At 42.3% G+C, this 60,948-nt stretch overlaps 1 protein-coding gene across 1 annotated transcript; it reads right to left on the bottom strand.

The window, feature by feature from the left end:
* Window positions 1-3,938: 3,938 nt before the first annotated feature.
* Upp2 (uridine phosphorylase 2) lies at window positions 3,939-40,795 on the bottom strand. The gene is made up of 8 exons (XM_036184214.1): window positions 40,731-40,795; window positions 33,502-33,619; window positions 24,486-24,644; window positions 21,840-21,954; window positions 18,025-18,234; window positions 15,823-15,969; window positions 5,684-5,844; window positions 3,939-4,241 (listed from the first exon to the last, which is right to left on the bottom strand). Exons 1-8 carry the CDS (start codon window positions 40,790-40,792, stop codon window positions 3,939-3,941), a joined length of 1,275 nt encoding a protein of 424 aa, XP_036040107.1. The 5' UTR covers window positions 40,793-40,795.
* Window positions 40,796-60,948: the final 20,153 nt, after the last annotated feature.

The following is a 60,948-nucleotide window of genomic DNA, read 5'->3' as shown; positions in this document are numbered from 1 at the left end:
TTTTTCTCTGAATTTATTACTCTAGGAATTTCATATATAATGAAATCATAAGCTATTCATCCATTGGTGACTGGCTTATTTCACTTAGCATAATGTTCTGGAGGTCTAGCCATGCAGCACACATCAGAAGTTCATTAAGACTTCACTTTTTAACGAGCTGAGCTTTATATATACATCCTTTGGGAATCTAGTTTTGTGTTAGCCAACTTGCTGTTGGACTTTTCATCACCTCGATGCTGATGTCATCCCTGGCATCTCTCACTCATTAGCCCTTTAAAGGACACTCTCTCCCACGCTGCCATCTAGCTCTGTCACCTATGAACCCTCCTGAGCCTTTCAGCAGAAGGAGACTTTGGAAATGAATCAACTTCACATGAAAAAGAAATTTTTATTCTGACATATAGAAACTGACTTAATTTTTTTTTAAGACTTTTTTTAAAAAAATGTGTTTGTCACAAATACAATGTTCTGCCTGCATGTATGCCTGCACAGCAGAAGAGGGCACCAGATCTCCTTAGGGATGGTTGTGAGCCACCATATGGTTGCTGGGAATTGAACTCAGGACCTCCGGAATAACAGCCAGTGTTCTTAACCTCTGAGCCACCACTTGAGTCCCAGAAGCTGACTTATAAAGTGAAAATTTGAAGGTATTGGTCGTGTGTATGTGTATGTGTGTGTGTGTGTGTGTGTGTGTGTGTGTGTGTATGTGTGTGTGTGTATGTGTGTGTGTATGTGTGTATGTGTGTGTGTGTATGTGTGTGTTGTGTGTGTGTATGTGTGTGTGTGTGTGTATGTGTGTATGTGTGTGTATGTGGTGTATGTGTGTGTGTATGTGTGTGTGTGTGTGTGTATGTGTGTGTGTGTATGTGTGTGTGTATGTGTGTGTGTATGTGTGTGTGTATGTGTGTGTGTGTGTGTGTATGTGGTGTGTGTATGTGTGGATATGTGTGTGTGTGTGTGTGTGTATGTATGTGTGTATGTGTGTGTATGTGTGTATGTGTGTGTGTGTGTGTGTGTGTGTGTGTGTGTGTGTGTGTGAGACTCATGCAATACCAGCAACAATAATGAGTTTGGAGGTCTCGTCTATCCTTTTCTCCCTTCAGGTATTATGTAACGCAGGTGGCCCAGTCTTGGTCCCTGAACTCAGGCGTATTTTTGCTGCAAGGCCCTATCTCACTCTCAATAGCCTTCCTCCGCCCTCCCCACAACAGACATCTGACTGCTTCTCCTACACATCTGTCAGTAGCCTTGCTTTGGTGGCACAGTAAGTCCAATCTCCTTGTCTTTGTTTCTAGAGCATACAACACAAATTTCCCGCCCAGATCCAGCCAGGAAGAAGTCTTCATCACATTAGGCACAGTCTTTTTTCCTGTTTCATGCTTGCCAGCTGCTGACAGCATCTTGCACAGAGTTCTCACCAAAATTCACCCTGAAGTTAAAGTTCACCTCAGATGTCCACTTTGTCCAGGAAGCCCTCTCCAGTCTCCCTGCTCTGCATGGTCACCCCTCGTGTTGCCCTCTCAAAACATGTTCGTTTCTGTTTCTTCTTTGGAGTCTATGTTACTTCCCTCTGAATTACAGTGACTCACGGGCCAGTCTCGGTGCTTCAAGTACACGGGGCTGTGAAGTGTTTAAGGAATCGATTGTCTTCTGGTCTCGTGATACCTAGCCTGGTAAGTTACATGAAGTGGGTTCTTTATAAATGTGTATGTTTGTCCTGCCCGTTACTTGCCTGGAGTCCACACCCCTGAAACCTTAGAACAGCCATAGAAACCGTTCTGTTTGGCACAAGCCTTCTGGGATCTCAATGGAAAGAAGGCAGATAGCACTGTCAGCGGACCCACCCACCCACCTGTGAGGTGCAGGCAACAGGTCTGAGCAGGTGGGTGGTGCTCACTGCTGACTATGTATCCCACGTGAGCCCTGCCTAGCAGTCCCGTTGCTTTTATTTTATTGTTGCTGTTGTGGGTTGTAATGGTGGTGGGGGGCAGTAAGGTGAGGGTGGATTGTAACTGCAGAAGGGCTTTTCTTTTAGGTTAAAAAAATAAAGTGATTTTTGAGATAAAAGTATAATCTATATTTTAAAGATCTGTTCATTCTGGTCTAATGGGAGATGGGTTAAAATTGGAGGATTTAGATAATTTTTATAGCTCTGGAATAGCTACAGTGCTTCAAAATGTTGACAATTAGGCTGCTATAGAAGACAACACATTTTCCTAGAAAATTTAAATTCTGAAGAAAAAAAAAAAACAGGCACAACCCTAAATTACTACCTTTTGGCAGGGTAATTCTAGGCCAATTCTCCATAAAATATATGATCTTGGTTTCAAGGTTGTTCATCTAATGAATTTTAAAATTACTTTATGCTCATAAGATATTATTAATATCACATTTAATGTTGCAGAAGGAAAAGCAGTTAAATGGTGGGGTTTGTTCTCAAGGGAAAATTGCTATGCTCAGTTTGTAGAAAAATAAATGTTAAATCAATTCTATATTGAATGACACCGATTAGGAGGAGTGCATCAGAATGGGGAAGTCAGTAGGAAGTAAATAATGAAGCAGGCTGCAAATTATAAATTTTTTTCCAGATAATTCATTTTAGGAGACATTCTGATGAGGATCCTGCTATTGTTTTAGGATTCTTAAAAGATGCAGAAAGTCCTAATGGACTTAAAGATGTGTGTGTGTGTGTGTGTGTGTGTGTGTGTGTGTGTGTGTGTAGAAACATAAATATCATTTTTAAAGGAAACCTGATCAGCAAGAGTAGTTTGTTTAGCTCAAATCTGATATAAGGATTGTAGACCAGATATTCAAATTCCTTATGCTGTGTCCAGAGGCATGCTGGATCCTGGAGAGGAACAGTGTGGCTTTATGAAACTCAGTATGTGTTGAACGATTTTCATCTCTTTCCATGACAAAAGGCAGGACCTGTGGCTTGGAGGCAAGCAATGGAGTCCATTATCTTTCACTCAGATTTTCATTTCTACCCGACATGTGATGCCTGTTAGCAAAATCAGTTGAGCACCATGTTTCTACAGCTGCAGCCCCTGTAGAGATCATGAGACTTCTTCAATGCAGGGATATACTCTTCTAGAAAGGGTTGTCTCTTCAGGTAGTCCAGTTATTTAAAAACCATTGACTTAAAGATATGTATGATTCTTATATTACTAATATATTATGTACAGGAAATAACACATACATATGCTTAACACTCAGCTTTCCTGTGAACCAGTTAGTGGCTAGAATAGAAAATGGTTAAGATACTATTCCCAGCATTGAGGAGTTGCTTTTCTGGCAACTACTCTAGTGGAGAATGGTCTAAAGCATTTAGCAATTCAGCTGGAGGGGCACCTTCAGGACACACTATCCTAAATCAGGGGCTGTCTTCCCAGCTACACTTTACCGCAGACCTGCCCAGTCCTGCTCTCAATGAGTCCTATTGAGTTGATCTGAAGTAGGGCCTCAGGCAGTGCTTTTGAAGGGTTTTCCTGGTGATCCTAATATGCCCCAGTGTTGAGAACCGCATGACGGTGTTCTGGAGCAAACCAATTGGTGCCCACACCCTTCTCAGTACAGCGAGAGTTTTTAAGGGTAGTACTCTGTCAGAAATACATTCCTCATTTGACAAACAATCGTTTGCGCACCTAGCATTGACAGGCACTGTTCAGGTGCGTGGAGACAGGACTGTAGGGCAGTAAATAAAGCAGATGTGGTCTTCGCCCTCAAGAGTCTTACAGCGACCCAAATGACAACAAAATCTCCAGCTAGGATGAGGACTTTGAAGCAGTAGAGGGTGCTGTGGAAAGCAGCGCTGTGCGGACTTGCCTGGAGGATCAGGGGGAAGGGAACCTTGAGTTCTGATTTCAAACAGGAGCAGGAGTTGAAGTAGGGCCTATCCACTATGAGTATGCAGCAGAGTTTCCAGAATAGAGGCGTGGCTATTGAGAGTGAGACCCCGGCAGACCCAAGGCAGAAAGTGGCATCCGCACTTGGAGCAGAGGGGTTGGGGTGGGAAGGGGGCCAGATTGAGGAATGATGCAGGAGAGTCCATTCATCTGACTCCTTGACTGAACCACAGAATAAGGAAGGCCAGTCGACTCCTCAAAGTAGTTTTGCAGATATCCGACCCGACTATTTGCTGACATAAGAACTACCGGCGAGAACATTCGCACAGCCTTGGTCAGGAAGCAACAGCAAGACTGGGTAGTAACGGTTTCATTCATCTGTTTCTCGGCATCTCTCTTCTCACAGCAAGGCAGAAAGCAAACAAGATTTTCAAGGGCAGCCAGATAAAAGTTCGAACCAAAAAAAGCTTATTGAACCGCTTTGAAGTGGTTTCCACTTAAGGAAATAGGAAGTAAAGTAAAAATATGGCTAGCGAGTAGATACTCTCCTGCCTCGCCCTTCGCGTTTGTAGTTCAGATGTTTGTGTTTGATGGTCAATTATTGGGAGACCTGGAAAGATGCGCTCCAAGCATTTCTGCTTCCGAAAGAAGTTCACAACCAAAGCACCTTTTAGGGGATCCTTTATTGCTGCTGTTTAAAAGAAAAATCCATTCTTGTCTCAGGCACAGGCCAGTTCAGACTCAGCTAGCCTGGAGCCTGCTGATTTCAGTAGGGAATCCTGCCTTGTGTGGTCCAGGATCCAAATACTGCATGCATGGTGGGAGTTAAATTTTATTTGTTCCAGAGCCATATAAATATATATACACAACATTACATACTATACAAGTTTGCAAGGCGTCCTCCACTGCTACTCCACCAGTCTCTCCCGTTCCTAGATGTTCAGAAGAACCTTGGGGGTGGGGGTGGGGGGGTGAATTCGTGGAGCCTCTGCTGTATGACCTCTTGGGGTCAACCAGGGGAGGCATATGTGCAGGCTCTGAACAAAACCTGCCTTGAAATTATGCAGAGGGATTCTTTCACCATCTTGACTTCAAGTTTCATAACGAATTCTTCAGTTATCCAGTTCTTATTGAAACAACAACAATAAATACAGCTTTCCCATGACATATTTCCTTATAGGAAAAAAAAAGATTGCTAGAAGATAATTTAGTCACTTCTGATTTCTGAAGAGAAAGGGGCTCTGCATTTGAAAAAACAAAAGTGTGATCTCAAGCTGTTGCGTTCTGTGAAAATCACAAATGGAGGCATTAAAAAACTTCTAATTCCATTCTGTGTGCCCTGAAGTTGTGCAGGGATAGACAAAAAAGCATGGCCATGTTTCCCTGAGGATAATTCTTTCATGCAGACTAATATTACAATGACACATTTTTGTAAATATTTGGAATGTGCATGATCGATTCTTGTCACTTGTCCAACACCTAGACGTGCTGACAACATCCTAACACACACTTCTGGATCCGCTTCAGCAAGCAACTGGTAACCATCTCCAAATGGCTGCTCTGTTTTGATGTAAGCTTGATTAATGCTACATATGAAACTCCAAATGTCACAATTCATGAGTTTAAAATACTAATTATTAGACTGCTTTAGTTAACTGGTTCTAAAAAGGAATTTGAACTTAACTTCACATGGGTATTAAATTCTCTTACAATAAATGCAACTTTAAGATAAAGGAGTTCACAAAATCTTTTATGATTTTAACCCAAGGATGAGGATTACATAAGAATGTTATAGACAACACATGGCTTTGGCATTGCAACTCTATCTACCAACTCACGGGAGATGGGTGGGACATCTGGCTACAAAGCCCAAGCTGTTTTTTGATGAAATTGGAGACTAGCAGCTGTGGCCGTTGCTGGTACTCCACCAGGACATCATGGGACAAACTGATTTGGTCACTCTCGAGTCGGTCAAGAAGTGTCACGCAGACCACGGCAGCTAATAAAGCAAGCACAAGGTTAGTGATGCAGACAGGCTTATCTGTTCTACAGGATATTAGCGCTAACATTCACAACATGTACATTTTAAACTGTCCCCCTGTAATATAGACATAACCCGGTGTAGCCTCTAGTTTTCTCTATCATTCCTTCCTTCTTTCCTTCCTTCCTTCCTTCCTTCCTTCCTTCCTTCCTTCCTTCCTTCCTTCCTTCAAAGACTCATCTAAATTAGTTAATTGAAAATGTTGAAAGCCCTCTTCGCTCTGTGTGTACTAGATTAAGGAAAGCATTATATCCAGAAAAGAACAAGGAAAAAATCTTTGTATCCAAGGCACACAAAGCTCTGGATTTTCAATTGCACTTGCCAGTGCTGGGCGTAGACTCTTCCTCTTCAAGGATATGTCTGCAATGACCTTTATTCCTGGGTGCAGTGTATGAATGTGCTTGAGGCGAGTACAATGAACTAACTATGGAACGCTGGCAGAAAATACCTATAAAAGTAAACACGGATTCTGATGAACTTTGAGATCTTAAACACATTAGCACTTAATTTTCCAAAGAATGAGGGAAATCTTGTGTTGGAAAACAAAACAACAATGTGTGGGAAAGAAAACAATATGTTTTGGAAGGCAAAGTTCTCATTTTTTAACCCAGGGAGAGTATCTTTGATTTGTCCTATTAGGAAAATCCAGACAGAAAAAAATGGATACTCTATCAATTCTTTATTATCAATTTCATGTCTCTGATTCCAAGGAATGAATGAGCTTACTTGTGCTGGAATCAGTGTCGAGCACTTAGGCGTAATGACAAACAGTGCAGTAATCTCCATCAGCATCGAAAAGTGTATTACTGCAAAGGGGGACAACTCTGTGGACACTGTCAACCTGTGCAGGCACCAAAATAGAGCTGGGAAATACATGTTTCTTGACTCTCTGCTTCAGGCTTCATTGGGAGATGTGGATTTAGGAAGAAGTGTACTGTAATCACAGAGTTCATACTATCTTTTAAATTTTCACTTTTCATTGATAAATGATACTTATATATATTTAGAGGTACAGTGAAATATTTCAATAGGTATATGTGCTACAGAAAGACTTAGTCAATCTAACTAAAATATGCATCCTCTCACACTTATTTTTCATAATAACAATTAAAATCTACTCATTTAGATATTTAGACATATACATTATTATAAACAATACTCATTAGGACATTAAAATGTATTCCTCTATCTAACTACAACCTTGTGCCCTTTGGCCAACATGTCCACACTTCCCCCACCCCAACCCTCCACTCCCCAGCCTCTTGTAACCATGATTCTAATGAGTAGGAATGGGATTGTACAGGATCACTTTCCATGCTTGGCTTATTTCACTTAGCACGATGTCTGCAGTATTTATCTGCACTGTCACAATACCCAAATCTCCTTCTTCATAAGACAGCAGTAGTGTCCCATTTTATGTATGCATCCGATTTTGTTTATCCGGTCATCACTGGCGAACACTTGGTTGCTTTTATAATGGTGGCTGTTGTGAGTGATGCTGTAGTGAATACAAGTGATGGCATCTCTTCCACATACTGGTTTCCATTTTTTAACTTATATATTCAGAAGTGAGATTTTCAGACACTGTGGTAGCTCTGTTTTCAGTCTGAGACCTTTATCCAGTTTCTCAAGATGGTGATACTGATTCAGATCTCAATCACCAGCATACTAGGGGTCTTTTTTTTTTTAAACCTCCCTACTAACACTTGTAATTGTTTGCCTTTCCATAGACAATAGGTGATCAATGATCATTGGGCTCCTTATTTCCCTCCTATTAAATTCTCTGAATTCCTTATGTATTTTGGATGTAAACGTCTTTTTATTCAACTTGCAAATATTTTCCAATTCATGTATCTTTTTGTGTGATTTAGTACTTGTTACATGCTAGGCATTATAATATCATAATTTAAGCAGCCATGTCATGAACGAGGTGGTATTTTGTCCCCTTAGAAAAATGATGAAATGAAGGCTTAGAAGGGTTAAACAAATGGCCCATTATGATGTAACTGTTAAGTAAGTAGCCAGTAAATCCCCAGCTTCCTAAACGGCTGTGTCTGTCCGCTCCTCTCCTGACCTGCTACATGGTGAACTGTTACTATTTGCCCTGGCCTGCCAACCAAGATGATGCTTACAATCAAGTAAAAAGCAGTGGAAATATTCAACTGGAGAAGAGCTGAATATTTAATCACCTAGAACCCTATTTACTCAAAACTCACTCACTTGGTTGTAAAGCAACTTGGCTGGACAGGTAAACAAAGTGGCAGAGCTGCGTCTCCTCAGCTTTTCAAGTTAATGAGCTGCAGGTCTGTGAATGTGATGCAGCTGGCAGATGAAGGGAACATTGAAAGCCCAGCTCCAAACCCTCACTTGGCAGAAGGATGAAAGGAAACTCGTGTTCTGTACTCTCCACAGAGCGGGCACCAAGCAGACTGTTTCCCTTGGATTTCAAGGGTAAGGTCAAATCCAGAGAGAGCAAGTAACAGCAATTTTGGCTTTGCTTTCTCCACCCTCGAAAGCCCTAACAAGCTTCATATTATGATCTTGTCACCTACCTATTTCCATGAACAAATAAAAGGGTCTAATTACCCAGAACAACCTGTCAAAATGAAGCTTGTAGCCTTGCTGCCATAATCCTTAGATTAGGCCTGAAGGGGTTCTCTGGGCCAGAGGGACACTTAATGACCTAGCTGTCACCAAGAACGTTGCCAGCTACCAGACCCAGGCAGAGTGTAGCGGGAACACACAGGTCGAAGGCAGAGCTTACTGTATTCTGAGCCCTGTTATAACGAGCGGCAATTCTCAGCCCTTTGGTATCATTTATGGCCGCCTAGAGAAGCTGATGAAAGTTGCCACTGTGTCTTTTTCACATAAATAAAACAGCATGCATTTCTATGCACACAAAGTATCTGTGGATCATTTTAGGGAGTCGGGTGTCTAGAGCTCGAAGCCCTCTGGTCTGCTGTGCTCGCAGCCTTTCCCTGGTTCAGGTCAAACCTCCAGCAAGGTTTTTGCATTAATGGGGGCAAAGTTAACAGGGCTGGGAGCCAACACCCATGTACACAGCAGAACCCACAGGAACTGGCTGTTGGAAAACAGCAAAGGTTAGTGTTACAGCTCCCTGCCTGGCTTATCTGTCTGCTCCTCTTATCCCTTCTTCTCACCCCAACTGCAAACCCAACCCCACCCAACCCCCTGCTTTCTGCCACTCAATCTTCTGTTGTTCAGTGTTTGAGTTTATAAAGCCAACACTCTTGTCCTGGTCTGCCTGCTGTGGAAGGTACTAGAATCACGTCATCATCAGCCTAAGACTTTTCACTTCCCGTGTCTTTGAGACCTTGATCTCAAGCTGTTGGTGGCCTATCACAAAGCAAGTTGAGAAGTTCACATTCAGAGGGGCCAACAGGAGAGGGATATACAAATAACTAATTCCTATAGGTTCGTGTTTCTCAAAACTTGGGCTACCTGCCACCTGTATCAGAGACCACAGATAATTCAGATTCTCATGCTACATCCCAGACACCTACAACCAGAGTGAGGGTAGAATGAGGGGGTGGGGTGGGGAATAGTAAATACTTGTAGAAAGCAGGTCTTTTTCAACGAACTCTGTGGAAACAACTTTAAAGACTTTTCCTGAATCAAACCAAGTTACCACGAAGGCACATACCTGGACCCTAATTCTTTAGGTCAACAAAGACATGCTGAATTTACTGGAAGTGACTTTCACAGTACATTCTTTGATTGCCCTATATCTCTTATAAAAGTGTTATTAAAGATACTTCCTGTGATGAGTTCACTTACTTAATATTTGGCTAAAGTTTAACATTTGAATAAAGTTTTGCCAAAACAAACCAAAAGAGGAAAACACCTCAAATGCTTTCTTTTATTATATAACGAGAGTGGAAAAACATGACTTGTTTTCATTTCCGCCTAAGAAGCCCAGAGCTCAGTCCAGGTATTTACTTACATTTAGCATTGGATTCCTGGGAAGTGTCTTTGATATTGAGGCCCCTAGGAGTATGTCCACTCACTTACACAACCACCTCTTATTCTTTTCGCCTTGTTTTAAGTACTGTTTAAACTTCCCTGATCCATTGGGAGCTGTATTAGTGTTTTCTCCAGTACCTGTGTGCACACATCATTTTCCAGTAGTAACTGCAGTTCGTGACGCCATAGGAAGAAAGCAAGAGCCAGGAGGCAGTGATGTCAGATCAATTCCTTCCTTGTTCTCACTTAGCTGTGTTTCCATAGGCTGCTCAACTATTCCCTCTAAACTTGGCTTCATCCTCTCAGAAAAGGATGTCTTTTGGGGCCTCCCAGGCCTCCTGGTTTCTACTGTAGGCCTCACATCATCTTGTCAGCAGGAAGACCATGTTGTCATCCTTGAGGAGGCCTAGCAGGGATGCTGGAGCCTTGATCTGCTGATGCTGAACCATGAAACAAAGATGACTTGGGAAGATAGGCAATGGATTCTGACGCTAGTTAGTCCTGGGGTCACAACAGAGAGGGTATGTTGGCAATGTTGAGACGTTAGGATTAGAATTAAAGTCAGTCCATCAAAAGTATACTGCCTTTAATTCAAAATATGTCCAAGTATTTCAGAATAAGTTATTCTTTCTTAATCTTGTCTTTGTCAAATTTACAAACCAAAAAAACCAAAAAACAGCTAAATGTTATCATATAAAATGTTTCGTCTCAAAGAAAATAAATATGTCTGAGATGATGGATATGCTAACTAGCCCAATTTGATCGCTGTATAGGCCATACACATATAAAAACTTGCAGTTATTATTCAAGGAGAAAAGTATTGCAAGGTGTGGTGTGGTGACACACATCTGAAACTACAGCGTTCTGGAGGTTGAGGCAAGCAATCAAGCCAGCCTGAGCCATGTGACAATACCTCACTATCACCCCAGGCAAACAAAGTGATGAATTATCTACTTATTTACACCAGATTTTTTTGGATTTGAAAGCTGAATTGTCGTGGCAAAATCATGGCTTATGCAATACTACTGAGTAAGTTCTCATTCGATTCCAGCACTAACTCTTGGGACCACCCAGTCCTTAGGGTTTGCTGGCTGAAGTAAGAGAATTATCTGTTCACAGTATCTGCAGCACAAAACTGGTCTCTGATTTTGAATGGTGCACATTTGGGTTCGTTGGTCCAAAGACCCCCCAGCCTTGTGTTTTCATGGAAAGGCTGCTGCCAGAAGCAGCAGTGTTCCCAGAGCACATGGCCTGAGTCACACAGAGCGGAGGATAAATTCCAGAGAAGGCGGGAAAGTTGACAAACCCTGAGCCACTATTTCTCTTGTGAAGGTATGGAGAGCTGCAAGTGGGTGTCAAATATCCCTGTGGAACAATTTTTCAAAAACCTGATTTACTTCTATTTGGGGATTAAGAAATACTACAGCTACAAACCTAAAATAACCATTAATTTTGTGGTAACATCTTTTGGGCTTTATCAATGGTCACCATGCAGGTCCCAGACACCAAGATTCTTCATTGCTGGGAACACCCACCCAAGAATTTTAAAACCTGAAGGTTAGTTTCTGTTTCCTTTTATCGAACAGTTTCAAAGCAAGTCTCTAAAGAATGAAGACCTCCCTAAGTTACAAGTAGCTGTCAAAAGAAATAACATGGCATTATTCCTTTACTCTAAAGAAAGGCCACTGTGAGTTGCAGACAACTAAAGGCATTGAGATGAACTTGAGCAGAGCCTAATCTTAGACAAATGTTAGGTTTTATATATTGCTGTGCAAGCTTGTGTCAAAAGGCAGTTCTGTCTTTAAAAAACTGGATGCAGGCTGAATGTATTTATCACAAGTTCACAGCCCAAGAGGGTGACGTAAATTTCCCTTTAAGAGAGGGAGAGATATGCCACGGATGCATCGACTCAGCATTTCTCTTGTCTATTTTTTCATTATTTTGAAGGTACAGCTTTCTGATACTGGGTGATTTGAAGTCTACTATCTCCTTATCTGGATCCTTGTTAAGGTGTCACTGGATCCCTATTCTACTTGTCTGGGACAATGAACAAAAGAACAGCAGCGACAGATGGGTTTTGGTGGCCCTATTCCAGGCCACCTACAAATAACAGCAGATTCCAGGACTGTAGGTTTACATAAATCTAACAGCAAAGGGAACTCCTGGCTCCCATCCTTCAAACAGTTCTGCACTGCTGATATGACTCGTGAATGGAGGGTCTGGCTTTCTATGGTCATTTTCCAAGGTCAAGTAAAGTCTCATTGTCATTCTTTATATTCACTCACTCAGCAGATATTTATTGAGTTCCCATGTGGCAGACATTATTCTAGGTGTTGGGCAACAGAGCAATGACAAAATCCCTGTTCTTCTGGTGCTACGTCACAGCGGAGAGAGAATGAATGTCACCTTTGCTCACTGTACTGATTTGTTTTTGTCACTTGAAACAGATTAGAGTCAGCTAGGAAGAGAGATCCTCTGTCGAGGAATCATCTCCATCGCATTGGTCTATGGTAGGCCTGTGCGGCTTTTTCTTTATTAATTATTGATGTGGGAGGATCCAGCTCACTGTGGGCAGTACCATCCATAAGCATGTGGTCCTGGGTTGTATAAGAAAGCAAGCTGAGCAAGCCATGGAGAGCCAGCCAGTAAGCATCATAGATAGAGCTTGACTTCCCTCCATGATCGACTGTGATGTGGAAGTGTAAACCAAATAAACCTTTTCTTCCCCAAGTTGCTTTTCATTAGAATGTGTATCACAGCAACAGAAAGCAAATTAGAGCATGCATTAATCTAAAGCAATGCATAAGTTGGTATATAATCAAGCCAGAACTCTAGCTAATAGTGTTGAATATGCAACAGAGAAGTGAAAGAAATGATATAAATATGAGTCATTGGGCTTGGGTACTCATACAATGGTCCCCTGAGAGGCCAAGTCTCACATTCATTGTGAAGATAAGTGGTGAGTTACATGGACACAAGCCCTCCCTGGGCCAGACAGATGTAGAAATGATCTGTTTCTGCTGGGGTTCCAACTCTGCCACTGAATCCTCTGAGTTAGAACTGTGACTCCTAAATTAAGAGTGGTGTTACCCAAAGGCAGAAACTCTGTATCAGTTCTCACATTGCTGTGAATCCCTGTTGGTTGTTCAGCTGGCTTGTGAATACAAAGACAGAAAGGGACATATAAAAAGACAGAGAAGACAACCAGGAGACTAGGTTAGGATGGGCTGGTAGTAACTGTGGAGGAGAGTCAGTGTCTTGAGAGCCAGAAGCTCATGAGTTCTGGGCTCTGGGGTCAGGTGAGACTTCTCCATGCTGCTTGCCATTCATGTTCCTTCCTGATTTTCTGCTAGAGCAGCAGCCTGTGAATGCAGCCTCAGTCCTTCCCCCAAAGCTTTCCTGGCTCACAGAGTGGGTTGGTAAATGCGCTAAAGTAAAAAAGCATTGTGTGACAGTATCCAAGCTTCACCCCTGGGAAGGAGTGAGGAAGGAAATGTTATGAAGTGGCCATGAAACGTGGGGACATGATAGCAACCTGTGCATGGGCCTTTAGTCCAGCCCTTGATAGTTGATCTTCCACAGGCAACATACCAGAAATCCACTTTTTCAAACAGTGATGTCTTGGGGAGATGAGCAGCCCCCATGACGGTGAAGAAATTTGGACAGTAATCCCTGGATGAACTACAGAATTGAAGAGCTGCAGAGCTGCGGATGGAGTGTGTTGGCAGCCAAAAGAGGTCTGCATGATGAAAAGGAGGCTGCAGCAGTGTCCAGGAAGAGGGAGACCTGCAGAGACACTGACACCAGAAGCCAGAAACTCTAGCAGCAGCAGAGGGAACAGAACGATGCAGAAAAAGAGAGGGAGGCAGGTTATGAAGGAGGGCTATCTGTGGGTGGAGGGAGAGCAAGGTCATGAGATCTGCAGTGAGGACAAAAAGGCTTTCAAGGGAAGAGCTTCCCTCAGCTCTCTGCAGGATTCTCAAAAGACAAAGACAGATGCCCAGGATTCACAAGACAATAGTGTTCCCTGGGGGCCAGTAGACAGCTTTTGCAAAAAGAATTCATGGTCTTCACCACACTTACACCTGGCAGTCTGTTGGCTTAGCATTTTGCGTTTGACTATATTGGTTACCCAAATCTGCTCATTTACATATTTGCAGAGATGTGAGTTAAGTGGTCACTTGTTTCCATAATAAAGAAACCCCAGAAGGCCTCTCCTGGAGTAGAAATCTTCTGCATTGCTGCTCATGTGAGGTCAAACTGCCCTGCTCTTGCTAATTTGTTTAGGGGAAAGCAGAGGCTGTGGTTTCTCTTAAAATGAGCTTTCTCAATGAGCGTAAATTGGGTGGGCTGGAGTCTGGGAAGATGGCTCAGTGGTTAAAGCCCTTGCTGTGTGAACCCGACTAAATGCCTGGTAAGTGTGTAGACCTGTCTGTAATTGTAGCCTCAGAAAGCAGAGAAAGTGTTTTCCCCAGAGCAATGGGTCAGCAGAACCAGCCATGTCACTGGTAGAGGGGCAACTGAGGATGGTTCCTGATCTCTGGCTTCCACATGGCCTGCACACTCATACACATGTGCCCACACACATGCTAGCTAACATGCATACACACATGCACAACACACGCATTCACATGAAAGTGGAACAATTAAACAGTACAAGGAAGAATTTGTGGTTCTTTACCCATGTAGTACAGGGATTGTCATGTACATGTATTCTGAGGTAAGAGTGGCTAGAGAGAGTACCTCTTAATTAATCTCCTTTTAGAATCTCTTTCTTCCAAAGTCCATTATCAGAAATGTTACCACTCGTACAGCGAGCGTTTATAACATGAATATGAAAATGTATTGGCTACAAGGACAAATGTTAGAATTCAGGGTATTTTGTGAACTTTTAAACTTCTGGACAGCAGAGAATATTCTCCTGGTGTCCTGTGAGATCACTGATCCTCTGGAGTCTTCCTCATGTCCCTAACTTCTAACTTCGGTCTCATCCTGTCTGCGTCTATACTTCTTGCATCTCATAACCGTGTTCGCTTCAAGTGCCATCTTTGCACCATCAACATAGACGTTCACTCCTCCAGTCAAACGCTGCCGCCAAATCCTCCCCTAAACACGTTCTGTCCCTGTTGAGACAAGCTCACTCTTCTGATGATCTCTCTCCTGAAACCCACACTGAACTGTCAGCAGCTCTTGATGGGTTTCTCTTTTGAACCCTGGCAGAGCCTGACCGTATCTCACTGCCCTGCGCTATCACCTTGGTCCTGAAGCTTTGCAGGAAGCTGCTTCTTCCCAACTCAGAATCCAGAGAAAGTCTATCAAAACTTCTCAGAGTTCCCCAGCACCTCCCGGTTTCCAGACAGAAAGTCAAAGTTTCAGCAGTGATCACACAACCTGGCCATCTCCCCCACATCTCCCACCTCCCATCATCCCTCCCGGTACTTGCCTCCACCTGTTCTGCAGCACACCTGCGTGCTCCTGCTATATTTAGCTTTCTATTTACACTTTCCGAGCGAGCTTCCCAGGTTCCCGTGTGGCCTTTCCCAAATGGTACCTTCTCCTCCTACTTTTTCCTGACCATACTAATTAAAATTATGACTGATTTTATGACTATTTTAGGCACCTCTCATTTGCATCCTGTCCTAACAAATTCAGTTATGACAGAAAATAGCAGCCATGACCAAGATAGAGAACAATGAACTTGCGGTTGAGTCCTAGCTACATTACCACCCAGCACGTGCCCTCAGATTTTTGATTCTTGAGCTTTGTTTCCTCATGATGGGAGCAGTGTCCTACCTGCTCACAATGCACTATGGGATAATGTATAGCATGAATAATTTTAAGGCATGCATTCAACACAAAATAAAATGGGCCCCCTTTCCTTCTCCTGAAGAATGAACATAAGATGCCTTTGTGAAAGAGGAGAGGGGTCCTTGGCATTCCCAAGAAGCTTACCTCTCAGACTGCACAGTCCACACATGGCTGCAAACACCGTCGACTCCATCTCGATGTTCCTGATGCCAGCTTTGTGTGCTCTCCTCAAGTAGTCTAGCTTTTTTTCTCGCGAAAAGGAACACAATGCTCCATCTAGGCGGCCCTGGCCTGAGAAAGGACAGAGTGACTTAGTGGCTGATGTCTCACCTCAGCGGCAGTGGCATCATCGGGAAGTGACTGTCCAGGGTGCAGGGCTCTGCATCTGTCCCTGCCTCTTGAGTGGTGGTCCTCTGGAGAATTAACTCGGCTGCCGAATCTTTCTTCCAAAGGACTGTAGAGCGTGGCTGCACCTGCCTCAGATCTTACATAAAGGGTGGAATGTCTGTACAGGAAGGAGTGCCCCAATTCTAAAGGACAGTGGGGACATCAGGAATAGGGTGAGGGGGTCACAGAGGAAGTTGTCCTCTGAGAAAAAACTCACGTTTCCCCAGCAACAGGGTGGCCGGGCCAGGTGGAGACATGGGATGGTGAGGATTGGGAGGAGGCTTCATACCTCAGTGATGCTCCTCAGGCAAATGATTTGGACCCTGCTACTCTCCATAGACCCACCATGGCTAGTCACAGGCCAGTGGTGTGGCTTTGTCCCTTACACACTTCCCAGGCTTCATGCTAACTGTTCGAGTTCTCCCTTCTAGCTTGGTTCTATTATTTCTGGTTTACTTAATTTCAGATTTTACCGGTTGACCAGTGGGGACAGAAGGAGGTGGAGAATAGTCTGATGTTGCCTACACCCCTAGCCCCGCCGCTATGTGTGCATCCCAACTTTTCCCACCCAGCAGTACCCGGATGGAAGCCAGTCGCCACCCATCACTTACACAGTCCTTCCTGAAGCCTTTTCTCTCCTTAGCTCCTGTTCTCTGTGGCTTCTCTCCGTCAGGCAGCTCTCCCCTGTCCCTTCTCTCCTCTTTGGCGCTGCCTGCCAACACTTTTAATGATGTTATTTAGGCTGAGTCAAGACCACATGGCCCAGAAGCCATGGGTAATGCCAAGGCAAGGGTTGCCTCACTTCACCTACCATAAATAGCCCCAGATGTGGGCCAGGGTTGGCCAGGGCTGTCACACATATAGCATGTTGTACTTCTTAAGGCTACTTTATGTCATGTCAAGAAGCAAAACATCTGAATTTTCATCTGAGAAGCTCCGGAAATTACAAACGTTAGCCAAACAATTCACATTGGAAACAGTACCTCACGGGCCAAAGGAAACACCGCCCCCGCCTGGCTTCTGCTTATGATCTGTGACTCGAACACATGGGCGAGTGACCCTCTAAATGAAGGGCCTGAGAGTCAATGTCCTAGAACAGTCTCAATCTGTTCACCTACCACCCTGTCTGGCGTATAAATACCTCAAACACTTTTACTAACCTGAGCAAATGCACACAGAATACAACCTCTCCCCATGCATGACTTTTAGATTCTTAAATATAGAAACTTTGATCTAGAGAAAAGTAAAAGAAATTGCTAGTGGAATCTTAAGATTAACTATGATTATTCTATGAATAAAACTATAGTGCAAGATTTGCTGAAAGCCCAGCGTACTATGATAATCAGGGCAATGTAGATTCTTCTGTAATGAGCAGTCAGTCCTTGGAGGTTGTGGTGTCTTGCTTCACTTTTGTCTTGCCCCTCATTCCTTGGAACAAGAACTACTATTTGGCAATGATCTTCAACTTAACTCTAAACTAGGTGTGGAGACCCTTTACTCTTGGCTGTGGGATAAAGGCTCCACTCTGAGAGCACCACTTCCTTGTGGGATCTGTTTAACTGAAGCTTTCTCCTCATTTCCTGGTCTTATTTCTTGCCCGAGGTTCAGGTGAAGGACAGAAGCATAGAACTAGCATACTCTTCTGTCTTAGAGTCAGTCAGCAATTTAAGTAAAAGTCACAAGCGGAGAGAAGATGCTGTCGATACCACTGGTTGCATTTTAGAATTCAAATTGATAGAGGATTAAACCCATTCTCCATAGAAACTCATCTGCATGTTTCTCGGCTGCTTATTAAGCCCTCATGTTGCTACGCTTTAGGAAGCAAAAAGGCTATTTGCTTCCCCCTTGAAAATCCACACTATTAATTTGCTAGTCTGCAGTTTTAATATAAATTGTGGGTTTGTATAACAAGCTGCTGGTGTTTTTCTACTACCTTCGTGGTATGGAAAGGATTCTCACCTTCATAGAAATCGTAGGTACACATTGTGTGTCCAATGAGGGCTGGAAAGTTGGGGATCTCTCTGCTACAGTTGAGTAAATCAGCAGCCAGTTCCTTGTCAAGTTCAGTGCTTCGGGTCACCACACTGTCCAAGATGATCTGCTCAAACCGAGGCTTGAAGAAAGAGTCTACAGCCGTATCTGTTATTACAACAGATCCTGGGGCAATCCCTGCAACATGGAATAAAGTGACCCCAGAAGATTGCTCAGAGTTGACTCCTGTGACATGCAGGATGTAACCTAGTCTGTCAGCATTAATTAATGCTGCTTGTTAATGGCTCCCCTGCTTTCATCTTTCAAAACATTTTTTTCTAGTGCAATCAAATAACCATTAAAACAGGCATTTTCAGTAGCTTTCTGTCCAGATCCACATTTGCAGTGTGGTGGGGTTTAGATTTCAAGACAACCATGACTCTTGGACATGCAAATTAGTGCCAGGCTTCGGGCTCAAATTTGAATAAATTAGGCCAGGAATAAAGTCAATGAGCCTGCCAGCAAGTAGCTTTCAGAAAGAGATGTGACTTCTTTATTTTAATCTTGCTGCAGACTCCTCGATTACTATCATCTCTTGGCAGCTCTCTCCTCTCTTCCTTCAGATTCTCATCACAGACCCTCCTTTTCCTCCCCTACTCTATGCAAACTAGGTCTCTTGGCTGACCTTCCATTGGTGTGAAGTCTGGCTTGCTCAAGGGGCCTGGGCCGGCTGAGATGCCATTTGCTGTCAACTTCTCCTTTCCCTGCCTGGGTACTCTCTTTCATTACACTGATGCCACTGTTCCTCAGCTGTCTTCTGGGGTCACTCCCTTCCAAAAGTCTGAGCCATGGAGGGAGAATCAATGAAATAAGCATAAATAAGTAAAAGGTAACAAATATAGGTGACAGTGAGTTTCCTGGGGCATTCCAGGACCCAGCTTTTGATTTGCCCTGATTTCTACTGACAACCTGAGCAAGAAGGTGTCTCTAGATGGTACCCTGGGCAGTCTCTGAACACTCATCACACTTTTTATAGTCATTGGTTTGTCTAGTTCTCCAATGGAATACCATCTGTATCTAGTTAAGAACAGTGCCCGTTCATCACTCTCTCCCCAGGTCTGGTGCTGTACCTCTCCCAGCGGGAGTATTGAGTAGAAACACGATCAGTGAGGACACACTTCTGTAAAGATGGCACACAACACAGGCCTACAAACTCTGGTCCACAGGACACATGCCTCCTGTCTTAGTAAAGGAAGCTTTGTTGCACCATGATCCCACATTCATTTACCATCCTTGCTGTATCTGAGCTATGACGTGGCATTAAGAAGTAGCAACAGGAAGTGCACAGTTGCATAAGCCCAGTACTTTTATTATCTGGCACTTTATAGGAAATGTTTTAACCAGCCTGGATATAGAGTACAGACCCATGCTGGTTCAGTATAAATTCCAATATGCCAAACTAGAGTGAATTACAGAACACTTTAAATTTCTATATAGAGAATAATCAAAATACCCTGACAAAAGCAGAGAGACCAAGTTTATGAGATTTACAATTGCAGGTTGTAATCTGCCATTATGAGGAAGTTGAGGCAGGAAGTAGAAGCAGCCAGTCTCATGCCCAGTCAGAAGTAGGGAAAATTGAATGCACGTGGACCTGCTTGCTTACTGTGCCTAACTCGATTCCCCTACTCTTACTCAATTCAGGACCCCTCCCTATGGTCACAACCCACCAACGAAGTTGATCAAGACATTCTCCAAACAGATACACCCCCAGGCCAACGCAAGGGAGACAATCCCTCTCTGAGACTCTTCCCAGGGGAGGCTGGGTTGTGTCAAGTTGACAACTGAAGCTGAACATCACAGTATCCTTGAACATACAGCTCTGATTGGTCAGATGCGTTTTAAGTAAGCCAAGCAAGGGACGTCACAGTAGCCTTGAAGATACAGCTCTGATTGGTCAGATACATTTTAAGTAAGCCAAGCAAGGGACTCCTTACATTGTTCAGAATGTCCTGAGACATTGAAAAGGAAGTTGAAAATGTGTTTTCCTCACACTGTCTTAACACATAGATGCATTGAAGAAGCATTTATAGCATTTTTGTCCAAAAATGCTTTTTAATCGTGCATCTTTCCCTTATCAAAGTATTTCTCAGTTAAGGAATTATTGTGTCAGCAAAAGAATAAGTAATACCTGCATTTTCCATCCTCAAATTCAGTGTTGCTTCAAATAAATGAAGATGCAACTCTGAAATGAAGCTATTTGCATCTGCACAATGGCTTAATTTGCCTCTGTTTCCCAGCCTCCATCTTGTTGTAGTCGGTACCAAGTTATCATGAAACACAAGACCATGATCATGATTTAGATGGTCACTGGAGTGGCTTGCTGGAGACTCATTCATGTCAAGTGGCAATTGCAGCCATCAGGAGGACATAATGTGTAGCTGTGAGCTCAGAAGGCAAATCACTGAATCCCACAAACCAAGAATTACAAGCAGCCTTAAGAATGGCATCCATGTCTTTGTCAGGCACACTGTTCCCTAAAACTGATTATTTGGGATGCTGTTGGATAAACCACTGTCTAGAAGGATGTCCAATCAACATTGATTACTTACATTCTCCATTTCCATTCTCAAGAGCACCATAAATGGTTTTTTTGTCCACATAAGAGGGGGCTTGGCTGAGTTTGTTTTGAGATTATAGCTCTGGAAAGGCTGTGGTCCTTTTTCAACTTGCTTGATCTTAGTGAGAGGCATCTGTGAAGCATGCCACTTCTCTAGTCCTTTGAAGATTTTTGAGATCTCCTCTCACTCCAAAATGCTTACTGGAGCCATGCTAAGGGGTTTCTCTTTTAAAAGCTCTCTCCCTATTATGTAGCCATGTAGTCCTGCCATGCTGCCAACCAAACAAATTCTAAATTTCCATTTAGAATGGTGTGTCTGCTTTTGCATGGCCCGACATGGTAAAATGACATCCTGACAAGATCTGCTTCTTAAGGAATGACAGAAGTGAGGCAGGGAGGCTCTTGAACGAACTTAGTTAGCCACAGACCTTCCCTAAAAGCCGTTTTTTTCTATGCAGTTGAGTAAAAGACACAACCAAGAAAAGAGCAGTCGCCACTAAGAAGAGCCAAAAGTGACATTTTTCTAGTTGCTATAAGGCCTGACACTTGGTAGATGAATCAGGTGAATCCTTGTCATTTTCTTTACCTGAACACCCTTATTCCTGTCACATTAAATTCCTCAGGCTCAAAACCTGCTCTTACCATGTGCTAACAAGTTTTTGTCAACTTGACTCAAACTAAAGTCAACTGAGAAGAGGGAACCTCAACTGAGGAACAGCTTCCATAAGAATGGCCTAGCAGCATCCTGCCACGGCCTAAGCTTCTGGTCCTGCCTCCAGGTTCCTGCCTTGAGTTCTTGTCTTGGCTTTCCTCAATGATGGACTGTGAGCTGTAAGCAGTATAAGCCCTGTCCTCCAAATGTTGATTGTGGTCAACATCTTTTATCACAGCAACAAAGAAACAAGCTTCTAGAACATACCATACCATAAAACCATACTTTCTAATAATTCTATTCTTCTTTATATGAACAAAAGTAGAATTATATATACACATATGAGAGAGAGAGAGAGAGAGAGAGAGAGAGAGAGAGAGAAAGGAGGAGTTAAATCCTCAAGGCCAGCCTCCCAGTACTTTGCAGTCCATCTGGATTTCTGTTAGGCTCTAAATATTTTGGTGCACTTTGCATTAACACAGGGATGCATGAAGAATCTCAGCTTTGATGGTAGAAAACAATCTATCTCACCAATTCCCCCTGACGTTCCGATTCTGATGATGGTAACGTCACAGCAGCGTGCATGGTGGAGTAACTTGATGAGTTCATGGAGCATGATAGAAATGGAGGGGATGCCCATCCCATGCTGTTGAGAGAGGGGAGAGTCATTATACATCTCACACATGCATAAGTAAGCAGGACACATTTTTTCTTCTTTACAAGTTAACAGCCCTTGTATAAATTTACATAATCATTAAGACTGTGCCAATGCTTGGGAAAACATAAGTCATGTCTAAGTGATGCCAACAGGGCATGCTGATGGATGTGTCCATCTGTGAGGACTAGAGAGAGGCATCCTGCTGCCAGTTAAACCAAGCCCCTCACTGTCAAGAGCAGAGGTGAGACAGTAGAGAGCACGGGTGTGCCAGAGTGGTGTCAGCTCTCCTTTCCCTGTGAGGTTCTTTTCAGTGAACTTATGTGAAGAGGGTGCCTCCCCCATACACTACTGTCATGAAGCTGAGGAAACATAGTTTTGGCAGCCATTCCACCCATCTTACTTCACCCTAGTGAGGGAAGTAGGCACGAACTTTATTGTTCAAATGTCGTCTCTCTTGTTTGCTGTTAATTCCACGTGAGTTCAGAAGGTCTCTAAGGGAGAAATGTGGCTTTCATTCCCACTCAGGAGTTTGAAGCTTACGTTGAACATGTGAATAGGCTTAAACTGCCATAGATACTGACCACAGCCTGGTTTAATTAATCATTTATGTCAAAACAATCACAGTCGCCAGACTGGGTGGGTGGGGGGTATCAATCAACCCAAGCTAGAGGATTTAGCCATTTCTGGTGGTTCCATTATGTCTAATAAATCTTCAGAAAGCTCTTCCATGCTGTAGCTTGAAGAAACTGGAGCTGGGTTTTAGTGGTGACCACTTCATTTCTAACAGGATGACGGGATATTGATCCATGACCATAGAGACTTTGGAAAACCACTGGAGGTGTGATCATCATGTTCTCAGCCTGCACTCCCTCTCCCTCCTGTTATCAAGAATATTAAACTGTGGAAACTGAGGGCCTCTGGGGTCACCGTTTCTTCCCCATTCAATATGCCCTGATTTCCAAAAGCTCATGAACCTCCTGGATCTAGGAATCAAGTCTGTATTGATTTGTGTGCTCAAGATTAATAAGTTTGGGGCCTTGGCACTGGCTCTGCAATGATTTAATAAACTAACATTTGCTTCAACTGGAAATTAGAGGCTGAGCTATTATTTCATCTATTAGGTTCCTTGTAAGCCAGCCATTTGTTAACTTTAGGATCAGCATTTATTTTTCAGTATGATGATAAAATTATAAATAGAATCTTGCAGCTCTTAAAATCTCTCTCTCTCTCTCTCTCTCTCTCTCTCTCTCTCTCTCTCTCTCTCTCTTTCTCTCTCCTTTATCTCTCCCAGTAGCTATAGAAGATTTAAAGAGAGGTCTCTATTGGGAACTCCATGCCTATTCTAAGTAGCTAGCCTTGACCATTTGGGCCATGTTCCCGGATAGGACACCAGGTTACCTCTGCCTTTGCCTTATGACGAAGCGCTTTCTGATCATTTAGAGTAGTTTCACTTTTTGGATAAATTTTATTTTTTTTCTTTCTGTACATTTACTGTACAAAATAGAACAAATAATTATAGTTCAAAGGATTTTAACTGAAAAATTAACAGGACAACATCAGAGAATATTTAGCTCCTTCTAAGGCAGATAGTCTATATTTTTTTACTGAATTAACAAATTAATAAATTAATGGATTCTGCCATTAGAAACCAAAGAAGGTTTCAGTCACTTTTGCCCTAGAGGGAAGATCAACTTCACCACCACAATGGTATTATATGTTTTCTTTTGTTACCCAATGTTCCCAGCTTTCATTACATTCTACCACTAAGTAATTTGAGTAATATGGGGGAACAATGAATCATGACTGCTCCCCAATATAAAGGGCATTTACAACTGAGGTCTTCAGAATTGTCACATCTATGCAGGGCTTACTCACTGTCCCCAGCATATGCCCCTTGAGAGGACTACCATATCCAAATACACAACAGACTCACAATCTGTATGTGGAGAACTACCTCAGGTAGAGTGAGTGGCTGGGTACACACACCCTTCTAAATGTTTGCCACCAAGGGGAACTGCTCTGAGAATCATTCTGCTTTCAATTCATCTTTAGACAGACTGTGTCCAGAACAGCTATCAGATTCTAAAGAGAGGAGAGCATGTCACAAGAGCTCCGCGGAAATGCACTTGAAGCTTTTTAGCAAGCTTACTCATGGTAAATTCTAACGATACTGAGTATTGACCTCTATGAAAAGCTCAATGTTCCTAATCTGGGTAAAGGACAGAAGAAAGAAAATGTCTGGGAAGGGAAGCATGTTAATCAATCAAGAATAGAAAGATAGGTGAGCCTCGAAGAACTTGTCCTTGCCTCAAATAGTTAAGTAGCAAGCATAAAGGCAGGCAGTGACCATGCATGTTCTGCCTTGCCCTGAAACACTTTTCTGGTTGGGTCAACCTCTACACTTGCATTCCTTATGTAAGAAAGCAAGGCCGAGGTGGGGGAGAGAACTATGTCGGGATGGTCCCAGTTTGGGGTCCAGCCTGCAAAGGCTAGTCGGCCTGCAGCTTTCCTGTACTTACACTGATGGAGAGCACAGGGCCTGTTTTGAACATGCAATATCTGTCTGTCCCTGCACAGATGTCTTCAATGTCTTCTCCATCCCCCTCCAACTGGAGTTCCTTGTGCATGAACTGTGCAAATGCTTTCATTCTGTTGGGGCTCCCACCGACGCAGACAAACTGTCAAGGAAAAGAAACAGGTGCCTACCATCATCACTATGATAAGAGCAAGGATCAGCATTCTGTTCTAAAGCTTTTATTTTGTTGTACAGTTATTTTACTTCTGAGCATGTGTAGATGTCCTGGGTTGTGTTCAAATTTGGCTCATTTACATAATTAACCTGAAAGAAGGTAACTAAGTGCAGTGAGTTATGTACTACCCTGCTGCGGAACACAGGAATATATTATAAGAACTCAGCTGGTTATGGCAAAGTCACTACATGGAGGGATCAGGGAATTCCTCCAGAGGAAGCCAAATTCCAAGGAGCTTTTGGTGTTATTTGACTTGTTATATATCAGCTGTCTTCTGTTATGAAAATCATGTGTGCTTTCATAGTTTTCCTAATTGACTTTTCTTTAAGAAGGGCTAACAGTAGGGACTGATCACTCTTTGAACATACACATTCCAGGTATTTGGAGAACAGCCTCAGGAAAGGCTTTCTCTGGAATCAGATATCTCCCTTAGCCACTTTCAGGAACTAACAGTGATATGCTAACCAGTCATTAACACTCAGTTGACCTTCTCTTTTACCACTCCCATTTTGGATGGTTAAAGAAAGCCTGGTGGTCACAGCCAGAGGAAAAATTCTTACCTACCTTTATGACCCTGTAGAATTCAAGCCTGGTGACCTTGCTCGACCGGGGGCATGATATAACTGGATTCCGGGGAGACTTAGGTAGAACGTGGAGATGGAGAGAAAGAGAAGAGAAAGGAGAATGGAAGAACTAGATGGGTAAAAACTTGAGAGGAATGAACTGAGATGGGGAAGAACTAGATTGAAGGGCTAGAAGAGAGTACTAGAAGAACGAGATGGAAGATGAGTAAGAGTCAGATGGGGAAGTCCTAGCTGGGTAAGAACAAGATGAAAAGGATCTAGATGAGGCAGAATTAAGATAAGAGAATTAAGATAGAACTTAGAGGGAGCAATAGATAAGTATAGAGAGAAATCAGGCAAGAAAGGAGCTAGGCATGAGGACAGAACTGAAGCTGTGTATATAGGATATTATGCCAGAAGAATTAAAGCAAGTAGCCTATAAAGCTTGGTGTGTTGAGATTCTATTTCCTGAAAATAGTCCTCACCATTAGTAGTTCTCTCTCCTGAGACCCTGGGATGTATAATATTAAGGCTGGTCCCGCTAATATTATACAAGACTAACCTAGTGAAGAAAATCATTGTTGACATTGTTCCTTGGATGTCTTGATGTCTTTCCTGGTGGCTGGCATCTTCATCGATATAATCACCCTTGTGGTGGGCACTCATACTACAGATGTTTAGTGTCAAGTACTGAGGATGTGGAATGTAAGCGAGGGGGGAAGCAAAGGGGCAGCTCCCAGTTTCACTGTGTTTTCTGATTGTTCACCCTGACCATAAGCTTTTACTTTAAATGTACTGTGATCACTTCAAGCTTGACAGGACTCATCTCAAGACTTTTCTGCTCTTGACTGAGAAAAACTTGCCATAGGGCAGGACTTGTCATTGTAAGTTCAGAACTTGACTGTGGTATTTCATCCACCCCACTAATTTGTTTTTAATGTTTATCTTATTATCTAACTTTAGGGTAGATTTTGCAATCAAAGGTTGTCATATCTAATAAAATATGGTGTTCATTGGCAGTTAGGCAAGGTAATACATGCCTACAAACAGCATTCTGAGGGTTAGAAAATTATGAGTTTGAGAACAGCCTTGACCACATAGTGCACTTGGACTGGACTACACAGTAAGACTCTGTCTCAAAAGAAAATTATAATTGCTCATTTCACAACATGTTAGAGATACATCAACCCCAAGGATAGGAGAATGTGCCAGAGAGAGAGGAACAGAGTGGCCTGTTGCTGGCCTACATGAGTAGGCAACCAGGTGAGCACCAGGCAGGGGTCAGAAACAGAGGATGAGCGAGTGTTTGAAGCCAGGAGGAAGCAGAGCACACGGAAGGTTGTCAGGCAGACAGCTGCTCAGAAATAAAAGCCACACAGTATGGTCCAAGTGTGGTGGGATGTAGTGTAAGAGTTGTGGTATGTGTTGTGGTGTATACAGTGTGGAGTATGTGGTGTGGTACATATATGGTGTAGTATAAGAGGTATGGTATGTAATATGGTATAGGAAGTGTGGTGGTGTGATGTGTGTGGTGTATGTGGTGTGTATGTAGTATGGTTAAGAGGTGTGGTGTATGTTGTGTGGTGTAAGAGGTGTGGCATATGTGGTGTGGTGTATATGGTGTGGTGCATGTGGTATGGTATAAGAGGTGTGATGTATGTGGCGTGGCATATACAGTGTGGTTTATGGAGTGAAGCCCAGAAAGCAAATGCCAAGGAATGCTGGAAAGCCACAATGTAGATGTAGTAGGCAAACTTGGCTCATCATTAAGTAACTTGCTCAATGAGACATGAAACCATTGTATTTATTCCCCAGGCCATCATCTTTGGTACTCAGGTTTAATCAGGATGAAGTGGGATTGAATATTTAAAAGGAGCATGCATGGATGAAGGCATCTTCTCAGTGATCACAAATGTGGACTTCTACTTTTGAGATCACTTCTCTTTATTGCAGAATTCAGTAAAAATGAAGTTGACTGAGTTTTCTGGGAGGGAAAAGATATTTAGTGGTGCCTGACTGATGTGGGCAGCATTGGGCAGAGGATCCAAGTAAGGCTAGCAAGGACCTTCATAGGACATCTGAAGAATTCCTGAGGTTGTAGAGAGGGCATCCTTCACTCAAGAGATCAACAGAAGTATTGGGTGGTCTGATTGCATGATGCCTCCTGTTTTCACTTAACAATAATTCCTGGGCAGCATAACCACTCTCAATCACAGGACATAATTACTCATTTTGTCTGGGCACTCTGTGTGTCACTGTCTCTTCTGGAATGTCCTAGGAGTTTTTCTGAACAGGGCATGGGAGTCAGACACCAAGGGTATGGACAAGAGAGCAAGGCAGACCATTGTTTAAAGTGAGCTTTGATTACTACTGATTATTTATGGACTTTCCTCCTTTCTTGTTATAAGTAGTTAAGCACTTTCTTGCTATGAGTAAGTCAAACTCCAAGTACAAGGAGGTCCTTTTTATATTTATATACACAAAATACAGTAGTTTGAAAATAACTTCACTGTGTGGTGCCAGTACATCTAAATTACAACAATTCGGATTGACCATAAAACCAAAACAGATGTTAGAATAGCTTGCAGTTTGTGTTCTGCTTTGAACTGTAGATGTTGCAGTAATCAACAGGAACTTCTACATATTTCTGAAGACATAAAGATGACAGGTGTGGAGAGGAGCAGTTTTGTTCCTGACACTTGCTCCTAAGTAAGACTCACTGAGCATCAGCTGCAGATACAATGACCAGTTTGGCTGCTTTAATAAGAAGTAACATCCTTCTGAAGACCACCGGCCAGCCTTGGCCTCCAATGTCAGTGATTGTGATTTATGCTCCAAATAAAATGATCTTCGTCCAGGATTTATCAAAGAAGGTAGAAATACATTGGGCAGGAATAAGAAGCATTATAAAAGTATGTTCAGGACTTTGCCTAATGATTTCCAGAACAAACTCACTTTCCAACATCCTCATTAGCTTAAAAGACTTTGCTATGTTACATTAATGTAGAGCATAAATGCAGTTTATGTCTTTTGTGTATTAAAAAGGACTATAAACATTTTAAATGCATATTGTGAAGTCTTATGAAGCAATGATTTTCTGTTACTTAAAATTCTGAAGACATCATGCATTTCAGAAGCATGACCCAGAGCTTCCTGAGCTGGGGCTGATCTGAATGGCCGCTATCTGAAGATGAGCGTTCATAGTACCAGGAGGCACCATGCAAACTTCTAAAGGAGGGGGAGTGACCAACAATCCTACCTAGCTATGATGCCCATGGACCACATCAGCATGGCATGGTATTAATGGTGTTGTAGCGGCACACATGGCTTGGCAGTCACCAACAGCTTTCTAACTGGACTTAAGGCCCAATCAACAAATGTGAAAACATTTGTGCTACTGGAAACCCATCTAACTAAGCAGACCTAGGAAAGTCATAGTTATTGGAGGAGAATTTACAACCACTAATTTACTAAACTAGCATTATCCCTAACATCAGTCTGCAAACATTTGTCCTTATAGCCACAGATAAATGTAGTCTTTACCCATCATCAAGAAAACGTCTCTATGGAACAGATGGAGAACACTACAGAGAACCACAACCAGTCAAAAGGCAGAGTTGTGGAACCAAGTCCCAGTGGATATATCTACAAGGCATTCCTACACCTCAGGCTCAGGGAACATTGTGGAATAGGTGGTGGAAAGATCACAAGAGCCAGAGGACCAGGGAATATGTTGGGAGACTGTATCTCCCAGTAACATCAAAAGCTGCACTCATAAAGTCTCACTGACATGACCACCCAAATGTGAGGTGAACAAGAATGACACTAATGGGCATGTAAAATGGATGGAGAAAAGCCCATGAAGCCTCAGTCCAACACAAACAATAGGCAACCAAGGAAAGCTGGGAGCAGGAGAGGTGTTTTTCTTCAGGGAAGAGTATCAAATGGTTTGCCAGTGCAAATAATCAGCCCTGAAAACACATATACAATCAACATTATATGAACTGAACCAGATAATATTTAGGAAAGTATATGTGTGTGTGTGTATATATATATATATATATATATATATATATATATATGCAATATCAATTAATAAAAATGAGGCAATGAACTTGAAGGAGAGTAGAGAAGGTATATAGGAGGGTTTGGAGAGAGGAAAAGAAATGTAATTACACTATAATCTCAAAACTAAAAATAAATGTAAAATGCTTGGATGAATTAGAGGGTGCCCGTTAGTGATTTTATAAGAGATATCTGTAAAGACATGACAAAATATATATTTGGATATTGAATTTGAGAAAACATCTTTCTAGCACCTCTACCACATTTTTCAATTGTTTCCATCTCCAGTGAGTATAGCAGAGATGGACAAGATACATGCTAAGACTATTTCCTCTTTTCTCTGGGTTCACAGTTAATGCTGACTTCCCAGGCTCTTTTCCAGGTGGACAGTGCCCTGAGTTCCAGCCACTGGAATGTGAGCAGAAGGGAGGTGTCCCACTTCCAGCCTAGAGCACAGATGCACCCCACCCCCATCCCACAAGGAGGATATATTGTACCTAGCTTCTTCCATCTACTAGATGGAGGTCCACACCAGGGATTGGGCCTCCAGATCTCCACTCCACATGGCCAGCCATCAGCCAGGTGCACCTGCTTTATGCTTGTTATGAATTAAAGGCCAACTTACATTGTATTAGGCCACTGAGAGTATGTAGTTCCATGTAGGAAAATACTTCAAAATATGGGAAAGATGTGAATGAATATGGGGGATTGTCAGAGTCATTTGGATTTGTTTTTTCTGTCCATTTGTTTGTTTGTTTAAGACAGGATCTGTGTAATCCAGGTTAGTTTTGAACTCACTATGAAGACAAGGTTGGCCTGAACTCTTGACCCACATGCTTACATCTCCCATGTGCTTTGATTGAAGGCGTGCACTACCATAGCTAGTTCTTTCAGATTTAAATGGTATACCCTACCATCTTCTTTCTCTTTGAAGTTAGTAATCATAATAATTATTACCATCTTTTGTCATTTTTAGGTATTGGTGGGTTATGTCCCTGCTTTGTAGTCGGAATTCCTGACCCAAGACTTAAGGGAGTCAAAAAAAATCAAACCTACAATGTTCTCACTCTGAGATAAGAGAGCACTGGATGAAGGTACATTTCCGAGGACAGAATCTCTAACAAGACAGCTGGATTTTCTTCTGCTTCCCAACATTCTGGCTTGGTTATGATTATGATTCTGTTCTGGTCCTAAATCTAAACACACTTTTGCCTCCTATCCTTCAAAATGGGGCTATGCTTAGGGCTGCTCTCTGAAGAGACAGAACCACTTGAAATGGAGCATGTCTGTGATCCAGCTGACTGTACTGGTGGGTGGAAGCAGCTAAGTGGTTCTGAGAAGCAGAGTGTGGGAAAGTGCTGATGGAAACCCAGCTAGGAAGAGAAGTGGGAACCTGAAGGCCCAGTTTTGAGATCAACAGAGACGAGACTGTATGCACTCATGTGTTTGCACACATAGCATGTGTGATTCTCATCTCTAAAACAAAGTCATTGATCTCATGATTTACCAATAATGAGGAGAGTAACAAATGCAGTGTATATATGTCAAGAACCAGAAGCTGTTTCATCGGGGAACCTGGGTTTAACTTCAGCTTGTTCAACATACTGCCTGTATTGTGCCTTCCACAGATAAATAAATATAATAGGTGGGGGTTTTGTTGTTGTTTGTTTTTGTTTTGATTTGTTTTGTTTTTCCCCAGAGACAAGGTTTCTCTGTGTGACAGCCCTGGCTGTCTTGGAACTCACTCTTTAGACCAGGCTGGCCTCAAACTCACAGAGACACCAGGGGTGTTTTAGCACCACATATACATTGAGCTCTAGTGTACTCCTCTGTATGGGGAAGGTAATAACTAGTTTCTAATATAACCAAAGCCTGAGTTTAACTCCTGACCCTTCTGCCTACACATCCCATGTGCTTTGATTACAGGCACATAGGTAGAAGGAAGGAAGGAAGAGTCTCTACAAGTGGGGACTGGGTAGGATCATATACAAAGAAGGCAGTCCATGAATAGTAGGAGAGACAGACACTGAAACACACACACACACACACACACACTCACACACACACACACACACACACACACACACACACACAAAATATATATATAAAATAGGCTATTCTGTATCAAAACATCTCCTATCTTTTTAATGTATTAAATACAGTGTACCTTCATTTGTTGATTATGGCAGTCCTCCTATTCCAAACAATCATTCTTCAATAAAGGTCTTGGGAAAATCACTGTGAGGCATAAACCTCACACCTAAAATTTTAATCCATGTACAATCCAGTTAATGAGTACCAAAGTTGACTTGATCAAAGATTCCTGGAGCCTTAGTATCAGACTCGGCAGAAGCAACAGAGGTTACATTAAAAAGATGAAGCAGTAAAAGGAGGTAGGCTGTACAAAGGCAGGGACCTGTAGTCTGCAGAGGAATGGGGACACAGGCTGAGCTGCTTCCCGGAAACCCACCCACGCTGCTCACATGCTCCCTTATAGATGGAGGGAGGAAGCAGCTGAGCACAAACTGACAATGGACATCAGAGACGTCCTCCCTTTCTTCCTCCCTCCCTCCCTCCCTCCCTCCCTCCCTCCCTCCCTTCCTTCCTTCCTTCCTTCCTTCTTCCCTTCCTCCCTCTCTCCCTCCCTCCTTTTTCCCTCCCTCCCTCCTCCCTCCTTCTCTCCCTCCCTCCCTCCTTCTCTCCCTCCCTTCCTTTCCCTTCTTCCACCTTCCTTTCTTTTTCTACCTACACTCACCCTCTTCATCCTCTTTTTTCACATTCCTCCCCATTTAATTTTTTTGGAATTCTGATTTCCTGTAGCACAGAATCCACCTGGTCCAATGAATAAAATCCCTGGGAACTTGCAGAGGAACTTGGTCTAAGCACCAGCACCTCCACTCTGGAGTAACTTTAACTTCCTCTGGTTTCTGTGAATTCATTCCCATTGACCACATCTGTGAATCATCCTAAACTAATGTACCTACATGTGAAAAATCCTTACAAGATATAATATCCACTTGACTCCTGTTTCTAATCGGAAATATTTACTACAAAAGTTAGAAAGAGTTTGTATAATTTATGACACACCTCTTGAACTCATGAACATTGGATTTCAAACAAAATGGAATATTATAGGAAAATAGTAATAACATAATCTTAAACAAGAGGATACAGGATGACAAAGACAGAGTCTCATTGATGCCAGGCTGGCCCTAAACTGGCTGTGTAATCAAAGATGACCTTGAGTGTGGACGTCTGATCCTCCTGCCTGAACCTCCCAAATTCTGGGAATACAGGCTTTCTCCATTATACCAGTCTACACCCTCAGTCTCATTATAAAAATTTTAATATTTTTTCATTAAAAAGGAATGGAAGAGGCAATGTGAAGTTAATATGCTCAAAACACATTGTGTTTATAAGAAAGTGTCCTTATGTAACCTAGAACCATATATAATAAATATATGCCAATAGAAAAAGCGAAGGAATGAATAAATGAAATTAAAGAAAAGAAAGTGGCCAGATGGTGTCCTGGTCTAGGAAGTAGGACTATCAGTTATATTTTTAAAAGCAGAATGTTTTTTTCTATGTATTCCTAATTTTAAATAAGGAACAATAATTGCTCTTACAATTTATTTATAAGATAAAATAAGTAACATGGTACTATGATTCTCCCATTATTCTATAAACAATTTTCTCATGAAACAGTGCCTATAAGATAAAAAAAATCTTAATGATACAAAACATGGACAATGGTCATTTTTGAGATTAGAATAATAGAGCATTGTTGGTCTTGAGTTCTTTTATGATTTAATAAGATGAGAATTAGTGAGGTTCAGCAATAAATGTAGATGTTAAGTTATGAACTGAATCTGTTAAGACATGTTGAATTCTGAATACCCAACAGCATCATCAATAAAATTACATTTATTTCTAGGGAACAGAGCGGCTAAGTGATCATGTTTGCACTGGATTTAGTTTGGAAACCTTTGCATCTTGTTAGGTGAAAATGGTTGTTCTGAATTAGAGGGACTTCTTATGCTCTTGGGACCTCTGACATGTCTCTAGTCAAGGCTGTGACGTTTATTAAGGAGAAGGTAAGAAAGAAAAAAATGGCAAAGGAAATACACTCATTTTTCTGACATTCAAAATATTTTTACCTTTACATCCCCAAACATTGCTGGGAGGTTGTGTGTTTTGGTTCCTAAATCCAAGTGATAGAGAATGTCTTCATCCATAGCATCCAGGTAAGGATTCTTAACATATACAGACCTTTTTCTAGGGAAAAAACACACATACACACAAAGAAGATGTCAAGACATTTGGAGAGAAAGCACCCCTGAGATATGATAACAGGCTGCATCTATGATCACCATTAACACAACTACTGCACATAAACCTCTCATGATTAAATCCGGCACACTATGGCTAATATTCATTTTACAATTACTGTGTACCACACTTAGAACTAAACACGAAAACTATCCCATACCAGGAAACTGATGGGATAAATACATTAACTCAAGTATATCATAACTGTGTTGTGGAATAATCTTTTTGTACACTGTGAAGATTTGTCACTCTGGTTGGTTTAATAAAAAGCTGAAAGGCCAGGCAGGCACACAGGATGCTGGGAAGAAGGAGGAAGAGGAGGAGGAGGAGGAGGAGGAAGGAGGAGGGGGAAAAAGAGGGAGTAGCCAGCCAGAAAGAGAGGGAGCAAGACATGCAGGAGGACAGGTAGATGCAACAGCTAGATAAATAGAAATGGGTTAATTTAATTGTAAGAGCTAGTTAGAAACAAGCCTAAGCTATCGGCCAAGCTTTCATAATTAATAAGTCTCCATGTCATGATTTGGGAGCTGGTTGGTGGGACAGAAAAATCTGTCTACAAGATGAGTAACATTAATAACCCAACTTACATAGGAAGACACCAAGACTGTTGCACACTCCCATGTAACCAGAAAATCTACAGGCATCTCTACTCAGTTCACTCTGTCCCTAATTGTCATCCTCTTACTTTGAAACTCCATAATATAGGGGCGTGGCTCTCAGACCACCTTGGTCCTCATGCCAGATCAGCTGGACATACATTTATTGTGTAAGCAAGCTAACTGTGTCCTTCCATTCCCTCCTCTGTGAAGGAAGAATGGTGAAAACTGACACTTGGCAAGTTGGTAAGCCCTGAATTTCCTAATTATAAGTCATGGGGATGTACAGTGGCAAACACTTAGACACACACACACACACACACACACACACACACACACACACACACAAGCCCTCGTCATTGTTCTGTGAGGCTTACACATAACACCCATCCTAGTCATGCATGGCTGCCAGGCCCCTGCTTCTTCCTGCTCTGCATCCTGCACACAGAACAACTGGATGCTTCCCTAGTGGTGTCCTACATGCTCCAATGAGGAGACATCTCTCAGTACTCCATCTCCGCACACTCCTTGGCTTCCTTCTCAACTTCCCTGGTGTGTATGTATATTTATGTCAGGGTGGACTTAGGTAAACAAAATCCTGTGGTCTCTTTCATGGGCCAGCATTTGAACCATGAAGAATTGCCTGGATGGATCTTCTTTCAAATCTCTCTCTCTCTCTCTCTCTCTCTCTCTCTCTCTCTCTCTCTCTCTCTCCTTCCCCTCTCTCCCTGTGTGTGTACACATCTTTATGACACTAGTCTATTGAAACACTTTGAGCATCTTTGCCTTTGAGAAGACAACCTGCCATGATGTACATATGACTTCCTCTCTACCTAAGGCCATAGACCTAGCCCCTATCACTAGCTGGGTCACCAGGCCTTCCTTTCCTTCCTTTCTCATTTGGCAAATCTATGTAATACAAGGCAGTAAGCTATCCCTGCAGCTGGGCCCTTAATTCACTCTAACTTATACTTAGAAAGCACACTCTTTACAGCCTTCAGTTACTTTATCATAATATGCTCCTTCGGTTATCAGTGATAACAAAGTATCTGTCCCATGTCACAGTGGATCAAGACATCTTATCCAGAATCATCTGGAAATTCTTTGGTCCTCCCACTGCCCTTTAAACACTTTAAACATTCTCAGCAAGCCTCATGACCTCATACATCTCCAGTGACTCTAATCTGATCGGAGTTGTGCTTTAAACACCACCAAAGGGAAAACACTGGTGACCCGGCCACAATTAATTGGATGTTCAGAAAGCCCTTTTTTTTTTTAATGTTGCCAATTAATGTGCTGCAATGGTGGAAGCTGCTGCTGTAAGCCTTTGCTCAGGGACTCTTCCTTCTGCTTCTTCCCTTTCATTCTTCATTTTTCAGAATCCCATTCATTCCTTCAGGCCAGCTCAAACACCTCTTCCAGGTGTTCTGAGCAGTCTTTAGCCCTAATCAATATATTTCCCCTCACCATGTTCCTAACACATCTATTTTGTGCTAATGCTGTTAAAATGGAGTTCATTTTCTGTCTCCTCAGAAAGATTGTAAATTCCTTGAAGCAAGCTGTCGAATGCATCTTTCTTTAATCTCTAAGACTTAACAAATCCTGTTTGTTAACCTAAATTTAACTGTTCAGAAAGTGGAACAAAATACTATTAGTTTTTTTTTTTTCCTCCTTAAAAACATTAGAAGTAACTGGTTCTTAATTAGCTTGTGAGCCACATCTTGTTGAGCGGAGGGGAGGGGATAAAGAGTACTCCGTGGTGTTGCTGTCCTGGCACTTCAGAACAAGCTCCTGCATCCGTAGCAGGACAGAAAACCTCCTTGCTGTAGCTAGGAGGAGAAAGTTCCATCCCCCCCCCCCCCCCCCCCACGCCCACCCCGCTGCTCTATGCAGAATGTGCTGAGTCAAGCTTCAGTGGCATCACAGCCTAGCTCAGGAAGCTGGTTAGAAAGGCAAAGCACATTTCCACCCCAGAACCATTGACTCAAAACCTGCATTTTAATAACCCCTAGTAATTCATATGCACACTAGAGTACAAGAAACACCGCCACTCACTTTCTCTTCCAAATTCAATTTTAGTTTTTATTTCATTCTGCCAAAGCTGATTTCATGATCGTGAGATTTTCCTTTGGATTTCCTACTGAATCTACAGACCATAACAATAAGAGACACACTCATTCATCTCCAGCGACTCTTTAACTGCTCATCAGAACCACCAGGGGAACTTTATAGCCTACTGGAGTCTGATATTGATGGAGATTCTTGTCTCCTGGCCCCCAGAAAAGCATGTCTAAGACGATTATTCTGTCAGCAACCAAGAAGGCTTTTTGTCCATTTGAATCTTTTCTGGTTCCATACTAATTTTAGGATTGTTCTGTTTTTGTGAAGAAGGGCATTAGAATCTCAATTTGAATTACGTTGAATCTGTAGGCCACTTTGTGTAGTATGAATAATTCACCAGTATCAAGTCTTTCTGTCTACAGATGTGAGATATCCATTCACCTACTTCTGCTTTCTATGTTGTCTTGAATTTCTTCCGCCAACATTCTCTGGTTTTCAGTATACAAATCTTTTGAGTATACAATCTTTTCCTCTGCTTAGTTGAGATTGTTTCATTAAGTTCTTTTCCAGGTAGTTTCATGTTAGTATATGGAAACAATGTTAATCTTCCCTTGCTGAGTTTATAACCTACAACTTCACCAAATTTATCAGTTTTAATAAGTTTTTGAGTTTTTGTTGTTTGTTTGTGTGTGTGTGTGTGTGTGTGTGTGTGTGTGTGTGTGTGTGTGTGATCTTAGTGTCTTTAAATAACAAAGCTAGATACACCACAATCTTGAATGGAAATACAAAGCATGAGGCAGTGTGCACCTATAACATGGAACTAAACTCTAACCACACATCGGAATCACTAGCCAGACTTTAAAGAGTGCGGATACCTTGGTCCCTTCTTGGGATTTCTGATTCAATTTGTCAAGGACAACCAGCCTTTGAGCTTCTAAAACTACTGACATCACCTTTTCTGTATTCAAGAATAAAATCTCAAGCAAACATAGTCATTAATTACATTCTCTTGTATGATATTTGTTATAATGGTCCCTTAACCAGTGGTTCTCAACTTGTGGGTTGTGATTCCCATAGGGTTGCATATCAGATATTTACATTATGATTCATAACAGTAGCAAAATTACAGTTATGAAGTTGCAATGAAATGATTTTATGGTTGGGGGTCACCATAAATGAAGAACCCCTTTAGGGTCGCAGCATTAGGAAGACTAAGGACCACTGTCTTTATACACTTTGGAGATATCCTTTAGATTTCCTTGATGTCTAGTTGCTCATTAGGGAAGGTGAGACAGAATGATCCTAAGTTCGAGACCAGCTTAGGCTATATAGGTTTCAAGCCAGCCTATGCCAGACAAAAACCACAAATGATTGCAATCAAATCAGCGTGACACGGGGACATCAATGAAGGAGCTAAGATGGAAGACCCAGAAACAGAGCCAGTTATTAATGGACAGTTGGTATTTGACAAGGCTGCCAAGAACACACAATGAAGAAGGGAAAGCTTTTCAGTACGTGGTAATGAGAAAACCTGATCTCCACCTGCAAAAGAATGAAACTGAGCCTGATCTTGCACTGTGTCCAAATTTCAACTCAGAATAGACAGCAGCTGTACAGGTTAAGACCTGAAGCTGTGTCACGAGAAAACCACAGAGAAAAACTTCATGTTTGTTTGGAAAGTGGTCACTCTTTTTTTTTTTTTTTTTCTAAATGAGGTATGACTCACAATAAAAGGCAAACAAAACAAACAAACAAATAAATGAATGGGGTTGTACCTAACTAAAACCTCCTACCTAGCAAAGGAAACAACCTTAGTGAAGAGACAAGCCATGGGCTGGGAGAAACTATTTGCAAACTAAACATCCAACAGGAGCCCTTTATCCAAGTTTAATAACTCAATAGCAAGGGAGTAAGATTTGGTTAAGCATAGCCCAAAGATTTGGACATTCTCAAAGATCCAAAGAGCCAACAAGTGTAAAGTTTTCAATATTGATAATCATGAAAATTAAAAAACAATGAGCTATCTCTTCATGCTCATTAGAATTATTATCAAAGCCCACTGATAACAGATGCTGACAAGGTCTAGATACAAGAGAAACTTTGTATGCTATTGGTGGAAGTGTAAATTAATATGGCTAGTCTGGGAAAAAATTATGGGGGCAAACTAAAATAGAAATATCATATGGTACAGAAATTTCACTTTTTGTTATGTATCCAAAAGAATTGAGATTGGTGTGTTAGAGTAATACCTATACTCCATGTTTATTACAGCACTATTTCTAATAGTGATAGATATATAGTTACTTACATTTTTATATATATTGTGAATCTATGTCTATAAATATATTTTATGTTATATAAATATGTTTATAATGCATATGTTGATAAATATATTTATAATATATTCAAAATGGAATACTATTCAGACTTTCTCACAATTACTTATTTGTGGGTGTGGGTGTGCATGTGCATGCATGACAGCACATGTAGGCAGTCCAAGGACAACCTGTGGGGGTCATTTCTCTCTTTCCATAACGTGGGTCCTAGGGACCCAACTCAGCTCATCAGGCTTGGTGTCGAGTGTTTATTTACCCCCTGAGCCATCTCACTGGGCTCTCAGCTTTTATAACGAAGAACATCTTGTCATTTCTGACATGGATAGAGCTGGAAGTACGCTAAGCATAAAATCAGCCCAGAAAGACAAACACTGGGCCACCTCTCTCCCATGTGGACACTAAATGTTGATCTCACTAAAACAGAGAGAAGGGGGTGGACATCAAAGGCTGAGGACTGGGGAGGTATGGGAAAGAGATGGTTAAAGGCAACACAGACACAGTTACATTGAAAGAATAAGCTTAGTAATCTACACCACCTTGCCTGGTAACCACAGGGAATACACAAAGATTTCAAAATTACTGTAAAATAGATTTTGAACATTCTTACGACCAAACAATGAGAAATTGGTGAGGTGGGGGATATATTAGCTAGGTCAATAAGATTTTCTACAACACATGCGTAGCTGGAAACCTCTGGCTGGACTGAGGATATAGTCATTGGCAGAGTTCTTATCTAGTATTCATGAGGCCTTGGGTTCAGTCCCTAACACTGCAAGCCAACCGAACAAACACACAAACACACAAACAAAAGCTCACCAACACACTGTGCCCATAAATATATGTCAATTATCACTTTTGACTAAAAATAAATAAATGAATGTTTACAAAATTTTTACAAAATTGAGGAAAGGCTTACCTGAGACTTCATGTCAAATTCAAACTTGTATGAAGCTGGCTTTTCCAATGCTTCGCTCTTTCTAAAATCTCTAGCTGCTACTAAATAGACCCACATACAGTGTTTCCTCCTCAAAACTTTTTTTAAAGCCTATTTTCACTCTTTTTCCTAGCTTATGCTCTAAATATTGGTCACCAAAGAAAAATGCTAGCTAGGAGGTTTTCCATTTTCCTTTGCTTTCATTTGCATATCTCTCTCATTTCTGAGGGAAAGAAGGTGGCAGAAGGGGTCTGTGTGAGCCTGGGAATGGAGCACTGTGGGTATGCTGACATCACGAGAAGACATTTCCCACAATTCTTAGGAAATCAGAGGGAACTCACAAAAATTCCTTAAGCCTCATGAAGACTAATGCTCTATTATCTTTCTTTAACCTCAGGTAGAATTTAGAGTTTAATTTTCAGGTAGCTTGGGCAGATTTATGTCCACTTTTGAGTTGTATAATATCAATGGTATTTCAGAAGTTATTCTATGTCAAGTCCATCCATCACAAAGTGTATGAAATTACCTCATGACACACTCAACACGGTTAAAATGCCGTAGGCACTGTGGGCCCTTTCACTGTTTCTCAGGTATAGCCTATGGTCCTGGAATTAAACGCTGAATTCACTGCACAGTGAATTCCAGGCTGTACTTTGAATTTGTCTGCTCCTGTGGGTTTTTGTATGATCTTTTGACCTATTTTCTTTTTCTTTCTTTTTTTATTTATTATTACTATGTGTATTATTCATTACATTTTTTTATATAAAATTATGTGGAGGTGGACATGCCAGAAGGCACATGTGGAATCAGAGGATAACTTGGTGGAATCCTTTCTGTTCTTCCACCTTTGCATGGATGCTGGGGAGTGAGCTCAGGTGGCCAGGCTTGCTCTTGCCCACTTACTTTTATCCACTAAGCCATCCCACCAGCCTCCACTCTATGTTCCTACATGAACCAACTTGCCAACTCCGCAAGAATCAAAGAATAAAAAGTGCTTTTGTGTGGGTTTGTATTATGGACAGTATTCCAATTAGTTAATGCCCACTGTGAAAAGATGTATAAAACTTAGGGCATTTAACATAAAACGTACGGGACACTCACCTGACTGAAACAAGATCAAAATTACTCACCCCTCATAGGCATTCTTGTCCGGTCTCATGGATCTATTAGAAGCAGGTAAAATGGAAGCCATACTCTGCGGTGCACAGATATCAGGAAATAGTAATATTAGTGACTACTGTTGAAGTACAGATCTAATCACGGCACGGCAGCTCCAAGTCAGACTAGCAGCTTCCCTTCAAACTTAGGATTTCTTCTGAAGTTTTCCTCTAAAATCTTCCCTTAGCATCTTCAACTTCTCTGCCAATTTCAAAACACCATCCCTGGCTGGCCTTTTATACGACACCCTCGCTCTCAGCACATCATTCCCCAAGAAGATAGGTTCCTTTGGAAGGTGTGGCATCCTTCCTCTTTGACCAGGTTGGTTAACTCGTTAGCTTTGATCACTGAACCTCTCCATGGCATCTGACCTCAGTCCCAATGTAGTGCTGGCGTGACACACCAACTTATTTGCTTTGAAACAACTATATAGGAACACAAGCCTGCTTTGGGCTTCCATGCCAACCTCATCAAAACCATGTCCAGTACACGTGAGAACTTTCAGTTCTCAAATAATTTTGTTTTCCCATCCTTTCCCACTACTTGCCAGTTTGTTTTTGTTCTTTGCGGTTACTAGTTAGGAAAATATCCAAAGTCAGGACCTCAGAAAGCCCCTTTGTAGGGACTTTGCCCTCTGAGTTCATACAGGAGGCCTGGTGATTAAACAAAGCTTCTTTCCTAGGGCCTCTTCATTGAACTAAATACTAGGTTGACACCAGTGTCCACTAAACCATGCCTCTCAGTGTCAATGCAGGTAGAATAAAGAATTATAGCTTAATATTTTCAGAAAAGATAGTGTCTTTCTTTCTTCCTTCCTTTCTTTCTTTCTTCCTTCCTTCCTTCCTTCCTTCCTTCCTTCCTTCCTTCCTTCCTTCCTTCCTTTCTTTCTTTCTTTCTTTCTTTCTTTCTTTCTTTCTTTTTAAAGAAGTCTATTAATCAGTAGCCTGCTATGATTGTGCAGACCTATACTCCCAGCACTTAGGAGTCCGGACAGGAGGATTGTTAGAAGCTTGGTGGCAGCCTAGTCTACAGAGTTCCACAACATGTGTGGGTATAGAGCAATCCCTGCTTCAGAAAGAAGAAGGAGTGAAAAGAAGGAAGGGAAGAAAGGAGGGAGAAGAGGAAAGGGGGAGGAAGGGAGGGCGGGAAAGAGGGAAGGAGGAAGGAAAGAGGGAAGGAGAGAGGGAAGGAGGGAGGGAAGAAATGGGAGGAGAAAGAATGGATTGACTGATTGCTGGTACATTTCATTCAGTAGTGAGGAAACCCACTTCATCATGACCCTTTCTCTCACGGTTCCTATGGGAACCAGCTGACATTCTGTATGGAGCAGAGCTTCAAGAACATGAGTATCATGGGTTTTCAGCAAATCAGAACTTAAAATATTCATAAGAGCCAAGTAGAAGATATGTGGCATTTCCTGGTGTGTGTGGATTTCTCTTTAAGAATGTGCATTACAGCCAAGAAGCAAATAGCCTGGATCTTTCTTTTTCTTTTTTTCTTCTTCCTTTTTTAAAATTCAACATTTTTCATTTATTTTACATACCAACTATAGTTTCCCCTCCCTCCTCTCCTCTTAGTCCCCCCTCCACCTCCCATCTACCCACTTCCCCATCCACTTCTTCTCATCTCCATTCAGAAAAAGGCAGTCCTTCCACGGAGTTGAACAAAGCATGGCACACCAAGTTGAGGCAGGACCAAGCTCCTCCCCCTGCATCAAGGCTGGGCAAGGTAATCCAGCATGGGGGAAAGGTTTCCAAAAGCCAGCTAAGCACCAGGGACAGGTCCTGATCTCACTGCTAGGAGCCTTACAAATACACCAAGCTACACAACTGTCACATGCAGCCTCCCTAACTGTTGATCCAGAGTCCATGAGCTCTCAGGAGCTCAGGTCAGCTGTCTCTGTGGGTTTCTCCATCATGACCTTGAACTCCCTGGCTCCTACAATTCCTCCTCCCTTTCTTCAGCAAGACTTCCAGAACTCAGCAAAGTGCTTGGCTGTGGATCTCTGCATCTGCTTCCATCAGTTCCAGTTCCAGCTCTTTAATGGCAATTAGGATGTCACCAATCTGATTATAGTAGATGGCCAGTTCAGGCACCCTCCCCACGATTGCTAGGGGTCTTAGCTGGGGTCATCCTTGTGGATTCCTGGGAGTTTCCCTCGATCCAGGTTTCTTTCTAACCCTGAAATTCACCCCTCATCAAGACATCTCTTTCCTTACTCCCACTCCGCCCTTCCCCCAACCCCTCCCTCAAGTCCCCATCCTCCCATTACCCTCTCACCACCACCCCCAGTTTACCTGGGAGATCCCTTCTATTTCCCCTTCCCAGGGAAATCCATGCATCCCTATTTGGGCCCTCCTTGTTACCTAGCCTCTCTGGGGCTGTGGATTGTAGTCTGGTTATCCCTTACTTTACTCCTAATATCTACTTAGGAGTGAGTACATACCATGTTTGTCTTTCTGGGTCTGGGTTACCTCACTCAGAATGATTTTTTCTAGTTACATCCATTTGCCTACAAATTTCATGAGGTCATTGTTTTTCACAGCTAACTAATACTCCATCATGTGAATATACCACATTTTTCTTACCCGTTCTTTGGTTGAAGGGCATCTAGGTGGTCCTGGCTATTACAAACAATGCTGCTATGAACATAGTTGAGCATGTCTCCTTGTTGTATGATTGAGCATTCCTTGGGTATATGCCCAAGAGTGGTATAGCTGGGTCTTGAGGGAGATTGATTACCAGTTTTCTGAGAAAGTGCCATATTGATTTCCAAAGTGGCTGTACAAGTTTGCACTCCCACCAGAAGTGGGAGTCTATTTTATGACAATACAAAGCTTTTTTTAAAAATTACTATAGCTCTATAGTAGAGCTTGAAGTCTGGGATGGCGATACCTCCAAAAGTTCCTTTATTGTACAGGATTGTTTTTGCTATCCTGGGTTTTTCATTTTTCCATATGTAGTTGAGTATTATTCTTTTGAGGTCTGTGAAGAATTGTGTTGGGATTTTGATGGGGATTGCATTTTGAATCTGGAGATTTCTTTTGATAAGATTGTCATTTAATCCTACCTATCCATGAGCATGGGAGATCTTTCCATTTTCTGATATCTTCTTCATTTTCTTTCTTCAAAGACTTAAAGTTGTCATACAGATCTTTCACTTATTTGGTTAGAGTTACCTCAAGATATTTTATATTATTTGTGGCCATTGTAAAGGGTGATGTTTCTCTGAATTCTTTCTTTGTCTATTTATCATTTGTATATAGGAGAGCTACTTTTTTTTTTTTTTTTAGTTAATCTTATATCCTGCCACATTAATGAAGCTGTTTATCAGCTGTAGGAGTTCTCTGGTAGAATTTTTGGGGTCACTTATGTTTATCATCATAACGTCTATAAATAAAGTTTGACTTCTTCCTTCCCAGTTTGTATCCCCTTGAGTCTCCCTTTGCTGACTTATTGCTGTAGCTAGAACTTCGAGTACTATATTGAATAGATGTGGGGAGAGGGGACAGCCTTGTCTTGTTCCTGATTTTAGTAGAATCACTTTGAGCTTCTCTACATTTAATTTGATGTTGGCTGTCGTCTTGCTATAAATTGCCCTTATTATGTTTCAGTATATTCCTTGTATCCCTGATCTCTCCAAGTCCTTTATCATGAGGGGATGTTATTTTTTGTCAAAGGCTTTTTCAGTATCAAATGAGATGATCATGTGGTCTTTTTCTTTTAGTCTATTTATATGATGGATTACATTGACAGATTTTTGTATATTGAACCATCCCTGTATCTCTGGTGGTTGATTTTTTTTTTTTTTAATGTGTTCTTGGATTTGGTTTGTCAGTATTTTATTGAGTCCTTTTGCATCAATGTTCATGAGTGAGATTGGTCTGTAATTCTCTTTCTTTGTTGCATCTTTGTGTGGTTTGGGTATCAGGGTAAGTGTATCCTCATAAAAAGAATTTGACAATGTTCTTTCTATTTTTATTTCTATTGTGTGGAACAATTTAAAGAGTATTGGTATTAGCACTTCTTTGAAATTCTGGTAGAATTCTGCACTGAAACCCTCTGGCCCTGGGCTTTTTTTATTTCTTGGTTGGGAGACTTTTAATAACTGATTCTATTTCTGTAGGGTTATAATGTTTATCTGGTCTTGACTAATTTTGAATATCCGGAATCTTAACTTAAGGTGAAAACTATTTTTGTGAAAGCCCTCTAAACTTTTTTTTTCTTCTTCTTTTGGTCCATGGTAGACAGCCAACAAAGTTTTCAGAATGGGAAGGCAAATTCTTGTTGGGGAATAACCAAAGTAACATAAGCCCTGCCATGGCCACTGCCCACCAGGCATTTATAATTTTACCCAAATTATCCAAGAACCATTATGAAAGTTATCTTAGAAAAGGTAATGATAGCTATGAGACAAAATAAACCCGTTGTCTTGTAACTTCATACCTTAGCGCCTTGCTGTAGTTTATAATTATTTGTACATCTCAAACCTCTTGACACTGCAAGCTAGTATACCAGCTGCTCTTTCCCAACAGTCACTGACAACATTGAGACTCTAATGTCCACTGACTGTCACCCAGCCCTTCATTTGGTTTTACATATGCCATATCTCTCCATTTATCTTTAGGGGATAATGAGAAAGACCACCAAATTGCACCTGGTATTTACCACTGCTTCTGACGGGTGAAAGCATTAGCTAATTGGGCATTATGTAATTAATTACCTCTGTGAACAAATTAGGCTAATTAACATGTCTATCTCCAGTGCAGATTCTATCAACCAGTGACCCTGGTCACTAATAATGTCAGATAAAACAAGCCTAAGTATATGTGCTCCATTATAACAACTGTCCTCTGCTCCTGGTCGTTGAGACCGGTAGTCATCATGTAAGGGAGGTTAGAACAGACTTGGAGAGGACAGTACCAACTGATGTCTTTTGAGAAGTCAGAAGTCATTCTCTCCTGATTTCAGTCTTCTTAGACTAATTCATACTCTTACAGTGCACTGTTACCTGAAGGCCTGTCAGTCTAACAGGAAGGGGGAAAGTTTTGTTTTTGGAAAGCATGCAAGAGGTCAACTCAGGCACGGCCCTGGTGTTGTGCAAACATAGGCCATGTTCCAGCAAAGCCTTATGACACCTTACAGCATGGATCAGGAAGGTCCTGCGTTAGCTCCACCAGAGTCCCGCTCTGTGGTGTCTGAGCTGTAGCGGATGCGTCTTCCAGCTTTCCTCCACAGTGCTGTGCCAGCACCCGGATATCCTCCATCCTAGACTGTTTCCTCCCAGGCTTAGTTCAGCCTCTGAATCCCCGATGTTTATCTGGCTGAGTTTAGGTCTCTCCTCAGGAGCTGCAGTTTTTACTGAGTCTAGGAGACTTACACATGTGGAGTTAAAATCCTGCCTACCCACGTCCTAAGATAGTGTTCTGTCACCCTGAAAACGAGTTTGCTTTTCAAACTCTGGTGACACTGTTAGTGCTATATGGTTTTTATGTCTAGGTATTTGCAACAGAACAGTTCTAGTGCCTTTTTTTTTTTCTTGAGTTCTGGTATTTTAAAAATCAAGTGCCAAAGTATATGCCGCTGACTATAATCCACTTTCAATAACCACACCTAATAATGTCCACCTTCACTCTTTTAGTAATATGTTTTTACTGTGCTATAGTCACGATCGTCAGGATGCTTCTCAAGGTGCTCAGCCTGGTTGTGCAGGTAGATGGTAGGCTTCAGCAAGTTACCCCTGTCTTAGAAATAACACCTGTGACGTGCATGCATAAGCTTGTATGCTTGCCCTCATAACGGCAATGTACAGAGCTCCAATCCTGCTTTCCTTCTTCAGGACAGGTGGCTGAGGGCAGGCATGGAGCAACAGTGGGAACTTCCCCTTTCAAACCAGATTCCCCACCTGACCTGTGAATGGTTAAAGGGGCTCTAGAAATGTCTTAGTCTATCCACTCTGGGGGTGCACAGTTTATTTACATTTCCCCGCTTTTATTCAGTAACAGTAACTGAGTACATACTGTGCCCTCGATGCCCAGGAAATGCTGTAGATAAAGGCATGAGTAAGGCGGTTCTTATTTCTCTGGTTACTTTGGGGGAAAAAAAGTTGCAATCCATGAACAGAGAAGACAGGCATTTCTACCTTTCTCAAGCTGTCTTTGTAGTGTCGCAACACCTGTGGTGGCTGTATCTGCAGCCGCTCCTCCTGTGTCAAGTGGTAAAGCTTTCTCAATCTTTTGATCTTCCTTTCCTACTTCAACCATGCCCCTCTCCCGTATATCGTAGATGCATTGCAGCCTAATGCTATGGCATTATTTTACCTTAAAAACTCCAGAAACCCCATTAGTAGTGCTCCACGGTTTTCATGCCCAAGCATTTGCTACAGAACAGCATTGGTGACCTTTTTGAAAAGTCAAATTTCAAAAATTAAATGCCAAAACAAGGTTTTACTGATTATAATACATTTGCAATAGTCACACTTAATGAGTGGATGCCTTAACTCCTTTAATAATGCATTTTATCTGTGCTGGATGCAAAGCCTCCCAAAGATCCCTTATCTTCTACTATCCATTTAGTCTTTCTCACTATTTCCCATCCTCCTGGACTTCAGGGAAGTGACTCTTTATCTCTTGTTCACTTTATTTAAGAGAAATGCTAGTACATCTGGCTTCCCGTTGACACTACTTCACTATTGTTGGGGTCCATAGATGTTTCCTAGTGAGAGCTGAGCTTGCTTTTCCCAGCAGGGCTGCATATGGAGAATGATTGACCATGTGCACGGTTACCAGGTGTTTGGAAGGGTCTGCCCTTGACTGTGCTAGGGCGTGGTCTCTTGCTCCACCCCTTCGCATTCCTTTAAAAGCCCTTTAGCAGAGACAGAAGGCAGGGGTGGATTAGGATCCAGGCCTTCCCGAGGCTATCCTGTGTTTCTTTCTCTCTCACCTCCATATTTCTATCTAAACCTCTTATCCCCTCATTCCTCAAGAGTATCCTGAGGGGCTGGGGGTGGAAGCTGGTCTCCCACACACTATTAATGTCACTTTGGGATGACACTAATTGAGTGATGTGGGTATGAAGGAGTCTCCTTGATTTTTTTTGGCAGTGAAGAAGAAGGCTCTTTTACCATTCTTTGATTTCGTTTTGGTCAGGTGGCACGTCAAAGGTTGTGTGTGGCTTTTGTGAGGAATCTGGGGCTACTTGGATGTAGTCTGTGGGTTTTAAGAGACAGCTAAGCTGTCTAGCCTTAGTGCAGTGGTTCTCAACCTTCATAATCCTGCAACCCTTGACCCCCAACCATGAAATTATTGTCATTGCTACTTCATAAATGTAATTTTGCTACTGTTATGAATCACAATATAAATATCTGATAGGCAGAATATCTGATACGTGACCCCCGTGAAAGGGCCATTCAGTGCCCCAAAGGCATCTCAGCCCGTGGGTTAAGAACCACTAGCTTTTCCTGAATGTACTGGCTGTGGCTTGGATGAAGTGGAGAGCTTCTCCTTGCCCTGAAGCCTCTCCAGAGCCAGGTAGAAGGATTCAGACCTCCTCCTCCAGGCTTTGAGGGCTGAGGTATGGCTCCTTGGATGTGTGGTTGTTCCCTTTCCCTTGACTTTCTCCCCCTGGAGTGAGCAGTAACTCCTGTGCTTCTCCTGTTTGCTCTCTCTCAGACTAGGTGAGTTCCCCCTTGACTTCCTTTTCCTGCCTGTGTTTCCACTGCCATATCCTGAATTCTCTCTAGTTTCTAGTTAGTAACCTCCAGTTTCAAGTCTAACAGGCCTTGGTTTGATGTGTTAATAGAAGCACAATAATTCTTAAAATCCATATATATATATATATATCCCCACTAGTGGCTCAAAAGTTCCACTCAAAGAATACCAATTCTCTCCTGTAATTCCCATAAATGGAAATATGGACAGGAAAAGGGGCATTGTTGTGGTTTGAGCTCGAAATGCCTTCAACAGGTTTGTGATTTGAATATGCAGTTTGGGGAGGGTCTGCTAACAGGGAGATGGGCTTCACTGGTGGGAGTAAACCCAACTCAAGCTCTGATATCTGCCTCCATCTCTGATTTGTTGGGACATAAACAGGTCTCTGCTACAAAATTATGGATGCTATGGGCTGTGCTGTTCCAAAATGCCCTCCAGGGGTATGGACTCAAATTCTCTGAAACTGTAAGCCAAAATGAATCACTCCTCTGTGATTCTGCACTATTATAGTCACAGCCACACAAAGTCATTAATACAATCATGCACACAGAAAGAAAAAAAATCTTAGTGATATTTCAAATTGATCACATCCATTATAGTTACTGTCATAATTATAGACCTGGTTGTTGGCACACTTTCTCTGTCCTGCCAGTAAGGTCTGTCCCAAATAACCACATAGAGACTTATTGTTAGTTATAAATGATTGGCTGATAGCTTAGGCTTGTTACTAACTAGTTTTTACAACTTAAATTAACACATATTTCTTATCTATGCTCTTCCACATGGTGGTACCTTTTTTCAGCACAGCATATTCATCTCCCACTTCCTCTAATCTGGCTGGTGACTCCACCCTTCTTCTTTTCAGTTTGAGTCTACCACCTAACTTTTTCCTGCCTAGCTATTGAACAGTCAGCTCTTTACTAAACCAATGAGAATAATATATATTTACAGTGTGTAAAAAGATTATTCCATAGCAACTGGTAAATAAAAGCATCATGTGACCATTCTTCAAGGTGCTCACCTCTCTGCTGTTTTGTAACAATGCAAGGTTGTCTGTGTTGACTTCTGAGCAAGGCCTTGCAGGGTGGTGGTAGATGAAGCCTTTACCAAGAGAAAGTTACTATGAGAGTGGTCTTGTGGAGAGCGACTCGTGTTGAGGCTATGGGGAAGATTCCAACACCCCTCAATCCTCGAACAAGATTGCAACCTGGAATAATGCTAGATTCATGGTCATGTTGGAAAAGTGTTCATAATTCCAGGACAGCCAGGGCTACACAGAGAAAACAAACAAACCAGCCAAAACAATGACAGATTTTTTTTTGCAAGACTAATAGAACACTGACATTTAGAACTCCATGAAGCTATAAAGTATAGGTTTCCTTTAGGTCATAACACTTCTTGGTTTATAAAATTTCATTTTTCTAGAATTATATTTATATATTATGTATATAATATATGAATATATTATATACAATGGATCTTCCTTGGGACAATGGTTTAAACTAGCAAATAAATGAACAAGTTTCAGAGGCTGGAGAGATGGCTCAGTGATTGAGATCACTGGCTGTTCTTGCAAAGGTCCCACGTTTAGTTCTCAATGTCCACATGGTAGCTTACTACCATCTGTAACTCCAGTTCCAGGAGACCCAATATCCTTGTCTGACCTCTGTAGATACAGGCAAACATGGTGCACATATATACATGCACACAGGCAAACATTCACACATAAATAAATCTAAAGCATTTAAAAAAACAAAACAAAAACAAAAAACAAGTGTCAAATCATGGGAACACTGATTTGTAAGAATGGTTTGACTATGACTAACTATTCCACAGAAGTTGTTTTCAGGTACATGGAGACTCCGCATGGGAAGTGTCATACCTGTCACCCGGTAGAAGCACCTCCTCTGTCCTAAGTGTGTGTTATGGGTTGAAAATGAAACATCACCCACAAGTTCATGTTTTAACACTTGGTCCCCAGCTAATGACACTGTTTTGAAAGACTACTGGAGGTGGGCCTCGCTGGTAGAAGGAAACCATTAGAGGGGTGACTTTCTGGGTCCTGGTCTGTAATGATGGGAGCAGGCTCCAGCACTCTCTCCCATCACCATGAACTAAACTAAGTGGCTGCTCCATGCCATTGCTGCCATGACACCCCAAAACTCTTGGAAACCATGAGCCCACAGAAATCTTTGTCCCTTTTGTTATTTTAGTCTGGCATTGGGATCACAGTGACACAAAAGAGACAAATATAGAAATTTGGGACCAAAGAAGTGGTTCTTATTGTCGTGAGTAAGCCTAACCGTGTGGTTTTTAGACCTTTGGAACTAACTCATGAGAATCTGAAGTTTGGAGCTGCAAACCAGAGAACCCTTAGAATGCTGTAAACAAAGATTAATGGGCAGTTATTGAAGCTCATAGTATCAGCTTGCTGAAAATGAGGGCAGTGAGGGCCGGGTTCAAGAGACTTCAGACGCCAAGGACTCTATTGGGAACTGGACTAGCAGACATCTGCATTCCATTCTGGAGACTGTTGGTCTATATTGTCTACGTTCTAACATTCTGAGTGAGGCTGAACTCGAAAGTAAATACTTTGGTGAAGGTGGTCTCAGGGCAGCACAGAGTGCAGTCTATGGCCTAGGTATTTGTGGCTACTTTTGAGTAAATTTCCAGTGAAACTTTGGAACAAAATGTGGAGGAGAAAAATATCTTTGAAAAGATTCAGGGGTTAGGTGAACATCATTTGTGACAATCCAGGTGACTTGCACTGAAACGGTAGGAAACATGCTTTGAGCACATTTAAGGAAGTAGCGATTCTCTTGAGAGACCCAGCCACCCAGGCATTCAGTGGCCCACTGCAGCCATGCTTCAAGAGGTTCCTGTATTGTTCCAGCTAGTAGTGACTTGATGTTGGCCACATGGGACTGTTTTTTTTTTTTTTTTTTTTTTAGACCTTCAGAACTGAGAATTACTTGGTCATGGAGGCTTGCACCAAGATCTTTAAGGAAAGTCTATTCCAGACAATGTACACAGGCTCAGATTCCCAGCAGGAAAACCCTGGGAGGCTGCTGCTGCATACAGATGTGAGGGTAAATCTCAGACTGCAGTGGAGACACCAGGGAGGTGCCAGGAGGGTAGAATATCTGCTGAGGAGAACTCCAGAAACTGGGCAGAGTCAGCCCACCAGACAGGCCGTGTGGTCTACAAGCAGCTAGGCTACAGGGCCATTCAAACCCATTGGAACTCATGTCACATCTTCACATTCCCAGGACGACGGTCAGGAAAGCTCCAGGGTTTAACCTTTTAGGTTTTGGTCTTATGTTGGTCCAGCCTTTCCCTGCTAGTCTCCTGTTCCTTCATTTTACAATAGAAAAGGTTATTCCATGTCATTGTATATTGGAAAAATACGTCTTTCTAGTTTACACAGGCTCACAGATACAGTGGTTGCCTTGAGCCTCAGAAGAAAATTTGAACTTTGGCATTTAAATGGTGTTGAAACTGTTAAAATTATGGGGACTCTTTAAGCTGTATTGTGAAGGGCCCTCCCCCACCTTTTACAGGGTTCGAATGAGGAAGAGAGGGGCATAAGGAATTAGTAGATAGAAAGATAGAGATGAGACAGACAGAAACACAGGATAGCTTTGGGAGGACCTGGGTCAAAATTCACCAGCCCAGAACTTTATTCAAAAGGGCTTTTTTATAACAATGCCAAGGGTTGAGGCAAAAGACCTACCCCTGCTAGATACAGATACACGTGTAGACCCTTCCAAATACCTGGTACCCAGGCCCGTGGTCCAATCATCCTCTTATGCAGCCCTGCTGGTAAAGGAAGCTCAGATCTCACTAGGAAATCTCTGTGGGGTCCCTCATTGTATTTAAGTGCTTTTAAAAATTATTATTATTATTATTATTATTGTTGTTGTTGTTGTTAAATTTACTCATTTACTTTACATTCTGATTGAAGTTTTCCCTCCCTCCTTTCTTTTCATTCCCTCCCTCCACCTCCCTTCTGCCCCTCCCCATCCACTCCTCCTCTGTCTCCATTCAGAAAGGGGCAGGCCTCCCATGGGAATCGACAAAGCACGGCATATCAAGTTGGTAGGACCAAGCACCTCCTCCTATACTAAGAGCCTGGGCAAGGCAACCCGGTATGAGAAATAGGTTCCTGAAAGCCAGCCAAAGCATTAGGGGCAGGCTCTGCTTCCACCCCCAGGAGTCCCCCAAGTAGATCAAGCTAGACAACTGTCACATGTATGTAGAGGGCCTAGGTCAGTCCTATGCAGAATCTGCAGTCCAGAATCTGTGAGTTCCTATGAGTCCAGGTTAGTTTTTTTTTTTTTTTTTTTTTTCCTGAGAGTTCCCTTGTGATGACCTTGACCCCCCTTGACTTGTATAATCCTTCCTCCCTCTCTTCAACAGAATTCCTGAACTTGGCCCAGGGCTTGGCTGTGGATCTCTGAATCTGTTTCCATCAGTCACTGGATGAAGGCTCTTTGATGGTAATTGGGTAGTTAATATCTGATTACAGGTGATGGCCAGTTCAGGCTACCTATCCACTGTTGCTAGGAGTCTCAGCTGGGGTCATCCTTTATATTATGGGAGTCTTTGAAGACTAGGAAAGTGATATTGTCCTTTACAGGCTCATGTATTTTTTAACTAATTTTTTAAATAATAAATTTAGCAATAATACATGCTTTGTCTGCATGTATACCTGCATGCCAGAAGAAGACATCAGATTCCATTATAGATGGTTGTGAGCTACCTTGTGGCTGCTGGGAATTGAACTCAGGACCTTTGGAAGAACAGTCAGTGCTTTTAACCACTGAGCCATCTCTCCAGCCTCCCCTCCCAGGGATCATGTTTTAAATGCTTGGTCTCCAACTGGTGCTGCTTTTTCTTGGGGAGTTGGGGTGGGGTATGGAGCTTTCAGCAGGGGAGGCCTAGCTGGTAGAAGCAGATCACTCAGGATGGACCTTTGAAAGTCACATAGTCTGGCCTAGGTCCTGCTTTGCTTTCTTCTTTGTGGACGTTTTGAGCAAAGGGCTTTCACCATCGTGAATAAGCTGATGCCTTTGCGTTTCCTACCATGATTCATGGAAACTGTGAGCAGACTAGAGCACTTCCTGTCAAGTTGTTTATATCAGATACTGTGGTCAGAGTGATGAAAAATACAGTCGCTTATGCTTAGAGTTGAGCAGGGGGAGGAAAGTTTATTCTAGCAACATCCAAATGAACATGAACATGGTGTGATTCACAACTACCCTGGCTTCTTTGGTGGCTTTCCTTACTAGGAATCACGAGTTCAGAGTGTGGCCAAACTTGAAATACCCTGTGTTCAGGGCTGGAGAGGCAGCTTAGCAGTTAAGAGCACTTGCTGTGTTTGAAGAAGACCCAGATTCAGTTCCCAGCACCCACACAGTAGCTCACAACCATTTGTAATTCTTGTTCCAGAGGATCTGACGCCCTCAGGTGGCCTCTGTGAGCACAGGGTACCGTATTTGCATTCAGGCAAACACTCATGCCTAGAATAGAAAAAGTAAAGATTTTTTTAAATTCCTATGCTCTAATGGACCACTTTAATGCAAACACAGTAGCACAGAAAACTGGCAGACAACTCAAAAGGCGGTAGCACCAGAGCCCCATCTAGCATGGTCAACAGAGTGACATCCTAAGACTAAAAATGCTGGCCTTCAGGATAGGCTGGGCTTTCGTGTTTAGAGTTGTTCTGTTCTCACATTCTGAAAAAGGAAGTATAAGGCACAGAGTGTGAAAGATTAAAAAAAAAGTTAATCTGCCTGAAACAAGCACGGTATTTGAAATCAATAGCAGTAGGGAATCGAATTTTAAAGCTTTTTGCTAAGCTCAAAATAACCACTTTCAAAAATAATAACCACATTTAATCTAGAATGGAAATCTGAAGGACTAGGGAGAGTGCCTGCCTTAGACCCTCCTGGGCTGGACTGGGGCCTGGGCTGGGCTGGAGGCTGAGCTGGCCTGGAAGCTGGGCTGGGCTAGAGGCTGGGGCCTGGGCTGGGCTGGGCTGGAAGCTGGGCTGGGCTGGAGGCTGGGGCCTGGGTTGGGCTAGGCTGGAAGCTGGGCTGGGCTGGAGGCTGGGGCCTAGGCAGTTTCTATGCCACCTCTCACTTAATCCTCCTAACAGCCCTGTGAAATAACTATTACTGATTTTCCAGCTTTCTGATAGGCAGTTGAAGCTAGGAGGTGCTGGATGAGGAAATGGAACCCCTGTAAGAACACAAGCTCACAGAAGCCCCACCCACTCAATCAGTAACAATCTGTCAAGGACAGGAGGCCAAAGACTCTGCAAACGACAGGAATTTATTTACTCGGGGTCTTCAAGGCGAAGTAGGATCTCTTGTGGTAACTCATTCTGCTGATGGCTTTGGGGGTACAAACCCTAGGGCGTGGCTTTCTGTCTGCATACATGGTCCCTTAAGAGCTGAGGGAGTCCAGGGATGAGCTCTCTCTTGGGTGGTGAAGCTTTGTGTGACTGTCCGCATCTTTCCAGGGACTCTGCAACTGGATTTACCATGTCCTATATTCGTGAATGTACTTTCCCATTTCATATTTTAATAAATCCCCGATACCCTTTAAACAGACTCTCATGGATTTTGCTTACAAGGATCTGAGTTTTGGGTTAGTCTTTGCAACATTTTACCCTGGGAGTCACAAGAATTTACTCAATTCATTTACAGAAAAAGAAGCTATGGCTGGGCCATGGTGGATATGTGTTCTCCAGAAGCAAACAGTCCCATTAAAAGGAAGGCCCAGTAAGAAAGCTGACTTCACAATCAGCTTATCGCCGGATTTTAAATCGAAGGTCGGGCACCTGATGTTTAACTCGTGTCTGGAGCACACTTCCTAAGATTTTATGTCAAAAGCCAGGCCTGGTTCAATACACCACCTGCGGCATGTTCTGTTCTCTGTGGGACACTGAAAGGTGAGTTGGAGACACACAGCCAGAGGCTGTTTCTGGGACCTCCTCACTAGCTTGCTGGCTGTCCTCACCTTTCCAGTGACCTGAGCCCATGTTTGTTTTCAGCGATTCATGCAGGAACATTCAGTGTCCTGGGCAGTCAGCCTCAGGCTAGGAAGAAACCTGTGAGTCCATAAGGCTGGTAACTGAACTCAGCAAGGACAGGGGGCGAATTTTCTCAGGACTCAAATTGGTGGTAACCACAAACACATAATTTAGATTTGTGCTGCTACTGCCCAATGGAGCTAACACTGTGGGGTTATGACATTCCAAAGCCAATTGATTCTAATTTGGGTTTGGGAACACCGTGTTTTATGGCATTCCCTCAGCACTGGTGAGTGCAACAACATGTTGGCTAAACATTACTTCTTTTCTAAGGAGGGACAGCCCTTCCTTACTGGACCACCGCTGAGCTCCCAGGACTCTCTCTGCCTTAGTTACGCCATGACCTTTCACCGCTGGCTTTTTAGTACTTCAGCTTGGTTTGCATTTTATTTTCTGTTCTTTCGACAATTATCGGTGCTCCATGTGCATTCCCACATTGCAAACGTCCAGCTCTAAAAGATTTAAAACACAAAGAAATATATATTTAATAGCTCTCTGTGTAGTTAACACACAAACTATATCTTGTTAACATTCTGCCCTATGTAATGAAAGATTTATTTTTAAAAAGAAAGATTCTTTTCGCAGCCCTCACCACATTTCCTACTGAAGATGGACTTTACATGTTCCCTGAAAAGACCCTTGTCCTGTAGAGGGGAGATTGGTAGGCATCCTTATGAGAGGAGACTAAAAATTATTTGTCAGTATTTATTTATGATCTTATGAGGAGGTTGAAGATATATGTGTGCATATCATATATTAACTATAATGTTTTAGACAACATTACAGATGTTACTATATACTATATATTGTATATAGCGTTTATATCATACTGCAGATTGAGTACCTCTTATCCCAAAGTCTAGAGAGCAGAAGTATTTCAGAATTTGAACCTCTTTCATGTTTTAAAGTCTTTATATATGAATAGTAAGATATCTCGGGTGTAGAACACACGTACAAATATAAATTTGACTGATGTTTCATATACACCTAGCCTGACCATGCCTTTAGGCAACATTTTCAGTAATTTACACATGAAACAAAACATGTGTATACTGAACCATCAGAGGTCAGATGTGCAACTTAGCATCTGTGGACCAATTTGTCAATGGTTAAAAAGTTATAGACTTTGGAGCATTTCAGACTTCATATGTTTGAGCTAGAGATGCATAGATGTGCATGCGTATGCAAGTATGTGTGGGTGTGAATGTGTATATACATGTGTCACAATAATTTACTAAGTTACATTTGTACCAATCATGCATGGTTTTCTATTTTCCCATATGCTTTCCACTAAATCTGGTGTTATTAGTTACATAATTGTCTTGCCAATATGGCTGTTGTAAATGGCATATTCTGTGTTTCCTTGACTATTACTAAGGTTAAACATTGAAAATATCTGGTATATAGCTTGAGTTCCTTCTGTGATTTATCTAGTCATAGTCTCTGTTTATCTTTTGGGATTTTATCTTTGGCCTACTCATTTGTAATTCTCCGTGTATGTTAGATACTAATCTTTTCTAGGGTGTGTATTTTGTTCTTTGCATTCAGTAGTTTTCTGTCATGTTTTAGGAATTTATCCAATGAAATATATAGAAATTGATTTTAAAAATATTACCTTTGTGCTAGGTGTGGAGGCACATACCTTTAATCCTAGCTCTCGGGAGGCAGAGGCAAAGTGAATCTATGAGTTTGAGACCACCTTGGTCTCCATAGTGAATTCTACATCTTTGGAAGAGAAGAAAAATAGAAAGAAATTTTTAAAAGGAAATACTTTGCAACCATGAAAAAGTTCAAAAACAAAATTAGTAAATGTCAGGAGTAAAATAAAATATAAATTTTTTAAAACCAGTAAGATTAGATCAAAATACTACTAAATTTATAGGAGGCAAAGAGAAAACATAAGGACAAAATGAAAAAAGAAACTAATGAAAAGAAAACGCATTGCATAAAGCATATAAGGAAATGTGTATACAGATTAAATGAACAAACGGAGATGAACAACCAAATCATAAAAATTGTAAAAATCAATGCAGTAAAAATCCGGCTTGGGGTTGGGCATTTAGCTCAGTGGTAGAGCACTTGCCTAGCAAGCACAAAACTCTGGGTTCCATCCTCAGCTGGGGGGTGGCGGGAGAGAAATCCGGCTAAATATTTAGGGGAAAAAATGAAGTGTGTCGGAGCAGTTTCTTTCTCTGTCCTCCAGAGTTGGAGGCTGGCAGCTATGTGCATGGAGTTGAGGGTCAGCTTCCTTTGGTTTTGGTTGTTGATGAGTCTGTGGCTGCCGCTGCTGTCTTCACAGGGGCAGGTTTCCCTCTTTGTTTCAGGGGCGTCTTCCGGCCACAGTCAGCTTTGCCGTCTGTGTCTGCACTGAATCTCTTAGGCTTCCCATGCTGTCCTTTCTCCTGGGATGGCTAATGTTCAGGTGAGGGGTCCCAGTGTGTTGGGAATGTGGAAAGCCAGATTAGCACTAAGATCAGCAACGCCAGAGGACCTCATAGTCACCCTGCTGAGGTGATGCCATCTCTTCAGAGTCCTTGAGCTTAATGGCAGGGAAGGACAGATAGACTAGAGACCTGATGTGCCTCCTGGCCTCAGGCTCAGAGCTATCAAACTCCAGGTTTATTCTCAGCTTATGAGAGCTATTCCCAGACACCAAGAGCGGAGATAGCTCTCCTATGCACTTCCCAGCCTGATCTGCCAGCTCCTGAATAATGACACAGAGACTTTTTTATTAATTATGAAAGCTTGGCCTTAGCTTAGGCTTGTTCCCAACTAGCTCTTAAAACTTAAATAAACCCATTTATATTAATCGACATTCTGCCACGTGCCTCATTAGTTCTCCTCAGTATCATACATCTGACTTCCTGCACATCTGGCTGGTGAATCTCCGCCTCTGATTCTTTCCCAGAGTTCCTATCTCCCTCCAGAAGTCCTGCCTATCTTCTCCTGCCTAGCTATTGGGCAATCAGCTCTTTTTTAAAACCAATCAGAGGGTGTCTTAGGCAGGTGAGATAAAAGAGAGATATCATCACACAATGCATAAAAAAGATTTTCCTAACAACAACACCCTTGAGCTTATCAATATCCTGCTCTCCTGGCTTGATACATTGACTCTCCAAGCCTTCTCTCACAGCAGGACAGACTGAGGCTCTCAGACTTAGGGATGTTCCCTGATAGCCAGTCTCTGAAGTTCCCCAGCTTCACAGTAGATTCTCACTTAACATGGTGCCCAGCCAGGGCTCTCTGTATCATCCACTGTAACAGAAGGCGTTTCTTCCTGCAGCTAACCTGTCTGCCAGGAGCTTTGCTCTGCCACCCAAACCCACAACCGGATTTGAGGCCTAAGAGGCCTGTGGGCTTGTCTGGAGGAGAGGACTGCCTGGCTGTTGGCTGCCTTACCTTCTGGAATTAGCTTCTGACTCCCTCCCCCTATCAAAGAACTGAGGGACTAGGGCAGTGCTTGGCTTTTGTTCTGTGCCCCATGACTCTGGTTTGCTGCCGTTCAATGGTGCCTAGCCTCCTTCATGGATTTTCAAGGATTCTATTCTATTCTATTTTGGCCTTTGGGTATCAAGTCTCTATTTTCTCATCCTGTCTTTTTTTTTGAGCTCACAGCAGCTCCCTCTTGCCTGCCCTCTTCCTGGAGGTCTTCCAGCATTGGTAGTAGATAGCTAGTAGGTTGCTTCAGTCTGTCCCTTTAGTGTTGTGTCTTTCATGTTTTCTTTGCCACAAGCTGAGGAAATCTCCCAGGCCCTTCAGCTCTGCTCATTTTCCAGTTGTGAGTAACCATGTCTGTAACCTTGCTGTGCCAAATTGCAGCCATGCTCTCGGTGATTCACTCTTCTGTTGATCCACACTTTATTCCAGTTAATTATGTAATGTCTTACAAGGCCCTCTCATAAATGGGTGTCCTGCCCTGCCCCTTTGGATTATGTCATCAATTTCATCAAGAAAATGGGTAAAATCAGACAGTGCCAGATCCATGCCCTTGCCCTTTGCATTAGGCAGCCTTCCACCACAGTGGCACAATACCCATGACACACAGCTTAAAGGAAAATATTTGTCTTGGCTCACAGCTTTGGAGGTTTTCATCCACAGTCATGTGGTTGTATCACTTTGGATCTGTAGGAGGAAGAAATGGGGGGGATCCCATTGCACAAAACCATTTACCTTGTGGTAGCTGGGAAGGAGACAGGGAGGAGGGGGCTGTCTTCCCCACACATTCTTGTAGAGTACTCTCTGCTGTTGTGCAATAATATATTTGTTTAACTCTGTAAAAATGTGCTATATTTGTTTATGCTGCATTTGTTTAGCCATGTAAAGATGTGTTGCTGTTTCACCTTGTCTGCCTAAGTCACTTGATTGGTCTGACGGAAAGCTGAACAGCCAATAGCTAGGCAGAGGAGAGATGGGCAGGCCTGGCAGTCAGAGAGAAAAGGGGGACACAGGCAGCCAGGGGCCATCCAGCCAGACACAGAAGAAGCAGGAAAGCAGGATGGACAGTACGCAGATGAGGTAAAGGCGCCTCAGGGCACCATGTAGATTATTAGAAATGGGTTAATTTAAGTTTTAAAAAAAAGTTAGCTAGAGACAAGCCTAAGGTAATTCCTAGTATTCATAATTAATAATAAGTCTCCATGCTATGATTTAGGGACTGGCAGTCCAAGATAGCCGGCCACACTCCACTCTAGCCCACCTGGTGTTGCCACTATCCCCCAGTAGAGTCACAGGATAGTGACAAAGCCTTTAATCCATGAGGATCCAGGAAATACTCCAAATCAAAACTCTAACACCTGAGTTCAACTTCCATTTGTTTTGTTTGGTTTTGAGATAGAACCTTGTTATGTATTCCCAGCTGGAATTTGCCATGTAGATCAGGTTGGCTCAGCTCTCACAGCTTTGCCTTTTACTGATGGTGACTCTGTTTGCACTGGAAACCCCTTCTATGCAATCTCAACTGCTGATTTGGTAGATTTCCCAGTTTGGCTGGTAGGGGTGCGGGGAGGACCCCACTGTGGTGGAGGTAGCTCCTGGGGGCGTTTATAATCACAGCAGCAGGTCCAGTCTGATGATGGAGAAGTCGGTGGGTCTGATGGTAGAAGAGGTTTGTTGGGGTATTGAGCAGGTCCATTCATGGATTAGAGAAGTAGCAGATGGAGTGACAAAATATGCCTGTTCCCTTTAGTTCTCTGCCCTTCACCAGCCTCACGCTGACATGGCTTCTACCTTACCATTTTACTGGAAGTCCCCTGTTCATAATTTAAACATAGATATTTCCTAACTTTTCTCAGACCGTTTAATTACCTGGTTGTGCTTTTTTCTACACACACACACACACACACACACACACACACACACACACGGGGGAGGGGGTGCCTCCTG

The sequence above is a fragment of the Onychomys torridus genome, chromosome 4 (genome assembly GCF_903995425.1).
Source record: "Onychomys torridus chromosome 4, mOncTor1.1, whole genome shotgun sequence".
Lineage (NCBI taxonomy): Eukaryota > Metazoa > Chordata > Mammalia > Rodentia > Cricetidae > Onychomys > Onychomys torridus.
The sequence above is the reverse complement of the archived record's forward strand: the minus strand, read 5'-3'. Positions and strand labels throughout refer to the sequence as shown.

What these genes read in the sequence shown, in the direction of transcription:
- Upp2 (XM_036184214.1), bottom strand. Translation starts at nt 40,792, where the DNA reads ATGGCTTCCATTTTACCTGCTTCTAATAGATCCATGAGACCGGACAAG. An exon ending in CGGAACGTCAGGGGGAATTG is followed by an intron (nt 18,235 to 21,839) that starts GTGAGATAGATT and finishes TCCATGTTGCAG; the next exon opens with GGATTGCCCCAGGATCTGTT. An exon ending in TGGACTGTGCAGTCTGAGAG is followed by an intron (nt 5,845 to 15,822) that starts GTAAGCTTCTTG and finishes TTGCTTTATTAG; the next exon opens with CTGCCGTGGTCTGCGTGACA.